We start from the raw sequence: 72,089 nt of genomic DNA, 5'->3' as shown, positions 1-72,089 counted from the left end.
TATCACTAACGCATCCACTATTTCTGGGGCTACTTCCTTAAGTACTCTGGGATGCAGCCTATCTGGCCCTGAGTATTTATCGGCCTTCAATCCATTCAATTTACCTAACACCACTTCCCGGCTAACCTGGAATTCACTCAGATCCTCCATCTCATTTGACCCGCGGTCCCCTGCTATTTCCGGCAGATTATTTATGTCTTCCTTAGTGAAGATAGAACCAAAGTAGTTATTCAATTGGTCCGCCATGTCCTTGTTCCCCATGATCAATTCACCCGTTTCTGACTGCAAGGGACCTACATTTGTTTTAACTAATCTCTTTCTCTTCACATATCTATAAAAACTTTTGCAGTCAGTTTTTATGTTTCCTGCCATTATTCTTTCATAATCTATTTTCCCTTTCCTAATTACGCCCTTTGTCCTCCTCTGCTGGACTCTGAATTTCTCCCAGTCCTCTGGTAGGCTGCTTTTTCTGGCTAATTTGTACGCTTATCTTTTGTTTTGATACTATCCCTGATTTCCCTTGTTATCCACGTCTGCACTACCTTCCCTGATTTATTCTTTTGCCAAACTGGGATGAACAATTGTTGTAGTTCATCCATGCAGTCTTTAAATGCCTTCCATTGCATATCCACCGTCAACCCTTTAAGAATCAATTGTCAGTCAATCTTGGCCAATTCACGTCTCATACCCTCAAAGTTACCTTTCTTTAAGTTCAGAACCCTTCTTTCTGAATGAACCATGTCACTCGCCATCCTAATGAAGAACTCAACCATATTATGGACACTCTTGCCCAAGGAGCCACGCACAACAAGACTGCTAACTAACCCTTCCTCATTACTCAATACCCAGTCTAGAATAGCCTGCTCTCTCGTTGGTTCCTCTACATGTTGGTTTAGAAAACTATCCCGAATACATTCCAAGAAATCCTCTTCCTCAGCACCCCTGCCAATTTGATTCACCCAATCTATATGTGGATTGAAGTCACCCATTATAACTTATTTCTAATTTCCTGTTTGATGCCATCCCCAACTCCATTACTACTGTTAGGTGGCCTGTACACAACACCTACTAGCGTTTTCTGTCCCTTAGTGTTTCTCAGCTCTACCCATATCGATTCCACATCCTCCAAGCTAATGTCCTTCCTTTCCATTGCGTTAATCTCCTCTCTAACCAGCAACGCTACCCCACCTCCTTTTCCTTTCAGTCTATCCCTCCTGAATATTGAATATCCCTGGATGTTCAGCTCCCAGCCTTGATCACCCTGGAGCCATGTCTCCGTGATCCCAACTATATCATAATCATTAATAGCTTATCTGCACATTCAACTCATCCACCTTATTACAAATGCCCCTTGCATTGAGACACAAAGCCTTCAGGCTTGTTTTACAACGCTTTTACCCCTTATACAATTATGTTGAAAGTGTCCCTTTTTGATTTTTGCCATGGATTTGTCTGCCTGCCACTTTTACTTTTCACCTATTGCTTCTACACTCATTTTATACCCCTCTGTCTCTCTGCTCACACATTTAAGAATCCCACCACCTCTTATTCTCTGTTTATTTATTTTTTCTTCTTTCTACCCTACATGTTGTGTCTGAGTGCTTCCCTTCTGAGTGCTTCCCTTCCCTATAAGGAACTGCAAGTGCAGGAATCTTGCATAGAACTCAGAGTGCCCGAGTAACTCAGTGAGCAGCATCTGATGAAGTCATTGATAAGTGAAGTTTCTGGTCAGGAAGTCTGAAGAGTACCAATCCCAAACTTTACCTGTCTATTCTGAGTAACTCGAGCATTTTACAATATTTAATACAAAAAATAGACACAAAATGCTGGAGTAACTCAAGGGGTCAGGCAGCATCTCTGGAGAAAAAGAAGAGGTGACATTTCAGATCAAAATTCTTCTTCAGTCTGAGAGTCAAAGAAAGGGTAACGAGAGATATAGACGGTGCAATGAAGAGATCAAATGAATGTAAGATATGCAAAAAAATAACAATGATCAAGGAAACTGGCCATTGTTAGCTGTGGGCAGGATGAAAACGAGTTACACAAACACAGATGTTGCTACAATTTGCTAGGTGGCACTTAAGGGCCTGTCCCACTTAGGCGACTTCTTAGGCAAGTTTAGAAGAATCTGCGCTCGCCACAAGATCGCCACATGGTCGCAGGTGGTTTCCTTCATGGTCGGGAGGAGTTCTCGCATTCTGGGAACTAGTCATAGCCTCAGTATGGTCGCCGAAAAAGGGGTCATAGGTAGTCGTAGATAGTCATAGGTAGTCTTTTTTTTATTTTTTTTAAAATTTTATTTATTAGAAGTGAGTACAATGCATTGGTACAAAAACCATGTTAACATATTACATTCTCTGTAGAACTTCCCTTTTTTTTAAAAAAGAGAGAAGTGAGAAAGGAGAGAAGAAAAAGAGGTTGTGAAAAGTGAAGAATAGATTAGTGAGCGTGGGTGAAAACCCGATAAAGAAAAAGTGAAAGAGAAGGAATAAGTGAAGAAGGAAAGCAGGAGGGAGATTATTCAATCGCCACAGTGATTCTAAATCATCTTTCACCCATACCTGAAACTGGTAGTTTTCATGACACTATGTCACCACATGAATCCAAGAAATCAATAAATGGGGACCAACTCCTTAAGAATAGGTCTTGTTTGTCTATTAGGAGGAGTCTCATTTCTTCCAAATGTGCTGTGTCCAGCATATTACTGATACACATTTTAAATGTTGGTATATTAGCATTTTTCCAAAATTTAAGTATGTTTTTTTGCTGTTATTAACCCATAATTGAAAAATGAGTTTGGTGTGTATTTAATTTGTTCCCATCTCCACTTACTCCAAATATAATCATTTCAGTATTAGGTTCCATTTTTGTCATAAATAGCTTTGAGAATATATCAAATATATCACACCAAAATTTATAAAGTTTTGTACAAGAGACAAATGAGTGCGTAATATTGGCATTTTGAGAAAGACATTTATCACAAATGGGAGAAATATTTGGATAAAATTTATTCAACCTAGTTTTGGAATAATATAATCTATGTAATATTTTAAATTGAATTAAGTTATGTCTAGCGTTGATCGAACATTTATGTATATGTATAAAATATTTTTCCCATGTTTCTTTTGAGATTTTTATCATTAATTCTTTTTCCCAGTCTTCTCTAATTGCCTCTGTTGATGGTAATTCTATATTTAAAATACTGTTACACAAGTATGATATGAATTTTGTTGACTCCGCCTTGATGTTCATTACTTCTTCCAGTGGGTCTAAAATTATACTTTGGAATCTTGGTATATATTTCTTCATAAAGTCACATACCTGTAGGTATTTAAAATATTGATTGTTATTCAATTTAAATTTTGATTTTAGTTGTTGAAATGATAATAAATTTCCCAATTCATACAAATCGCCTACCTTTTTAATTCCCACTTTTTCCCATTGTTTATATGTTTTATCCATACCAGATGGTTTAAATACTGGGTTATTCATTATTGGTGTTAGCACTGATAAATTTCTTAATTTTAAAGTTAATTTTATTTGTTTCCAGATTCGTATTGTATTTTGTATAATTGGATTCTTCTTATATAACATATTATTCTGCTTTATTAGGGTAAAATTGATCGCTCCTAGATCGTAAGGGGCGCAATCCTCTTTCTCCATTCTTATCCATTCCAACTGTTAAGCAGAACTGTCCAACCAATAAATTATATTTTTAATATGTACTGCCCAATAATAGTATAGAAAATTAGGTAGTGCAAACCCCCCCACCTCTTTGGGTTTGCACAAGTGATTTATTTTAATTCTATGTGCTTTATAATCCCAAATAAAATTAAAAATATTCGTCTCATTTTTTTAAAGTGTTTTGGTATATATATCGGTATAGATTGGAATAAATATATTATTTGTGGTAGCGCTATGATTTTTATAGCGTTTATTCTGCCGATTAGTGACAGTAGAAGCTTTCTCCAAAATTTAATCAGTGAATTAAATTTATTTAATAATGGTATAAAATTAGCATTAAATAATGATTTATATCTTCTAGTAACTTGAATACCCAAATACTTAAATTTTTCCGTTGTGATTTTAAATGGAAATTTTAATAGGTGATTCGCTTTCTGGGCTTTTAATGACATAATTTCACTTTTATTCCAATTTATTCTATAACCGGAGAAAGAGCCAAATTCCTCTATTAGATTTAATAGATTCGGGATGCTCGTTTGGGACTTTGTAATATATAAAAGTGTATAATCTGCATATAGTGATATTTTATTAATAGTATTCTTAGTATTATATCCCTGAATATCTGGATGCCTTCTTATCCTTTCAGCAAGCGACTCTATCATAGGTGCAAATAGCAGGGGTGATAAAACACAGCCCTGCCTATTGCCCCTCGATAATTGCAATTTTGAAGATAATATATTATTAGTTAGTATTCTTGCCATTGGTTCATCATATAGTAATTTAACCCATCTGATAAAATTCTCTCCCATATTAAAATTTTGGAGTACTTTGTATAAATACTGCCATTCTACCTGATCAAATGCTTTCTCTGCATCCAGAGATATAACTGACGTCTTCCTTTTCCGTTTTGTACGAATACATTATATTAAAAAGGCGTCTCAAATTGTTAGATGATTGTCTTTTAGGTATAAACCCCGTTTGGTCCGGATTTATCAATTTATTAATATATTTACTCAATCTTCTTGCTAAAGTTCTTGCTAAAATTTTCTGATCTGTATTTAGGTGTGATATGGCTCTATATGAGCCCGGTTCTTCTAAGTCCTTATCTTTTTTAGGTATTAACGTAATTGTGGATTCGGCTAATGTTTCTGGTAATTTATTTTCGGTAAAGGCATATTTATATAATTTAAGTAACCGTGGTACCATTAACTCCTGGAAACCTTTATAGAATTCATTATTAAAACCATCTGGTCCTGGTGTTTTTCCATTTTTCAGCTCTTTTATTGTTTCACTTATTTCTTCCCTTGTGATCTGTGCTCCTAATTCCTCTTGTTCCAAAATATCCAATTTTGGCAGATTACAATGATCTAAAAAATCTACAATTATATTGTCTTCTAATTTAATTTTAGACGTATACAAGTTTTGATAAAATTGGGCAAACCTTTTATTAATATCCTGGGGTAACGTTAATAGTTCCCCATTCTCTGATTTGATCGTCTTTTCCTTCTCCTGTTTCTTCAATTGTCTAGCCAGATGTTTATGTGGTTTATCACCAAATTCAAACTGTGCCTGTTTTGTGATCTGAAATAATCTTATTACTCTTGCCGATAATATTCGATTAAGTTTAAATATCAACAATGTGATCTTATTATGTTTATCTATAGTTGGGTCTTTTGCGTTATCTAATTCTAATATTTTAATTTCCTTTTCTAAAGTCTCTTGTTCTATGGAGTTCTTTTTATTTTGGTAACTTTGATATGAGATTATAACTCCACGTATAAATGCCTTAAAAGTTTCCCATAATAAAGGTGGTGAAATGCCTGGTGTCTCATTTGTATCAAAAAATAATTTCATTTGTTGTTTTAAATACTCATAACCTTGTGGATTATTAATGAACTGTGTATTAAAACGCCAAAATGATTTTATACCTGGCGTTCCGTCTAGTTTTAAAGTAAAGGTCAATGGTGAGTAATCAGAAATAATACTATTGTGATATTTAGGGTTAATCGTATAAGGAATTAATTTTGTGTCCACAAAAAAATAATCAATTCTCGAATAAGTTTTATGTACCACTGAGTAAAATGAGTATTCCCTTCCCGTAGGGTTGACTATTCTCCATACGTCTGTTATATTAGTGTTTTTTATATATATATTTTAAAATTCACTAGTTTTAGATTTAACCTTACTCTTCCTTACTTTTATTGATTTATCTAAATATGTATCCATAACACAATTAAAATCCCCCCCTAATATTACATTTTGGTAATTATACTCATCTATTATATCCGTCATTTTCTTAAAAAATTGGGGGTTATCAAAATTTGGTGCATAAATATTTATCAGAGTCAGTGGTGTAGAATAAATTTCTCCTGCCACTATAGTGTACCTTCCTTCCTTATCAGATATAGTGTTCTTTGATATAAATGGTATACCTTTCCGAATAATAATAGCCGTACCTCTAGCTTTAGAAGTAAATGACGAATAATAAGTTTGGCCTATCCAATTTGCTTTTAGTCTCATCTGTGTTTGTAATTTCACATGCGTTTCTTGTAAAAACGCAATATCCACCTTTAAAGATTTTAATTGAGCCATAATCATACCCCTTTTAATTGGATCGTTCGCACCTCTAATGTTCCAACTACAAAATGTGATTCCTCCATTCCTTTTCCCCCTAATGTCTTGCATTCTTAATTAGTTTTGCTAGTTTTAATTCATGTGGTGTGGTTAAATACCTTGAGGTTTTGGGTGTGGGGTAACCGTCCCCTATTAACGTTATTTTACATCTCCTCCGTCTATTGAACCTCCATAGGAAGAAAAAAGAAGTGCGTTGAAAAATACATAGAAAAAACAGAATACTATTATTAAGTAAACCATATAACAGTGAATTATAATTTTAAAAAAAGAGTGATTTAAAGGTATCAAAAATGAGATACCTTAAATTCTCTTTACCACCTAAGGTGGCCCGAATATTATTGACTTCCGCCGTTGGAATTGTACATTGAGCTCAACCACCAAATTAAGCTGTCCTAGACAATATCATGCCATTCCCCCTTAATATAGCCAAAAATCTTAACCTACATAGAGAAAAAAAAAATGTAACCAGTCAAGCCAAAAAAAAAAAAAACAACAACCAAAATTTCATCATAAAAAATTATCCTCATCATTACTTTTCCACGTAATCTCTTAAATACCCAAACTTTAAACCTTCTATAATTCAATAATTCTTATTACTTACTTACAATCATGAAATCATAAGACATAAGGACAGGCCTTGTCCTTATACTCAGAGATGCACCTAATTACCAGCCTGTTCCAAGGGTTAATTTTCTTTATCTTAATAGTAACCATCTTCCTGTCGGAACCTTTGGAACTATTCCAAATCCTTAACACCTCCCCCTTTATTACAGGTTTATAGTATTATAATCTTCTTATACATATTTTCATTAGTTATTGAGTATTAGAATACATCCAGGTTATATTTCCTTACATTTCATCTATTGGAATTATTTAAATGTTAGTAATTTAATAAGCTTCATATAATTAGTTGGTTCTTTACTATTTAATCTTCATTATAATAGTTAAAGCTTTAAATTCAGTCCATAATATTGGTTCTGCTGTTTTTCTTCAAACTGTCATTTTTTCTTGAGTTGTTTATCTTCTAACTTTTCGTTCAAGGTGAAATCTGAACTTTGTCGTTGAAAACACATTCCATTGAGATAAGGCTGTCTGGTTAGTGTCTGACGCAGGTCAGCCATCTTAATTGTAGTACAGACTTTTATTGAAAGTTTTAATCCTCGTCCTTCTCAATTTTCTGTACAATCTCTTGTGCGTACTTAAGTGCCTTCTCCGGATCCCTGAATGAACATTGAGTTGTTTTGTAAGAAATAAACATCTTGGCCGGATAGACCATGCCGTATCTTATCCCTCGTTGTCCTTGCAAAGTGTTGCTTGCTTTTTTGAATTGATTCCTTTTCTCCATTACTTCGCGAGGGTAGTCCCTATAGAATCTCACGGACTCTCCCTCGAATATAAGCCTTTCACCATGTGGTATCATCTTCAGGAGTTTTGCCGGGGTTGAAATATCTAAGAACTTCGCAATAATTTGTCTTGGGGGGAGCATTTGTTTCTCTTCGGGGGGGACCGACTCTGTGAGCCACATCAATCCTCACATTTTCCTTCAGCTTAAAGACCTCTTTGATTATTTTGGAGACAAGCTCCGGCATATCAATTCCTTGCTCTCGTCCCTCCTTTACTCCTACAACCCTTAAGTTCAGTCTCCTTGATCTCGCTTCCAAATCGTGACATTTGTCCGTCAATTTAATCAATTGCTCCCGATTATCACTTTGTTCCTTTTTCAGAATCGATATTTCACGAGCCATCTCCTTCATTTCAGTTATAATCTCTTCTGTCACGATGTCAGAATGTTTCATCTCTTCAATCAACATATCAAATTTATTTTTATGATCACTTTCTAGTCTTTCAAATTCCAGTGTTGTTCTCTGATCAAAGTCACTGAGTTTCTGCTTCAGAGAAGTATACATTTCCCTTGATTCTTCTCGAGCAGCATCAATTTTCTTGGATAAATTAACTTCCAGTTTACAGAGATTGGTCTCCAGTGTAGTATTAATACTGGCAAACATTTCGGAGAAGTCTTTAGTAAGATCTTTAGTAAGATTAGCTCTTACCGTTTGTTCCAGCTGTTTCAGCTCCTTCTCCTTCTCCTTTTCTTTGGCCTCTCCTCTTGTAGCCATTTCAAATACTGCTTGTTGAGGAATGGACTCTTCTTCTGAGCTTTCAGTTGTTTGATATGAAACAGACTTTGTTAATTGAAGAGCTTCCAAATCTTCTTGAACCTGAAGTCTGATAGTAGCTTTCCTGGGTCCTCGTGTGAGTTTTCCTTTTCTCATCTAAAGGTCCCGTTAAACTCCGATTTTTTTGTTGATTTATGATGACGTCACTCCCACGACGCCAAGCAACCTTCGGTGAGTATTTTTTTAAATCGTTCCCGACTTTAAAAAGGCTTTTTATGCGATTTCACGGGGAGCTGAGCTCAATGCTGTGCCCTCACCACAACATGGCCACACCGGAAGTCGTCATAGGTAGTCTTAGGTGATCGTAGATAGTCTTAGTTAAGGGCCTATCCCACCTCGGAATAAACGCCCTGTGGAAACTGTAGAAAGTGAAGAAGTCTCTGAAGACGAAGAAGCCTCCACCAAGTATGGAAGCAGCTAAACAACCTTTGGTGGAAGAAATCAAAACTTTATTGGGTGAGCAACTTGCGGTTGTAAAGTCGGAGATCGCTGCAGGCAGAGCAGAAATCTGTGAAAAGATTGATAAGATAGATGTCCGCATAGAAGAAGTGAATTTCTCTCTGAAGGGGGAAATTAAAAGTCTCGAAATTTATATCAGCTGTATGTTGGAATTGGTTATTGTTGTCACTTGTGCAGGGATACAGTGAAAAACTTTGTTTTGAGTGTGTCTAGGCAAGTCATGAGTAAATCAGGTAATACGAAAGAGAAAATAAACAAAGTGCAAAACATAGTGTTACAGCTACAGAGAAATTGCAGATTTTAAAAAGTACAGAGACAGCAATCAGGTAGATTGGAAGAACAGAAATTCATCCTTCGCATATGAGATCTCTGTTCAAGAGTCTGATGTCTGATAAGGGTTTTGAATCGTGGTAAGTCCTTTCCAATATTTGTATTTTTTGCTCAATGGGATAGAGGGAAATAGGGAATCACTGGCGCGTGAATGGTCCTTGATTAAGTTGGCTGCATTCCTGAGGCAGTGTGAAGCATAGATGGAGTCAATGAGAAGGAGACTGGTTTGGGTGATGGACTGGGTTGTGTTCACAACTTTCTGCAATTTCTTGCAGTTTTGGACAGGGTGGATGAATGTTTATCATATCAAGTTAAGATGCATGTGGATTTGATGCTTTCCATGGTACATCTGAGAAACTGCTAGGAGTCTTTGGAGGAATACCAAGATTCCTTAATCAGCTGAGGATGTACAGGTGTTGGTGGTCTTTATTGGCCATGGCAACAATGTGGACCAAGAAAAATTGTTGGGCATATATGTATCAAAGAACTCAATACTCTCGAGCATCTCCACTTCAGCACCTTTGATAGAAATGAGGGTTTGTACTCCACCCCACTTCCTTGAAATCAATGACCAGCTCCTTAATCAGTTCAGTTTGGTTTATTGTCACGTGTACCAAGGTACAGTGAAATGCTTTTGTTGCATGTTAACCAGCCAGTGGAAAAGCAATACATGATTACGATCGAGCCATTCACAGTGTACAGATACATGATAAGGGAATAACTTTTAGTGCAAGGTAAACCCAGTAAAGTTCGATCAACGATAGGCCCGAGAGTCCCAGATGAGGTAGATAGTAGTTCAGGGCTGCTCTCTGGTTGCAGTTGGATTGTTCAGTTGCCTGAATACAGCTGTGAAGAAACTGTCCCTGAATCTTGTTCATATTGAGGGAGAGGTTGTTGTCTTGACACCGTGCTAGTAAACTCTCTGTAAGGAAAATTGATGTGGTCAGGTTATTAAAGAGGAGCTTTAACTGTTGGGGAACATGTCCATTATCCACAGTGACAATCAGCAGCCGTGAACTCTAGGTTGCAACTGCTTGGGTGTTTGGTACATCCTAATCTCCCTATGTAGATAAGCAAGCCCGTTTGTTCTGCAGTGCAGTGTGTTCTGTGTGAAAATGTTAGTTGAATGTCCCGTGTCTGTTGTCTGCCTGTCACGTTCAGTCTTCAATCCTTTTGTTGTAATTTCATAATTTCTTTGTTTTGGAAGTTACTGTATGATATGTTCAGTTTTAGGGTCTGCAGATAGTTTAATGCTTTGCTCTGATGCCGTATAACCATTGTGCCTGAATAAAACGTTTTCAACCCCACTGCTGGATTCGGAAAATCATTGAGAATTCAGTGACCCTGCACTCTCTATATCCATCCTGTACTCCACCCTGTCATTGTTCAAGGTCTGCCTTACAATGGATACAAACACAGACACAAACACAAACACAGTACTCTGGATTGAGGCCACATGTAAAGGCCACGTCAGGGCTTTAAGTGTTGTGGTTAGTTTGGCTCTGTTAATTCTTCATCTCCTTAGGCAGTCCGTCTGCATCAAGAATGAATTGCTCCCGCTCCAGTTGTGTGGGGTGTGAGCTGATGCGGCCAACGTAGAAATTGTTGAGGCTTCTACAGATGGGGCAGGTGCTGGATGGTAGACTGGGTGGGTCGATAGCCTGTGAGGTGGTGCACTGTGAGGTGGTCCTGTGAGGACACTGATATTGTATTGAATGCCTTCCGATGAGTTTGGAGGATATTGCAGAGACAGAATTAAATCCATCTTTTCAGTGCTTTTAACAGGACACGTACTAAGGCCGTTGTATTTATTATGGAGACATAAGGAAGTGCAAATGCTGGAATCTTGTGTAGAACTCAGAGTGTCCAAGTAACTCAGTGGGTCAGGCAACATCTGAGGAGGACATCGATAAGCAAAGTTTCTGGTCAGGAAGTCTGAAGAAGATTACCAACTGCAAACGTTACCTACCCACCCAGAGTAACTCTAACATTTTACTTTATATATTATGAAAGATAGACACAAAATGCTGGAGTAACTAAACGGGTCAGGCAGCGCCTCTGGAGAAACGGAATATTTCGGATTAAAATCCTTCTTCAGACTGAGTCAAAGGAAAGGGAAATGAGACTGTATTGGAGAGATCAAAGGAATGAAAGATTTAAAAAAATGATTATCAAGGAAACTGGCCATTGTGGGCTAGGTGAAATCGAGTTATACAGACATACAGATGTTGCTACAGTTTTCTAGGTGGAACTTGGATTGAATAGCATGTTGAGTGAAATTTTCACTCATGCTAACGTCCAGCTAACGCATTAAACAGGGGTTCTGATGGGCACTGTTCTTCAAGGGGAGATGTCTTTACAGGGGAGTGACAAGGCAGTTGCCTTTGGGAACCACAGTATTGTCAGATAATTCAGTCTGAAGACGATTTCAATGTTGGGATTTCCTCCAGTTTCCTCACTTTTTTCCCTTAATGGTGCACCGCTTCTGAGTGCAGAGAGACACAAAATGCTGCAGTAACTCAGGGGGGCAGGCAGCATCTCTGGAGAGAAGGAATAGGTGATGTTTCGGGTCAAGACTTTCTCCATTTTGAGTGTCAGGGGAGAGGGAAACCAGAGGTATGAAAAAGTACAGAACAAATCAGAGTCAGCACCAATGGCCAAGGAGCCCACAATGGTCCATTGCTGACTGTGGAGGAGGTGATACAAAAGGAAGCAAATCGCAAAGTGCTGGAGGAATTCAGCTGGTCAGGCAACATCTGAGGAGGGAATGAATAGGCAAAATATCCTGTCGGGACCCTTTTTTAGAATGAGAACCTTAATAACAAGTGTTCAGACCTGAAACGTTGCTTGTCTACCATTCTCCCCCCATAGATGCTGTCTGATCTGCTGAGTTGATCCAGCACTTTGAACTTTGCAGCCCAGACCATCACACAAACCAACCTCCCTTCTATTGACTCCATTTATACCTCACCTCTGCAAGGCCAGCAGCATATTCAAGGATAGAGGCAACCTGGCCACTCCCCCTTCTCCCCTCGCCCATCAGGCAAAAGGTATAGAAGTGTAAAAACGCCCACCACCAGATTCAGCTCCTGACAGTTTCTTCCCAGCTGTTATCAGGCAACTGAAACATGCTACCACCACCAGAGAGCAATGCTGAACTACATCCTACCTCTTTGATGATCCTCGGACTATCCTTGATCGGACTTTGCTGGCTTTACCATGCACTAAACGTCTTTCCCTTATCGTGTATCTATACAGCGTAAATGGCTCCACTGCAACCATGTATTGTCTTTCTGCTGACTGGTTAGTACGAAACAAAAGCTTTTCACTGTACCTCGGTACACGTGACAATAAACTAAACTGATCTTCTTGTCCCACTATTTTACTGCTCAATTACAAAAATCTCTCAAAGTAACCCTACTTTGAAGAAGTTCTCCTCCTGTCTGTAGAAGAGCCCCGACCCGTCGCCTGACTATTTTAATACAAATGCTGCCTGGCCCCACCGAGTTCTTCCAACACTTTGACTTTTGCTCAGGAAACCAGCATCTGCAGTTCCGTGAGCCTCCAATTGCTAAGTTTTTTAAATCGATAACTGTAAAATAGTTTGCGAATTAAGTACTGAAACCCTCAGCTAACCCTCGCTTGAGGTGAGTCGAATCTTCTGGATGATTAAATATAACTATGAAATGGATCAAACCACATGCATGAGCACTTGTTGTGAGTCAATAATTGTCAAATTAACCAAAAATAAAATCGAATAAATCCCTTTAGGAACGAGTTGACTTAGCCTAACTTGCCCCTGTGTTTCGCCGTCACAATCTAACAATTTTCTCGTAAAACAAGGCATTTTTTTTCACATTATATTTTATCGAGGTGGAAGGTTTACTTTCAGGAATCTGGTCGGGTTTTTGGAAGACCTATGTTACTCTGGTAGCATATTTTTTTTAAAACACGTTGAAAGCAGAAACTGGCTGAATAAACTCGCTGGAAACCCAGGCAGGCAGCAATAACACGAGCGCAAGATTTTCATTTCATCCCGTTCTCAAAACCCGCATGAACGGGGGAAAGATTTGGACCGGTGCCACGGCGGAGAGAGTAGCTGTCGCTTTAAGAAAATGCTGGCGACTCAAACCCCTCGAAAAATGATCTTGCTTCTGTGAGATCTTTTTTTAAAGGATTTGTATTCAGTGCCCGGTCATAGCTTTGTCTCAACCCCCACCCACCCACACACACACGTACACTCTCTCTCTCACACACACGTACACTCCCTCTCATACACACTGCAACTCACACGGATCTCGTCAGATAGCCTTTATATTTGCATTCTCTGACACACCTTCAACTGGCGCAGAGTGGTCGAAGGATAGCGAGGGTGACGCAGGGAGGGTTTAGGCAAAGTTCAGAGGAACCCCAACCTTACAAAAGAAGCAAGCACACAGTGCATCACCCCATCTGCAGGAACCTTTCTGACCCTCTGCTACCACAGGGCTCGGCCGCTGTCAGGATGGGCTGGTTGAGCGCACTCTTGCTCCTCACGGTCATTGGAAAAGTTTGGACCATTTGCCGAATGCCCGAACGCCTATACCAGAGACCGCAGAGTGATCTGTGCCGAGCCGAACTGGCCGAGACAATCGTCTATGGCAAGGTGTTGGCCATCTACAAGGATGCCCACAGCGGGATCAGGCTCTACTTCATGCCAGACACGTATTCGGCGGAAGTGGAATTGTTGTGTAACCCATCTTCACACAGTTCGAAGTTGGGGGCGACTGGGTCCAGGTTTAACCTGACTGGACTGGGCCACGTCTTCTGTCGCCCCTACTCCGCCAACGTCATTGAAAACAACAGCTATTATTTCTTCATCAGGTATGACGGTGGGGGCAGTAGGTGAATGGTGGAGGGAAGGTCATGTATGGTCGCTGGGTGAGGGGGGGGGGGCGGGTGCTTCATTGTGCGAAGCCAGCACCCCGAAAGGTGGACTTTATTTGATCTACACCGCCGACAATTGCATTTATATCGATCCTATTTGCAATCCCACCATAAAACCAATTAGACTCAAAAAGCTGGAGTCTGACCCTAAGCGTCACCCATTCCTTCTCTCCAGAGATGCTGCCTGTCCCGCTAAGTTACTCCAGCTTTTTGTGTCTATCTTCGGTTTAAACCAGCATCTGCAGTTCCTTCCTTCCTACAACTTAAAACCAGTTACTCTCAATGCAAGACTGAATGTGCAGGTGGGAACTGCAGATGCTGGTTTACACCGAAGGTAGACACAGAAAGATTATCTCAACGGGACAGAGAGCATCTCTGGAGAAAAGGAATAGGTGACATTTTGGGTGGAGAACCTTCTTCAGATGTGGATTGTGCTCGCAGCCAAAGCCTAAAAGTAGAGGCATGGAATGAAGCAGCGAGGATACCTAAGTATCAGGAGCTTAAACCCATCATTGTAACAACAACAAAAATGAATCTACTGTTGACAAAGTTAGACTTGTGGATAAGCAACTCATTCTGTTTGTCGCCTAATTCAGTCTTTCTGAGTCCCATTCTGTGCAAGACCTCGTTTTACCGTTTGTCAAGTTTCTGCACAGGATCTCGTTTCATTGTTAGTCACGTTTCTGTAACTAAGAATTAATTTTACTGTCAGGTTTTGAGATACACTAATAGACTATCCGTAGTCCAATACTTTAAAGGTCGGCATCACATTTCACTCTGTCACATTACTTTCCCAAGGGTAATGGTACCTAAATCCAAATGGATCAAGTTTTTAGATGTTTGCATCAAATCTTCAGATCTTGCTGGATTCCATCATCGGTAAATTGCAATGGTATCCATGTACATAAATGGTGACAGAAAGTGTCCAAAATAAGACATCAGACATCAATGGGTTTGTGACTTGATGATTCCTGGTAGCTCCCAGGTAAAAGCATTCCACTGGTTATCTTAACATTAGTCTTGTAGAGATCCAGTCAGTGCATCGGTTAGTTTCCATGGTGTTGATTTTGATGAATCAGTGAATTATACAGATTTATAATATGGTGTCATATAATGGACAGGAAGTCATTGAGCTTAGTATTTCCATCCTGACCTAAAAAAATATAAATTTTGGTTAATCAAATTTTTCAGATTGTGGATAGATTTCCTCAAGTGCGCATCCAGGGATTTCAAAGGTTCAAAGGTTTCAAAGGCCTTTTATGTACCAATTAAGGTACACTGATATGCGAATTACCATAGAGCCATACGAAAAAAGAAAGCAGCATGACACACAACTGCATAAAAGATAACATAAACATCCACCACAGTGAATTCCCCACATTCCTCACTGTGATGGAAGGCAAAAAAGGCTCCTGCGGCTTAGAGTTCCCGAAGTCGGTCTCTGACCAGAGACCACGAGCTCCATGATGTTAAGTCTGCAAGCACCTATGTTTGGAGTTCCGAGGTTGATCCCTGGCAAAGGGATCGCGGGCTCCCCGATGTTAAAGTCCCATAGGCTCTCCGTAGTGGAGCTCTCAAAAGTTGGTCTCCAGCAAAGGCCGCCAATTCCTTGATGTTAGGCCACAGTGCGGACGGAGACACGATACAAAAAAAATTGCATCTCTATTGAGTTAAGAGATCAGAAAAAGTTTCCCACAACACCCCCCCCCCCCCCCACACATAAAACAAGCTAAAGACCACTAAAGTCATACATTTAACACATACTATTAAAACACAAAGGAGGAAGGGACAGACAGACAGTATTTGTTACTTGCAATGAATGTTTCTACCTCCGCCAGACTTTATGGTTATAAATAGTAAGATTAAATGAGAACTTACCAGTTTGAAGTTTGATCTCTATTTTATGAGGAGTTACGATGAAGGACTACGTGAAGAAGACCCCGTCCAGGCGTACACACGTCAATCTTCAAAGCAGCGGTGTGAAATCACAGATGATAATTACCGAAGAATAAGATACGTGAGACAAACATAACTTCCATGTGATCTTTATGAGGGTGGGAGCGGAGGGCACGTAGTCCCTCATCATAACTCCTCATAAAATAAAGATCAAACTTCAAACTGGTAAGTTCTCGTTTAATCTCACTATTTTACTTCAGAGTCACGTGAGTGACTACGTGAAGAGTTCAAAGCTCTGTGATTTCGTGCCGTAGATTCAAATCCAGGCATCTCACTGCATTGATTGACTCTAAATGAGTGAAAACAATTGATAATATACAACCATAACATTAATGTAATCAGTTAATTGTTTTATTTATCATAACAAAATTAATCCCCCTTTATTGCAAAGGAACATTTAATACTGAATCCAAAACAGCACCACCAAATGCCCCAGGGTCTGCTATTTCTTTATGGTAATACTTGTGAAACATCCATTCACTTGCCCATCCTGCGGCGCCGAGGATATGGTCTATTGGAACGTCCAAATCCTTGGCGGCCGATGTTGCTGCCGCCCTGGTGGAATGAGATTTAAATTTGTCAGTATCAATCCCTGCATCAACCAGCACCTGCTTCAGCCACCTTGAGATAGTCTGTACTGATACTTTCTTATGTGGATTTTTATGGCTGATAAACAATGCTGATTCTGCACCTCTTAAGTCTATGGTGGCCTCAATGTAACACTTTAAATGTGACACTACACATAGTCTTGGATCCGCAGGATATGCTGCAAAGACCAACTTACACCCTGTGACTCAAGGTCTGCTCTGTTTGAGTAAATCATAGACATAGAATGTAATTGCATCTGCTGTCATTACAATCCTATCTATACGTAATTTCAGTAATGTCTGTACTCTTTGTGCTGAAACTAATGCCATTAGCATGACTACCTTCATGGTAATTTTGGCTAAAGACAAAGCTGAAATGGGATTCCATTCCTGAAGTAACATCAGCACATCCCTCACATTCCAGATTTCTGTATATCTGGGTCTAGGAGGTTTGGAATTGAAAATTCCTTTCATGTACCTACAGACCAACGGGTGTGATCCTATCAGATGTTGTCCTGACTCTCTCCATAAATATGCAGCGAAGGCACTCCTTGCAGTATTGATCGCACTGTAACTTAAATTGAAATCAAAATAGAGTGTTGACAGAAACTCTAAAACATCTGGGATGTCTGCAGTGTGGTATGAAATATTCTGCCTTGCGCAAAACACCTCCCATTTCCTTATGTAAGAAATGTACTGCTTCTGGGTACTATCCCTCCAGGCTGCTGCAATTACATCCACAGTGCGATCTGATAGTCCTCTTCCGAGATATGGCCTTCTTAGAATCTGCAAATCAATAAATCAATACGATCATGTAAAGGATGCAAATCACCAGATACAGGGTGCACATGTAGGTTGTCTTGTCTTGGAATACCCTTAAGAGGTTTTGTGACCATTTTTAGCACTAGTGGGTACCACGGTTGTGTAGGCCAATCTGGGACCACCAACACTCATGAGGCAGAGTCCTGCTTGATCTTTTGTAGACACCTACTAATGAGACAAAAGGGAGGAAATGCATATTAAAACATTCCACCCCACTTTAGCGAGAATGCATCCACCGCTGTTGCACCTGAATCTGGTTCCCATGAAACATATTTAGGCAATTGGCGGTTCAGTCTAGATGCAAACAAGTCAATTTCTAGCATTCCAAATTGTGTAACAATTTTATTTAAAATGTCACGATTTAACATCCATTCCGTATTGTCATTGAACTTACGTGACCTGGTGTCTGCAATTATGTTGAATCTACCTGATAGGTAGATTGCCGAAAGCCAAATGTTTCGAATAATACACCAGTGCCAGATCACGTTTGCCAATCTGTCACACGATTCTGACTTGATTCCACCCATGTGATTGACATATGCTACAGTCGTAGTGTTGTCAATCTGAACCTGAACATGCAGATTTTGCACATTAACGCAATAAGCTTTAAGCCCATAAAATGTAACAATTCTAAGTAATTAATTCCATGTGCTTCGAGCAAAGTTACCTCTTCCACATTCCATCTACCTCCACAGCTGGTAATGGTATCAGTAGCTCCCCAACCTAGCGCACTTGCATCAGTCTGTAGAATGATAGCAGGTGTTTCAACCAGAATTTCTCTGGAAGCATATGAGACACTCTTAATCCACCATTGTATATCAGCAATTGCTGTTACTGGTAATTGCATGGGCCTATCAAAATGCCTAAAAATATCATCCAAATAAGCCATCATCAAATGGCCCTGGGCCCTTAGCAATGCTAGGACTGGTTTCAACAATTTTGTAAATTGTCTAGCGGCTGAGGTTAAACATTAGGCAATGCTTTGAACTGCCATTATTGATTCATCCAGTTAAATGTTAAATATGTTCGATCATTACCATGCACAGCCACAGAGTAATATGCATCTTGCAGATCTATGCTAGCCATATACCATTCTCTTGAAATTAGCTGCATAGCATTGGCAAATGTCTCCAATTTGAAATGTTTATACTGTACAAAAGGGTTAAGACTTGTTAAATCAAGAATGATTCTACAACCACCATCCTTTTTTGCTCTAGGAAAAATGCTAGATACAAATTGGTGGTTTTGGTGAACTGTCTTTTCAATGACCCCTTTCCTACTTAATATTTCAAGTTCCGCTTGAATGTTCATATTCTCTTCTTTTGAGAAAATACGCATTCGCCTTGGAACATGTTGAGTAGGAGGATCCAAATATGGGTAAAATTCACTTCTGAACCCCATAATACTGCACAGTATAAATGCATCAGATGTTATTTTTCGCCATTCTTTTAGGAAGAATTGTAACCTTCCCCCAAATTGCGAATGTGAAACATTTAATATGTTTCTTCCAGGACCAGACCCACCTACCTCAGGGTTTGCTGGTGTCAAATGTTGTCCCTTGCCCCTCGTGGGAATACTATGACCTCCACGCCCCGGAGCAGTGCGCCAATGGCGTGTATATGGGTACGAACGACTTGTTCCTTCACCAGCTCCAGCCATCCTTCGATACGGATATTGCCTTCGAACCGATCTGCCAGGCACCGGTGGTTTAATCATTCCCATGGTTTTCGCTTCTTCGTTCAGGTCTTTCACCCTTTTGGCTAGATTTTCTCCAAAGAGCAGGTTCGGCAATTGTATATTAGATGGTTTACAGAGCCCTGCAAATTTAGGATGTATGTTAGGTCTTATAGCACTTTTACGAATACAGTTTAATTCAAAGTGTGCATTACACATTAGTGCCAAAACATCCTGTTGTGACATTGTCACATGTTCTTCCTCCAGGTCTCTGGAAAAAGCCGTAATACTTGACCCCAGTAATCTCAATACCCGCTGTAACTTCATTTCTTGTGTGCGTACTGCGGTGCCCAAATAGCCCCATATTACATTATTTACTGCTGGGACTGCTAGCAGTGCACAATTCTGCGGGGTTTCATATTTTTTGACAGTCTCATCCATAGTTAGTTCTTACAACTGATGGGAAAGCAAGTAATTTATTGTTAATGCTATTTATTCTGCCAATGGTTGCCCTTTCAGTCTGGGACCTGAGAATATTTGGGCCAGACCTGGTACTCTGGGCTCTGTTATTGGGCTTTGGTCCTCGTATGATTCATTATCAGAATCTTGCAGCCCTGGAAATTCCTCCTCATAGTGGGGTTGATCTGGTATTTCCACCAGATGTTTCCAGTGCTGGCTCTACCATAGGCCTATGCATAGTAAACCCTTTTTCAGGCATTCTTGCAGGCTCTTCCATAGAGCCACATACTGGCAGCCCTTTTTTGGTTGCTGCTAGCGCTGACTCTCCTGTAGACCAACGCCTATATTGTCTTTCTCCAGACATTCCTGGTGCTGGCTCTCCTGTAGTCCAACCCATATATTCTCTTTCATAAGGCACTTCTGGCGCCGGTTCTCCTGTAGGCCAACATTTCCCAGGACCTTTCCTGGGTGCTCCCTGCGCTGGGTCTTCTTCAGGCCAACGCTGACTGTACTCCTCCTGGAGTGTGCCTTTGTAAATCATTTACCCCATGAGGAATTCCAGTTGAGCGACCCGATCTGACATGACCTCTTTCTGAGGTGGGGTCTCCGGGTCTGACTCATCCGAGTCTACTGGCCTTAGTTTTATTTTTGGCCTTACACCCTATAGGTGCTGTAATGGTACTTTTAGTAACCGTTTCTGTAGTCGCTGGCTTTTTTGCCGCTGACTTTTTACTTGGGCGCCCGCTACTCTCAGACCCTCTGTCCTCTTGAGTTTTAGCTGCGGTATGCTTTACTTTTCCCCCCTTTCTCCATGGTTTTTTACTTCCCTGCACTCAGCACACAGTTTCCACCGAAGAAAGTTGGCCTGAAGTGAAAGTGAAAGTACTTACCTTCAGGTTATTTCACTCATCGCTTGGGGGGCTCAGTTCCTCCCAACACGGTCGCAGCCGCTATGCGTCTGACGATATGGCGCGTGTGCACCTGGACGGGGTTTTCTTCACATAGTCACTCACGTGCTCTCCGAAGTAAACTCCCAGATCCACATTACCCGTTGACCAAAAAGTAAGTTCTTCAACTTCTGATTGATTTTTCTCCTGTTAAACTAAGGGGCCTGTCCCACTTAGACGACTTTTTAGGCGTGTGCAGTAGACTTTGCGCTCGCTACATGATCACCACATGGTCGCCACATGTTCACTGTTGGTCTCTAGTGAGTCTCCTTCATGGTCACAAGGAGTTCCCGCATTCTGGGAACTAGTCGCGGCCCCAGTATGGTTGCCGCAAAATTTTCAACATGTTGAAAAATTTTCTGCGACCAAAAATTGTTCGGCATGGAAAAAATCAATAATCCTGTAGTCGTAGGTGCAGTTGTAGTGGGGTTGCCATGTATTTATGGAGAGTATAGAAGTTATATAGAATGTATATAGAAGAAACACGTTACTTCTTAATTTTACCAACATGTTTAAAACATTTAGAAAAGCTCGCAGATGTCAGCTATTTTTATGTGATCAGAAGTCAAGGCCCAAAAACATGTTATTGCTTAGTTTATTTTGCTTTAGCTTAGAACATCATGGTAACTCAGAGATTGAAGATAAAGGGTAAGGACAGTGAGAGGTTAAAGTTAGTAAAAACATGCATGCTAAGCAGCCAAAGATAAGAACTGAAATTGTAATAAAACGCTGCCTGAAATTATGGATCAGAGAATACTTGGAGAGTAGCCAAGCTGTGGTATCTCTGAATGTTCCAGGCCCAAATTAAAGGCTTCTCATCTTCTTGAAGAATTCTCCGTGTCTGTGTCATCTTATCCTAACTTTGAGTCTTGTAAACCACGACAAATTGGCGCAGCGAGCAGGGTCGGTAAGAGACCATTAATTAAAAGACAAGTAGCCCAGGGCCTTCCCAGCCCCTAATGTGTAAGGACAACAGGACAAAGGTGGCCACCTAAAAACTATGCGGTTTTCCGCTTCATTTGGACTAATAACCTGTTGTTCATGATAAGCCATTGGGGACACAGAAGTGCCTAGGTAGTTAGAAGGTCTCTCCGACCCAAGAATCTGGCACTAAATTGTTCTAAAAAGGGGGACCGGGAGGAATGTCCAAGAAGGCCGCGCTATGTGTGGTGAGTAATAATAGTTGTGATAAGAAAGTAATGTGATAGTATTAAGAGTTTATTAAGACCTCGTGGTTACCACCCTGAGAAGTCAGGGGTTTGCACGGGCGAGGCAGGTATTAAGACCTTGTGGTTACCACCCTGAGAGGTCAAGGGTTTGCACAGGCGAGGCAGGTATTAAGACCTCATGTGTTGTACTTCCAGTGGCGCTGGTACCAGCAGCCTCCACCTACAGCCCGGTATCTTTTTGTTTTTTTGTTTATTTAGTTATGTAAAAGTGTGTTTTTTTGTGTTTTTTTTGTATTTTGATGTGGGGGAAGAGGGCACGGTGCGGGGGATACCGTCCTTCAGCCGCATCCTGGTGAAGACGCGACTATTATTCGAGTCGCGTCCTCGCCCCCCCCTCCCCCAGCGGCCTACCTACAGCGCTGATACATCGCGGGGTCCTGTGACTCTGCCCGGCTCGGGAGCTGCGGACTCGGGAGCTGCGGACTCCGGCTGCGGGAGACGGCTGATCGGGAGGTCCGGGCCGCTGAGGAGGAGGATGTTCACCGTCGGGGTTCGGCGTCGGCGTTCCACCAGCCCGGCGTGAGGGCCTGAACATCGGGCCACCCGGGGCGGCGACTGCGGGTGCTAGGAAGGCCTCGACCACGAGTGAACATCTGGGAAGAACGGAGGGGAGGCTGGCTGGACTATGGTGCCTTCCTCACCTTGGTGCCACTGTGTTATGTTGTGTCGTGGACTTTCAGTGTTTGTGCTTTTTTTTAAATTCTATTTTATTTTTAATATGTTTTATTATTTATTATTATTTATTTATTTTTATTTTTATGATACTGCCTGTAAGGGAAATTCATGTCGTTGTCTCTAACTGAGACAATGACAATAAATTTGAATACAATACAATACAATACTCATGGTTACCACCCTGAGAAGTCAGGGGTTTGCACAGGCGAGGCAGGTATTAAGACCTCGTGGTACCACCCTGAGAGGTCAGGTGTTTGCACGGGCGAGGCTGGTATTGTGTGGACAATGCCTTGGGTGACCAGGGGTCATACGGGCAAAATACGAATTTGGGGTAGGTGCGTGGCAGAAGGTGTACACAATGATAGAATATTGTAGAATAGCAGAAAGTAGAATAGCAATAATAATAGTGTATGGTTTAAGGACTGAGTGTCTTAACTGTTTGTGGAGATAAGCTTTCAGCATTCTTTAAGCTGAGAGATCAGAAAATAAATGTGTTTCCTTTGTCTGGAAATTAATGGGATGGTGTGTGGTCAGATGTTGAGTGACTAGGATTTTGATTGGTTGTGATCTTAGTGGGGTGTGGTTAGAATTTGAGTGACGGTGAGTCTGACTGGTCACGATCTGAATCAATGTCCAATCACAGCGTTCGGGAACCTGACTGATGGAGGTTTGGATCATCCTACTTTGGCTTGGGAGGGAGATAAGAATTATATAAATGTTAATTTTGAAATTTTAATACGTGTAGAAAATGAATAATTTCTTTGAAGTAAGAATGGAACGAATGTGATTTGTGTGTAAAAACCGGTTTTGAATGAATGAGGAAGTTTATATATGTGATAATTATTTTGTTTATTGTATTTGTAGACCACATTGTAAGGGTAAGTAAGTAAGTAAGTAAGTAAGTTTTATTTATATAGCACGTTTTAAGTCAACTCACATTGACACCAAAGTGTTTTACATAAAATAGATAATAAGTTTCCATAACAACCAGAGAAAAAGGTTAAAAATAAATAAATAAAGAAAATGGAACACAACAAATTATAGAGTTGAACACAAACGTCCCCCTACAGCAGAATCAAAAATTTCCACTGTGGATAGGTGTATGTTCCTTTAAATAAATTAGAAGCAATTTAGAAGGTTACGAACAGCTGTAAGATAACGATTAACTGTTTGTACCCTCGTAACCTAAAAGGAGAAGTTGGAAAATGTAGGTTGCTTGTTTTTTTTTGATGTTTCTTTTAGATTTCTTTTCAGTAAAGTTAATTTGCAAAATTGTTACTAGTGCTAGGAATTGGACAATTTAAATAGTGGTGAGAATGGATTGAAATAATTGGAAATAAGTTAATTGATGAAACATGACCAGCTTTTATGGTTTGTTGTTTTATGGTAAACATTCTGGTTGGAGAAGGGTAATGATTATTTGCTGAGATTTTAAGAATTTGCTGAGATTTGAGGAAGTGACCTAAGGAAGGCACTTTTAAGGTAAATGTGTGACTGAGAGGGCTAAAAAATACCTCACTCTATATCCCTGATGGGGGAGGAAATGGATTAGGACTTTGGAGGAGGAGAACGTGGAACGATTATTGGCTATGGGAGATTTGAAGGAACTGTTGGTGAAAGTGATAGGAACCACTAAACTGACAGAACTACTGAAGATGGCTGGTATAAAACGAGGTAGTTGAAAGTAGTTTTAGTTAATCGCCTTTGCTGACCGGTCATTTTCATTGGCTCATTGGGGAAAAAAACGTAAGCATGAGTTTTCAGAACCAAGGAGAACCGACAGGTAATGTTAAATGCCCGCCAAACTTCACATCTGTGTATCTCTGGCTTATTAAATGTTGGCTGGCTTCTTAAAAGTGTCTCCATTCATTCTCCCCCCCCCCCCCCCCCCCCCGTCTTTTAAAGGACTTATCATACACTGTGTTTAAGAAGGAGCTGCAGATGCTGAAAAATCGAAGGTAGACAAAACTGCTGGAGAAACTCAGCGGGTGAAGCAGCATCTATGGAGCGAAGGAAATAGGTGACGTTTCGGGTCGAGACCCTTCTTCAGACTGATCTGAGGGTGGGGATGGATAAGGGGGGAGAAAGGCTTCCTATTCAGCCTGTATATCCTTCTCATATTTGTAAACACATTGATTAAATCTCGCCAAAATCCTCCTTGCCATATAGCCTCAACACCTATAGTTTGGTGACTAGAACTGTTTAGCCTAACTCCAGCTGTGGCTTCAGCCTTGCGTTACACAGTCCCATTTTAATATCCCTGTGCTTATATTCTGTGTTTTAGATTTGTAAATCTTCCTAATCCCTTTATCTGGCTATTTTACTACCTTCAGAGAACTGTGGACATACACTCCAAATTGGAGTGTCTGGAAAGGATCTTTACCCAAAATGTTACCTGTTCCTTCTCTCCAGAGATGCTTCCTGTCCCACTGAATTACTCCAGCAATTTGTGTCTACATTTCACAATTGTCTGTTCCCAACTAATTAGGGCCTTCATCATTTATTATCTGTCTTCTCTTCATTTGTTCTTCCTCCCTATATGCGTTCTCACACTTTTCCAAGCTAAATTCCATTTGCCTCCTTTTGGCCCCTCTTCTCACTCCCCCTCCGCTCAGATGAACAAAAATAGAGTTTCCCTGGTCCTCACCTTTCACCCCACCAGCCTCTACATCCAACGCATTCTTCTCTGACATTTACGCCACCTCCAAAGTGATCCAACCATCCGGCACATCTTCCAATATCCTCCCCTTTATACCTACTGCTCAAACTATTCCCTCTGCAACTCTTTGGTTCACTCATTCCTTTCTACCCAACCACCCTCTCCCCAGATACTTTCCCCTGTACCTCCTCCTGCACAATGATCCAGGGACCACAACAGTCCTTCCAAGTAAGTCAGAGGTTAATGTACAACTCTTCCAACCTCATCTACCACATCCAGTGTTCCCGGTGACCTATTTTACCAAGCTTAGACCCGCCATCTTTTCGCAGAAGCTTTTCGCTCGGCCTGCCAAGATCTACTGGATCTCCTGGTTGCTAGCCATGTCATCTCCGCTTCCCATTCCCATATTGACCTTTATATTTTGGGTCTCCTCTATTGCCAGAGTGAGGCCACATGCAAAATGGAGGAACAGCACCTCGTATTCCACCTGGGTAGCTTAATACCCAAAGGTATGAACATTAAATTCACCAAATTTAGGTAATTAACATAAACGCCCCTTCTCCATCTCCCCCCTCCCCCCCCCCAATCTTACTCTCCCCTCCCTCTCTCCCCTGTGCCTCACCTCGACTCTCACCCATTTCTCCCTCTGTCCTTCCCTCTTTCCTTTCATCTACACACCTTCTGTCGTTTCATCTCTGGCCTTTGTCCAACCATTTGCCTATCAAAGAAACACCTTTACCTGTATCCGCCTATCACTTGCCAGGCCTTGTCCTGTCCCTCCACTCTTCCAGCTTTCTCCTCCCCACCGCACTCAAATTAAAGAAGGGTCCTGACCTGAAACGTCACCGATCCATGCTCTCCAGAGATGCTGCCTGACGCACTGAGTTACTCCGGCATTTGGGTCCTTCTTTTGTAAACCAGCACCTGCAGTTCCTTGTTCCTCGTTTTGCCCTTTACCCTGTTATCTTTACTTTTTATTTATAACTCAGCATTGTATTTCCTTAATTTCAACTGCCTTTATTTTTTCATTCACCCTCATTGCTTTCCTTATTTTATTTTTATATTCATTTCTACACTCTTTGTATTCCAGGAAGCTATCTGCAGCATTGAGATTGCAGTGCCTTCAACACCCAGCACATCAAGATTTAGAAATCTATTTAGTCTTATGAAGGACATATTTGCTCCAACCCCCTATTTTTTCTGACAATAATTTACTTGTATCCTTGTCAACTTCTGCACAATCTTATTTCAGTCTGGTACACTCAGCACCCCAATTTTCAAATGTTATTTGTGCTCTATTTTGCCCATTTCCATTACTATGCTAAATCTAAATGGATTCCCACAAGCACATTTTCCATGAGCCTATATTCATTTCCTAAGGCTGAGTCTGGTACCAAGCTCTCTCTGAAAGACATTTTAAGAAATCTGCGTGTGGCGATGCAGTGGTGGCAGTGCCCAGTGGTGGTACAGTGGCGCGGCAGTAGTGTTGCTGCCTTACAGCTCACGAGATCTGGGTTTGATCCTGACTATGGATGCCATCTGTATGGTGTTTGTTTGTTCTCCCTGTGACTGCGTGAGATTCTTCCAGGCGCTCCAGTTTCATCCCACACTCCAGAGACGTGCAGGTTTGTAAGTTAACTGGCTTCTGTAAATTGTCCCTAGTGTGTAGGATGGAACTAGTGTGAATGGATGATGTTGGTCGGCAAATACTCAGTGGTCGGAAGGGCCTGATTCCATTCTGTCTTTCTAAACTAAACTAAACTAAACTAAAGTAATCTAAACTAAACTAAGCTAAACTGAAATAAACTAAACATACCACGTTCACTGTTAAGTCTTCCGGTTTAAGATAATTGAGATCCACGTTAATATCGATTTAAGCTGTAAATTCTAACGCATCATAATGTACATGTTAAATAGTCATTACAGTTTTCATCATGAGCCAACACAGAAAACTTTGTTAGCATCTGAGAAATGGGAATGGGCAATTTTCTATTGTTATTGGAATTGGTTATTATTGTCACGTGCGGGTATACAGTGTAAAACTTTGTTTTGAGTGTGTCTAGGCAAATCATGAGTAAATCAGGTAATACTAAAGAGAAAATAAACACAGAGCACAATATATTGTTACAGCTACAGAGAAAGTGCAGATTAAAAAAAGTACAAGTACAGTAATGAGGTTGATTGGAAGAACGGGAATTCATCCTTCGCATATCCATTCAAGAATATGATAAGAGTCTGGTGCTACGTTCTTTCAAGCTTTTGTAATTTTTGCGCAATGAGGGAGAGGGGGGGAGGGAGGAATAGAATCACTGGTGCTCAGAATGGTCTTTGATTAAGTTGACTGCGTTCCTGAGGCATTGCGGAACATAGATGGAGTTAATGAGAAGAAGACTTATTTGAGGGTTGTGTTCACAACTTTCTGCAATTTCTTGCAGTTTTGGACAGGGTTGATGAGTGTTTGTCATATCAAGTTAAGATGCATCTAGATTTGATGCTTTCTCTGGTACATCTAAGAAACTGATAAGAGTCTTTGGAGAAATACCAATATTCCTTAATCAGCTGCAGATGTAGAGGTGTTGGTGGGCTTTATTGGTGCTGGCAACAATGTGGTTGTACCAGGAAAAATTGATGCCGTTATTTGAATCTAAGAACTTAATACTCTCAAGCACTTCGGCACCTTTCATAGAAACGATGGTTTCTACTCCACCCCACTTCCCTGAAATTGTTGACCAACTCCTTAATCAGTTGAGTTCAGCTTATTGTCACGTGTATCGATGTTCAGTGAAATGCTATTGTTGCGTGTTAACCAGTCAGCGGAAAAACAATACATGATTACGATCGAGCCTGTGTCAGTGAACACATGATAAAGGATTAACGTTTAGTGCAAGGTAAAGCCAGTAAAGTACGATCAAAGATAGTTTGAGGGTCCCCGATGTGGGATATAGTGGTTCAGAACTGTTGTCTGGTTACGGTAGGATGGTTCAGTTGTCTGATAACAGCTGGGAAGAAACTATCCCTGAATCTTGCTCATATTGAGGGAGAGGTTGTCGTATTGACACCATGCTAGTAAACTCTCTGTAAGGAGAATTGATGGGGTCAGGTTATTAAACAAGTCCGTCAACTGCTGGGGAACATGTCCATTAACCACAGTGACAAAGAGCAGCTGTGAGCTCAAGGTTGCAACTGCTTGGGTGTTTGGTACATCCTAATCACCCTATGTAGATAAGCACACCTGTTTGTTGTGCAGTGCAGTGTGTTCTGTGTGAATATGTTAGTTGAATGTCCCGTGTCTTTTGTCTGCCTGTCACGTTCAGTCTTCATTCCTTTAGTTGTAATTTCATAGTTTATTTGTTTTGGTAATTATGATATGTCCAGTATTAGTTAGGGTCTGCAGATGGTTTAATGCTTTGTCTGATGCTGTATAACCATTGTGCCTGAATAAAACATTTTCAACCCCACTGCTGGACTCGGCAAATGAGAATTCAGTGACCCTGCACTCTCTATATCCATCCTGTACTCCACCCTGTCATTGTTCGAGGTCTGCCTTACAATGGATACAAACACAGCCACAAACACAAACACGGTACTCTGGATTGAGGCCACATGTTAAGGCCACGTCAGGGCTTTAAGTGTTGTGATTACTTTGGCCCTGTTAATTCTTCATCTCCTTAGGCAGTCAGTCTGCATCAAGAATGAATTGCTCCCCCTGCAGTTGTGTGGGGTGTGAGCTGATGAGGCCAATGTAGAAATTGTTGAGGCTTCCGCAGATGGTAGGCTCGGTCTCGGTCATGTTTATAATTCACATTTTAAGAATAGGGATTGATGTATGTTTCCAAAATTTAAGTATCAGTTTTTTTGCTGTTATCAGGCCATAATTAAGGAAAGGTCTTTGAAATAGTGATAGTTCAGAACAGGCTTCTTAAGTACCTAGAGTGATCAGTTCCATATCGGGATCCAATTTTATTTTTAGTGTTTTAGAAAAAATTTCAAAAATACCTCTCCAGAAATTATATAACTTTATACAAGATGCAAAGGAATGGGTTATAGTTGCTTCCTGAAGGAGACATTTATCACAAATAGGAGATACATTTGGAAAGATCTTATTCAGTTTAGACTTTGAATAATAGAGTCTGTGCAGTATTTTAAATTGAATTAACGAATGCCTAACGTTAAGAGAACAGTTGTGTATATATAGAAGGTTTTCCTCCCATCTGTCTTTTAATATTTTTAGGCCAAGCTCATCTTCCCAAGCTTGGCCTAATTACTTCTGACGTTTAAAAGGTATTATACAGATATGATATTAGCTTGTTTGAATCCGAGTTTCTATTCATACATTCGTCTAGTGTGTCTGGCAACATAGATTGATAGTCTTGGATATATGAATTCAGATAGTCTCGTATTTGAAGGTATCTAAAATATTGGCTACCTTTCAGATGATATTTCGACTGTAATTCTTGAAATGAGAGAAGAGTTCCCATCTCATAAAGGTCTCCCAGTTTTTTAATTCCTAATCTTCCCAAATGTGTGAACGTTTTGTCTAAAATAGACGGCTTGAACGACAGGTTGTTGGTAATTGATGAGAGAAGAGATACATTTCTCAGTTTAAGGGTTGACTTCACTTGTTTCCAGATTCGTAAGGTACTATGGATAATCGGATTTTTCTCATATAGTGTTTTCTTCAAATTTATTGGAGAGAGAAGAATCGCGCCTATATTAAAAGTCGAACAATCCTCTCTTTCCATTATTAACCATTTTACCTGTTGGCATGTGTTGTCCATCCAATAGATTAAGTTTTTAATATTTGTTGCCCAGTAATTGTATAAAAAATTGGGGAAAGCCAATCCGCCAATTTCTTTGGGTTTACATAGATGTCGTTTATGGATTCTATGTGTTTTATAATCCTAAATAAAGTTTGTGATCAGTCAAGTTTTTTTGAAAAAATTTTAGAAAGATAAATTGGCATTGATTGAAATAAGTACAGGATTTGAGGAAGGAAGATCATCTTTATGGCATTTATTCTGCCTATGAGAGACATCAGAAGCGTTTTCCAAAATTGAGTAAGGGCATTTAATTTGGTAATTAATGGAGGAAAGTTTGTTTGAAATAGAGAAGTGTATTTTCTGGTTACATGAACTCCAAGATATTTAAATTTTTCCGGAGCAATTCTAAATGGGAATTTTAGAAGGTGTCGGATCTTGATTATTGACATGATTTCCCTTTTGTTCCAATTTATTCTATATCCTAAAAAGGAACCGAATTCCTCTATAACATTTAGTATACTTGGAATGCTAACTTGGGAATTCGTAATATAAAGTAATACATCATACTGCATATAATGATATTTTATTATTAGAATATTTAGTGTTGTAGCCGTGAATATTCGGATGTACTCTTATACTTTTTGCTAATGCCCCTGTTTCCATGCGGTTCCCGGAGGTTGCAGGTGGTTGCCGGAGGTTGCAGGTAGTGGAAGCAGGTGGGGGAGACTGACAAAAACCTCCGTGAACCTCCAGGAACTGCACGAAAACCTTGGGTGGGGCACAGAGTCTCCAGAGGTTTCCGTTCAGGTTTCCTAAGTGGGACAGGGGCATAACAGTTCAATCATGAGGGCAAATAACAGGGGTGATAATGCACAACCCTGTCTATTGCCCCTGGATAGTTGAAATTGAGCTGAGAATAGGTGATTGGTCAGTATTCTGGCTGTCATATAGCAATTTTATCCATGAAATAAAATTTTCTCTCAGCTGGAATTTTTGCAATACTGTAAAAATATATTTCCATTCTACTTGGTTAAATGCTTTTTCTGCGTCTAATGAAATAATTGATAAGTCTTCCTTTATTGTTCCGTGTGAATACATTATATTAAACAGGTGTCTCAAATTGTTAAACGAGTGTCTCTTAGGAATAAACCCAGTTTGATCAGAATGTATTAATTTATTAATATTTTCTGATCGGTATTTAACAGGGCAATTGCTCTGTTAATGATCCCGGGTCTTCCAGATCTTTATCTTTTTTGGGTATCAATGTAATAGTTGATTCGGCTAAGGTTTGTGGTAGCGTCTGTTCTTTAAATGCGTTTATATAAAGGTTATGTAAACGCGGGGAGATTATATCATAAATTATTTTATAAAATTCATTACTAAACCCGTCTGGGCCTGGTATTTTGCCATTCTTCAATGAATTGATAGTCTCTTCAGTTTCTTTAATTGTAATCTGTGCACCTAATTCGTCATGTTCCACCACGTTAAGTGACGGAAGATTATAGTTATCAAGGAAGTTGTAATTTTTCTCATTTCTGTTGATGTTTTGGATGTATATAACTTTTGATAGAATTGGACAAATTTTTCGTTAATATCTTTTGGAAATGTGAACAGTTCACCTTTTTCTGATCAGATTTTTTGAATAGTCTGATCCCTTTCCACTTTTCTCAACTTACGTGCTAGAAGTTTATGCGGTTTGTCGCCGAATTCAAGGTTTTCCTGTTTAGTAATTTGAAATAGCCTGATAACTCATGCAGAGAGATTTCGATTTAGCTTGAATTTTAATACTGCTATCTTATTATGTTTATCCATAGACAGATCTGTCGCATACTCTGAATCCAGCTGTCTGATCTGTTCTTCTAATTGCAATTGTTCCATCCTGTTCTTTTTGTTTTGATATGCTTGATATGAAATGATAGAACTCTAACAATGGCCTTAAAGGTTTCCCATAATAATGAAGCCGAAATACCTGGAGTATCATTGGTCTCAAAAAAGAATTCCATCTGTTGTTTTAAATATTCACAGCAAACTGGGTTAGTTAGTATTTGGGGATTAAACCTCCAGAACGATTTTTTATTGTACATTACTTCTAGTTTTAGGGAGAAGGTTAGCAGGGAGTGATCGGAAATAATACTGTTATGATATTTGGGATTAGTTGTAAAAGGTATTAACTTTGTGTCCACCAGAAAATAGTCAATACGTGTATAAGTTTTATGTACGGATGAATAAAAGGAATATTCCCTTCTGGATGGATTTGCAATCCTCCATACGTCTGTTATATTTGTGTTTTTTATATATGTATTTAGGAATTCGCTGGATTTTCATTTTGTGTTATATCTCTTTTGATGTGAGGATTTATCCAAATATTGAACCAAAACACAGTTGAAATCCCTCCCGATTATCAGGTTTTGCTGGGTAGAATCTGAGATGGACTCAGAACTGCTGTAGTTTTGGGAGCAACAGCAGCAGGAGTTTAGCAAGAGATACGACTGATTGGCTCTAGCCCAAGTGGGAGGAGAGAAGTGAGTCAGTGCCGGGAAAACAGTTGAAAACTGAGGAATTTGGGTTGTAAATTGGTAAATCAGGCAATTTATCAGTCAATTTAAGCAAGACGGCTCTTAGCGAGCGGCAGTGAGTGAGTGGCCCTGTGAGGGAAGTGTGAGTCTTTGGCGAGGAGACCATGCAATACGCTTGAGAGGTAGAGACGAAAGAAGATGTCAGGCAAGCTGATTCAGTGCGATGCTTGCAGTATGTGGGAGGTCAAGGACACCGCTGGTGCCTCTGGCTGCTACAAATGCGAGAAGTGCATCCAGGTAGAGCTCCTGAAGGGCCGTGTTGGGGAACTTGAGAAGCAAGTGGATGACCTCCGGTTCGTCCGAGAAACGGAGTCGTTCCTCGACAAGTCCTACAGTACGATTGTTACACCTAAGGTACTGGAAGAGAGAAGGTGGGAGACAGTGAGAACGGGAGGGAAGCATGGAATGCCAATGTCCCCGGGTGTTGTACCTCTTGTGAACAGGTTCACCCGCTTAGAAGCTGTCGGGACAGAAGAGGTGTTTACACTGGGCGGCGGACTGGCTTGTGATGCGAATAGGGCTGTTGAGCCAAAACCAAAAAGGCCTAAGGCAGGCAACGCCATTGTAGTGGGAGACTCCATTGTGAGAGGTACGGACAGGGGTTTCTGCGGCAACAGACTGGATGCGAGGATGGTGTGCTGCTTTCCTGGTGCCAGGATCCAGGATGTCACGGACAGAGTGCAGAAAATCCTCAAGGGCGAAGGTGAACATCCGGAAGTGGTAGTGCATGTCGGCACAAACGATGTCGGAAAGAAGGGGATGAATATTCTGCAGCGTGACTTTAGAGAGCTCGGAAAAATGCTGAAAAGCAGGACCTCCAGGGTTGTTATCTCCGGTGTGCTTCCAGTTCCTCGTGCTGGCGAGAGCAGGAACAGGGAGATACGGGACCTGAACGTGTGGCTGAGGAACTGGTGCACGGGGCAGGGATTTAGATTCTTAGATCACTGGGATCTGTTTTGGGGTAAGGGGGAACTGTACAAAAGGGACGGATTACATCTTAACAGGTGTGGGACCAGCATTCTAGCAGGCAGGTTTGCCACTGCTACACGGGTGGTTTTAAACTGAATAAGGGGGGTGGGGTGTCGAATGGGATAGTGGAGGATGGAGTTAAAGGGAAAGGGTTTCTTAAATGTGTGAGCGTAGAGACAGAGGGGTGTAAAATGAGGGTAGAAGCAATAGGTAGCAAGGTGAAAAGTAAAAGTGGCAGGCAGACAAAACCAGGGCAAAAATCAAAAAGGGCCACTTTTCAACATAATTATATAAGGGGTAAGTGTAGTAAAAACAAGCCTGAAGGCTTTGTGTCTCAATGCAAGGAGCATTCGTAATAAGGTGGATGCGTTGAATGTGCAGATAACTATTAATGACTATGATATAGTTGAGATCACGGAGACATGGCTCCAGGGTGACCAAGGCTGGGAGCTGAACATCCAGGGATATTCAATATTCAGGAGGGATAGAGAGAAAGGAAAAGGAGGTGGGGTAGCGTTGCTGGTTAGAGAGGAGATTAATGCAATGGAAAGGAAGGACATTAGTTTGGAGGATGAGGAATCGGTATGGGCAGAGCTGCGAAACACTAAGGGGCAGAAAACGCTGGTGGGTGTTGTGTACAGGCCACCTAACAGTAGTAGTGAAGTTGGAGATGGTATCAAACAGGAAATTAGAAATGCGTGCGACAAAGGCAAAACCGTTATAATGGGTGACTTCAATCTACATATAGATTGGGTGAATCAAATTGGCAGGGGTGCTGAGGAAGAGGATTTATTGGAATGTATGCGGGATAGTTATCTAAATCAACATGTAGAGGAACCAACGAGAGAGCAGGCTATTTTAGACTGGGTATTGAATAATGAGGAAGGGTTAGTTAGCAGTCTTGTTGTACGTGCCCCCTTGGGCAAGAGTGACCATAATATGGTTGAGTTCTTCATTAGGATGGAGAGTGACATTGTTAATTCAGAAACAATGATTCTGAACTTAAAGAAAGGTAACTTTGAGGGTATGAGACGTGAATTGGCCAAGATTGACTGGCAATTAATTCTAAAAGGGTTGACGGTGGATATGCAATGGAAGACATTTAAAGACTGCATGGATGAACTACAAAAATTGTTCATCCCAGTTTTGCAAAAGAATAAATCAGGGAAGGTAGTACATCCGTGGATAACAAGGGAAATCAGGGATAGTATCAAAGCGAAGGATGATGCGTACAAATTAGCCAGAAAAAGCAGCATACCGGAGGACTGGGAGAAATTCAGAGACCAGCAGAGGAGGACAAAGGGCTTAATTAGGAAAGGAAAAATAGATTATGAAAGAAAACTGGCAGGGAACATAAAAACTGACTGCAAAAGTTTTTATAGATATGTGAAAAGAAAGAGATTAGTTAAAACAAATGTAGGTCCCTTGCAGTCAGAAACAGGTGAGTTGATCATGGGGAACAAGGATATGGCGGACCAATTGAATAACTACTTTGGTTCCGTCTTCACTAAGGAAGACATAAATAATCTGCCGGAAATAGCAGGGGACCGCGGGTCAAAGGATTTGGTGAAATCATTGGACAAAGTCAGCATGGATTTACAAAAGGTAAATCATGTCTGACGAATCTTATATAATTTTTCGAGGATGTAATTAGTAGCGTGGATAGGGGAGAACCAGTGGATGTGGTGTATCTGGACTTCCAGAAGGCTTTCGACAAGGTCCCACATAAGAGATTAGTATACAAACTTAAAGCACACGGCATTGGGGGTTCAGTGTTGATGTGGATAGAGAACTGGCTGGCAAACAGGAAGCAAAGAGTAGGAGTAAACGGGTCCTTTTCACAATGGCAGGCAGTGACTAGTGGGGTACTGCAAGGCTCAGTGCTGGGACCCCAGCTATGTACAATATATATTAATGATCTGGATGAGGGAATTGAATGCAATATCTCCAAGTTTGCGGATGACACTAAGCTGGGGGGCAGTGTTAGCTGTGAGGAGGATGCTAGGAGACTGCAAGGTGACTTGGATAGGCTGGGTGAGTGGGCAAATGTTTGGCAGATGCAGTATAATGTGGATAAATGTGAGGTTATCCATTTTGGTGGCAAAAACAGGAAAGCAGACTATTATCTAAATGGTGGCCGACTAGGAAAAGGGGAGATGCAGCGAGACCTGGGTGTCATGGTACACCAGTCATTGAAAGTAGGCATGCAGGTGCAGCAGGCAGTGAAGAAAGCGAATGGTATGTTAGCTTTCATAGCAAAAGGATTTGAGTATAGGAGCAGGGAGGTTCTACTGCAGTTGTACAGGGTCTTGGTGAGACCACACCTGGAGTATTGCGTACAGTTTTGGTCTCCAAATCTGAGGAAGGACATTATTGCCATAGAGGGAATGCAGAGAAGGTTCACCAGACTGATTCCTGGGATGTCAGGACTGTCTTATGAAGAAAGACTGGATAGACTTGGTTTATACTCTCTAGAATTTAGGAGATTGAGAGGGGATCTTATAGAAACTTATAAAATTCTTAAGGGGTTGGACAGGCTAGATTCAGGAAGATTGCTCCCGATGTTGGGGAAGTCCAGGACAAGGGGTCACAGCTTAAGGATAAGGGGGAAATCCTTTAAAACCGAGATGAGAAGAACTTTTTTCACACAGAGAGTGGTGAATCTCTGGAACTCTCTGCCACAGATGGTAGTCGAGGCCAATTCATTGGCTATATTTAAGAGAGAGTTAGATGTGGCCCTTGTGGCTAAGGGGATCAGAGGGTATGGAGAGAAGGCAGGTACGGGATACTGAGTTGAATGATCAGCCATGATCATATTGAATGGCGGTGCAGGCTCGAAGGGCCGAATGGCCTACTCCTGCACCTAATTTCTATGTTTCTATGTTTCTATGAGATTATATTTAAAAATTTATTAAAAAATTGCGGATTATCAAAGTTGGGAGAGTAGACATTCACCATAGTAAGTGGGATAGAATATATCTCCCCAGATACTATGACGTACCTACACTCTTTCTCTGCTATGGTGGTTTTATGTTTAAATGGTATAACCTTACGAATTATAATTGAGTACCTCTGGTTTAGGAGAGAAATGAGGAGTGATATATTTGACCAATCCAGTTAGCCTTCAGCCTGATATGAACTCGATATTTGAGGTGCGCCTCCTGTAAAAAATATTATATCAGCATTAATCGATTTTAATTGGGCAAGAACCTTCCCCCTTTTAATTGACTCATTAACGCCCCTCTAACTAAAAAATGTAATTCCTCCAGATTTCTTCAGAGGGTCGTCTTGCATTATAACTTACATGGTTTCCCTTGTTTCAGATGGGCCAACACAATATATAAAATCAACCTTCTGGTTAGTGGGTGGGTGATCCCAATTCCAAAATCCTGCAGGTATATCACAAGAAAAAGTGCCTTGAGAAGAATAAGCGAACAAAGTGCTAAATAATGTAAATAATACAAACAAACAGCGTTTGAAAACACTGCGTGCAGCCCACACCCTGGTGGGATATTTCGTGTGAGCTTCCGTGGATGTTAATTACATTTAGCTCCGCCCCTTACAGAGTAATATTGCAAAAAAACGGACTAAACACGATATTATGTAAAAAGAAAAAACAGAAAGCAGACCATAAATAATTTCCTCTGAGAGAGTTACATTTCTTCTTATAGCTTGCCACTAAGTGGGTATTTATTATTTAAATACCATATTTAAATTACAAAGTCTTGCTTATTGATATTAGTATGTTAAATACATAACTGGTTAAAAAACTGTCAGGCTTGAAGGGGTCAATTAGAACCTCCAACAGTCTCACTGGCAGAACGAGAGCTCTCTCTTTCTCTCTCTCCTCCCCTCTCAAACCGCCATCAACGATCCCATCGCTTCCCTATTAGTCTAATACCTGCTCATCTCATACTCCCACTTGCCAATACCAATCTTCACCCGTTTGACCCCTCTTCCTCTGCTAGAGCCACCCTGCGACTTACTCTCCTCTCTAATTGTCTTAGCCCACCCAAGTTCCCCCTGATAGTCCACACTAAATCCTGCCTACAATAACCTACTGTTTCCCCATCTCACATCTCCTTCCTCTACCCCCTGCCCCACTAACTATTGGTTCCCTTACCCCTCCTTAACCAACTTTCTAACATATTCCCTCTCGCTCTGACCTGGTAATTGCTGGAAATTCCAACCCCCCCAATCAGATAGATATTAACTATATTTTAAATATAAAACAATACATTCACCGTTACCTAGAATTAGTAAATCTCATAACTATTAGATATTAGATTAAAATAAACGGGTTAGTATTAGGTATTAGGTTAAAATAACGGTTTGGTACATTTGTTAGTATTTTATGTGATCATCATAGCTTCAATTATATAATTTGTTAGTGTATTATGTAGTTACCATACGTTTAAATTGTTTTCAATGCTGTGTAGTTCAAAGCTCTTGAACACTCCCCTCGTAAACATGGGGACCTTGAACAGTTTCCCCGCATACATTCCCCAATCTATCTCTGATAAGTATGTCTAGACTTAACCGCCTGTGAACCTGTCGGCCCTTATATGCAGGTTTTTATATATATCTTTTTAAAAAACACACATTATATCAGTCTACCTCTTATAAATACATATAAAAGATATGTTAAACACACGAATTAACAAACAGGTTCAGTGAAGGTTCAATAGGCCATAGCCCTCCTAATCATACAGAGCTATGCCAAATATTACTTATCTACTTATCCCTTTAAGTCCTTTTTAACTATTGCGCGTATGGAGACACAATGCATCTTCTGGGTCGATGAAGAAATGCTCCGATTCTCCGTATGTGGCAGGATACATTAATTTGGCAGGATACATTATTCCATATCTTAAGTCTGAGATGTTTCTGAGGATAACATGCGTCTTGGTGAAAAGTGCACGCTTCTTGACAACCTCTGCTGGATAGTCTCTAAAGATTCTTATATTTTCTCCTTCAAACATCAGGGTTCTTGCGCTTGCCACTTTCTTCATGATATCTTCCAGAACTGATAGGTCATGTAGTTTAAGAATAATTTGTCTTGGTGGGGCTCCAGCACCTGATCAGGCTCTCTGAATGGACACAATCTACACACAGCGCTGTCAAAAAAGAGCAGAGAGAATCATCAGAGACACACTACATCCAGCTCACTCCCTGCTCAAACACAAAAACTGCACATACAACCTCAGGCACAGACGAGCGGACAGCATCGCCACAAACAGAACACGCTTTTTTAAGAGCTTCTTCCCTGCCACAGAGAGACTCTTGGCCAAAACAAAATGAACTGATGTCCTGACCTACCTCATAACATATCATATTATATCATATTATATTGTCTCCTGGGCCTGTGCAATTTACAATGCAATCGACACTTTTATATAGGGTTTGTGCAATTTACAATGCTCTCACTTTCCCCTTTATATAGGGTTTTAGGCACTTTCTTTTCTATTTCTAGAGAAGTATATGTTTTTATAGATTATGTGTCTTTCTGTGTGTCTTTTTTATTTGACTTGACTTGACTCTCTGAACAACCGCACAAGAGTTCCTATGTGTGTAAGCACAAATGGCAAATAAAGTTTTTGACCTTTGACCTTTGAACTCGATATGCCTGATCAATTTTAGGTCTCTCAGGTAGATTAAATACCCGTTGAAGTAAGTTGGCAGTGAAGACTCAAGAATCTTTTCCACTTTCCTTCCCTTCCCTCACTCCAAAAATTCTTAAGTTTTGACGTCTAGACCGAGCTTCAAGATCTAGGCATCTGTCGGTCATTCTGGCCAGTTGCCCAGAAACACGGTCTAGATCTTTCTTCAGTCCTTGCGTTGTGTCAGAGATGTCAGCAGTAGTAGCCTCGAGTTCTCTGATAGCGTCGTTTTGTTATTTTGAGGTGATGAGAATGGGTTCCAACTTTTTGCTAATATCTTCTTCAATCCTTTTAATATCTCCTTTCAAAACGGAGTTTACCTCTTCGATTCGAACTTGTAGAGTGTTAATTTTTCCACAGATTTCTTTATTCCCGACATCAAGTTTTGTTTCTAGACTTCCAAGCTTTTCAGTCAAAATGTCTCCAAAGTCTTTTGCCATAGCCCGTCTTAAAGCCTGTTCTTGTTCTTGTATTTGCTCTGCCATGGTAGAAATAAGTCCTTCTTCCTCAGATTCCTCAGATTCTTCAGAAGTTTCCTTCTCTTGAAGAACCTGCAGTCGGCTTCTTTGTCTGGTCTGAGGTGGAGTAGGCAGAATCCGTTTATTCATTTAAAATACCGGTATCCAGTCGGTATACGTCGATTTCTGATGACATCACTTACGCGACATCGGTAAGTGTTTTTCATTCAGTCCGTTTTTCTTTTTCAGGTATTTTAACGCGTATTAACGCGTTTTTCGGAGCGGAGCTAAAAGGAGCGCCTCTTACTGTTCCATGGCGCTCAAACGGCGTTCCTCCAGTGGTATATCTTTGCCATCATGGTTGACTAGCCTGTGTTGCTTCGTCGTTATGTCCGATCAAATAAGAATGAGCCTTTTGTTGACGAAGTTGAACTGACTGATGCTAACCCTTCTTATGCAACTATCAAGTATCAGGATGGACGTCAGTCAACTGTCTCACTTCGTGATCTTGCACAATGTCCGTCTTCTCCATCAGCTCCATCACTCCTTGATAATATTAATCGAGAACTTCCTTCAACACTCCCATCACCCTATGGAAATTTCTATAAGTAATTCTAAAATAGAAAATGTAAATAACAATATGAGTGAAGTTGATGACCAAAACACCATTATCTCCTGAAGCTCCAGTGCTGCAATGGTCATCAAGACGTATTAAACCTCCTGACCGTCTCAACTTATAATTAGGAGGGGAGAATGAAGTGTGCGCATGAGCGGGACCTTTTCACAGTGTGCGCATGTGCGGGGTCTCGGGTCGGCGAGGCCTGCGGATTCACCAATATTTTCCAGACGCTTTGAAGTTATGTATTACAGAAATTAGTTACTTAAAGCTTAAATAAAGTTAAAATAAATTACGAGTAGCGTAAAAGTTTCATTTGCCTCACAACAAAATTTGCATTTGTCTCACAATTATTCAACTTTTAACGGCATTGAATGTCTCGTGGAGAGCTCGTGGGTGCATATAGATTATCTTCTGATCCACGGTCATCATTTAAAGTGACTATCGAGGACTAAATATTTGAGATGGTGTGAAAACTGTCACTAACTCTAGAGTCAAGAACTACCTAAGATTGGTCCCGTAGAAGAGGGACAGAAGATTGGGCTGGATCTCTGTGAGAGATTACTTCCAGAAGAGCTAGTTCCGTAGAAGAGGAACTGAAGATCAGTTCCGTAGAAGAGGAACTGAAGAAGCTAAATCTCTGCCAGAGGTTTTAGCGACCCAATTTTAGAGCCTACCCGCCAGTAGGTTAATCGACACAGCCACTTGACTTATCTGAAGATTGAAAACTTCACTGATCGGGAGCATGAGTAATTAATAGCTATTGTATTATACTCTAAATTTGAAAGCTGGAGCGCTTTAATTTGAACAGCTTCTTAACGAGATGCTGTGAAAAGTTTGACTGATGTCGCATTTTAAGGTGATTAAAAAAGGGTAAACGTAAAGTCTGTGAGATATACAAGATGTTTAAGTTCTGCTGAAGTTTTGGAAAGTAGCCAGTAGCTTGTTTACCTTCATACCAAGATAAGCTAGCAAAAGGAAAGCCGCGACCTTGATAATAATTGGATGCTTCTGAAAGTCCAGTTTTATTTTGGATTCTTTCGGGTGTTTATGGAACACTGCACCAGAATGAACGATTGTTATGGATTTATGCTTAACTATTGAACCATTAATTAATGTTTATCAGACAGAAGCAAATTGAAAACCGTCCTGTTTTTCTCGCTAGCAGATTTGGCAGTCTGCCAAAGACCTGTTTAATTCATGGAGCAAGAAGAAGCATGTATGACAGGTGAAGAAGTGCCACCAGAGTAAGCCATTGAATCTTCGACTGGTAACCCAGGCGAAGAAGACCCACAAGGGAGAGCTGTGGAGCCAGAATTGGCAAGAGCTGCCAAGCGAATAGTCAAGTGTACTGAGAAGGGGAAAGTAGCCTACCTAGAAAAATGCCAGAAGGACAGAGAGAAGCTATGAAAGAAGACTAAGTCAGTTGAACACCAGAGGGAATTAATGAACTCAGAGGAGAATGCGAGTGAAGTACACGCCAATCTGGAACAATTTCTCAACCTCTGCTGTGAGGTTGGAGAAAAACAAAACTTAATATTGAGTCTGGGGAAGAGCGTGAATCATGTTCAGTGGTATCGTGAGAGAACACATTTTTTCCACGGTTTCATGGAAGAGGCGGAGAAGTGGTCATCAGAAATCATGGCACGAACGTACTCTACATTGGGAGAAGCTATGCAACAAGGTATCCAAATTGAAGAAGAAATTAGATATTAGGATAGTATCTCAAACATTTCAACATGAAGATAAAGAACAAAATCTGGTTCCGTAACCAGTTCATCCACAAGGGTCTCTGTTCATATGGAAGCTGAAGCAACTATGGCTATTCTTGCGCTACAAGCTGCCGCCTTGGTGAGAAAGCATGAGATTCAAGCACAGGAAGAACAGTTGGAACAGATGACGAGAGAGGTTGAGGAACAAAGAAGCAGTTAAGGAGAGAGAAGCAACAACTTGAAATGGCCATGAAGTTGAAAATAGCCGCAATGAAGAAGAGGCATTGGAGTGTCGGGGATTAAGATGTGGCTCGAGTGTATTTCAGAAGAAAGGTTCCTTAACAGGAAAGGAAGCAGCACTGAAATTGTATCTACAGCCAGAGAATATCTGACCTCATGACTCAGAAGTAGCACGGAGACAGTGGATGGGCAACAAAACTTCATTTCAGCATCCCCTTCTTGGGCATGTTATACAGGCTCAATCTGCTTATCATCCATTTGTGCCCAACCAGGGACAAAGAACTAGCCATGGCACTCGTGACAAAACTTACCCAGACAAGCACTCTTCTCAGAGGCCTGTTTACCATTCCTCTGGGTCCAATGGGGGATTTAAACAAGAAATCTGTGAATTGATGAGGAATCAAATGAGAATTGACGAGTCTCTAGCTCAACATAATATCTCTTCCACTTTAACTCCAACGGAAATTCATAAGTTCGACGGTGATCCTTTGCAACGCAGGCCAGAAGTGGTCCAGATGAGAGTTTTAGTAATAGTATAGATAAATGTGAGGTTATCCACTTTGGTGGCAAAAACAGGAAGGCAGATTATTATCTAAATGGTGTCAAGTTGGGAAATGGGGAAGTACAATGGGATCTGGGATTCCTTGCTCATCAATCACTGAAAGTAAGCATGCAGGTACAGCAGGCAGTGAGGAGTTGAGTATAGGAGCAAAGAGGTCCTTCTGCAGTTGTGCAGGGCCCTAGTGAGATCACACCTGGAGTATTGTGTGCAGTTTTGGTCTCCAGGTTTGAGGAAGGACATTCTTGCTGTTCAGGGAGTGCAGCGTATGTTCACAAAGTTAATTCCCGGGATGGCGGGACTTCAAGATAGCGGAGTCAAGGGATATGGGGAGAAGGCAGGAACGGGACACTGATTGTGGATGATTAGCCATGATCACGTTGAATGGTGGTGCTGGCTCGAAGGGCCGATTGGCCTACTCCTGCACCTATTGTCTATTGTCTATAAAAAGGATTGGTCCTTTATCCCCACAGATGCCGTTCGATCTATTGAGTTCCTCCAGCAGGCTGTTTGTTGAGGAAGGAACTGCAGATGCTGGTTCACACCGATGATAGACACAAAATGTAACTCAGCGGGCAGGAAGCATCTCTGGAGATATCTCTGCTGAGTTGCTCCAGCATTTTGTGTCTATCTAGACTGTTGATCCTTTGATTCATAGTGCTTGAAGTTTTTTTATTCCGTTTTTATGCAGAATGTCAAATTCTGTTTTCATTGAAGGCCAGTCTTGCTATTCGATCAAAGTCCTGCAGATGTCAAAGGAGAAGCAGGTTAAATCTGCGAGATTGTGGCTTGGCATGTGTAGCCATCAATTGTAATGCAATTGCCGGAATATTATAGTGCTATAATATGGTGACCTGCCTTGACTAAGGTTATGAAATTTAATTTGCTTTCAGGAGGGATGAAAATGGCAACTTGGTGCTAGATGCAGTCAATGACACCAATCCAATTTTCCCTGACACACCCGAAAACAAGCATATGTTCTCTAGCATCTTCCAGTTCTCCAACTGCATCAGCGGCACCAATCATCATACCTACTCACCCGAGTTGGTACAGCAAGAGGATAATCAGGTAGGACATCTGTAAAGAGCTCAGACTCGCACAGGTTGAAACACAAGCATCTTTATTGTTCAGGTCATTAACTTCTAAGCAGGTCATCACATGTTCACACTGCTATTGGTACTGGTAGACAGTGAGTAGGATCTTACACTATGAACGCTATAATTAGGCGGGGTTATAATTACTTGGCTTTCTAATTGGCTAACATGCTATAGCCAATCTACATCTCCTTGTATAAATGCAAAACAAGTAAAGCGTTACAACTACAATGAGTAAATAAATGTTAAATGCAAATCGCCACATCTAATAATAATGGTGTTAAACATAATCACCATATCTAACAGGTGGCTTGCTAACCCGCCCAGTCCTCGTACGGCAAGGAGCTGCTTCATCAACCTTTTCCTCCGAAAAGTTGAGGGCGCGTTTCGGTGAGCCCAAAGGGCTGTGGGGAGACACCATGGGGGAAGACCGTTGTGGGGACACCGTGAGTCGGGTACAAAAGGGGAAGAGGGCAATGATGGCACAAGAAAATTCTGCGAACAGTTGTTCCATTGCACGCTGGAAGACTTCGCTAGCAGAGTTGATACCGAAGGACATTCTTAGGAATCGGTAGCGACCAAACGGGGTGGCGAAGATTGTTAACGCCGATGAGGCACGGTCTAACTGGATTTGTCAGAAAGAACTGAGAACACCGTTGCGTTACCGATTTGTGCCATTACGTCCTCGATAGTTCTCATTGGATAGTGTTGCCGTTTGATTGCTGTGTTTAAATCTTTAGAATTAATGCAGATGCTTAACTCCTTCTTATCTTTCTTTGTGATGACGACCATGGTGGAGACCCAGTTGGAGGGTTCGCTGACTTCGGCAGTGACTCCTATAGAGACCATACGTTTTAGGTGATCGTGTATTTTCTCACGCATGCCAGGCGGGACGCAGAGAGGAGTACGTACAATCAGGGTGACTGTATGGTCAACAATGATCTTGTATATTGTCAGTAGTTTGCCGAGTTTGTCGTCAAATAAGTCTTTATAGTTGGATAGCATCTGTTTTGTTGGTACCCCTGTCAAACAGAGTTTGTGGACAGCACGCACAAAATAGACCAGACCCAGGTCATGGCATGCATTGATGCCTAGCAGGGTTTCAGAACTTGGTTGGACAATGTAAAAGAGTAAGTTCTTGGTCTGTTCATTGATGGTGCATTTGAGATCAGTTTTACCCAGCGGGTGAAGAATTTCCCCTCCGTAAGCATGTAGATTGGATGAGTCTTTTTTCATGAGCTCAGTGGTTCGTATCTTGTTGAACACTTTGAGTGACATGACGTTTACTCTGGCACCGGTATCGACTTTGGCGATCAGAGGGTTGTTATTGATAATCATGGTCACCACAGGCATGAATCGCTTGCTCCAAAGTCAGTTCAGCGTTCCTCAGTAGTTTGGCTCAAAGCTTGCGGTCGCTCATTCCTCCCACAATTTTATCACAAACTAGCTCATTTGTCAATTCACCAAATCTGCATCGAGGGCTGATATGTCTCAAGTCACTGATAAATCATTCCACAGGCTCATCAGCCTGGTGCATTCGAGCAAAAAATCTTGTTCTCTCGAGGATGCTGTTAGGCGGCAGATCACACAGTTCTCTAAACTTCCTCGAGTTGTCAATAGATTCAGCTGGCACCACTACCAGACCATTCCTGTCTAGTTGAGCTGGTGCAAATTCAAAAGAGTCATCGCGGATTATAGCTTCCGGACCCGCTAAATTCAACAGCAGAGATGCTTTCAAATCGTCGGGATTGTTTCGGTGAACGAAGCGGTTATAATGAGAGTAGTCCTTCTCAAACATTCGCCAACGCTCGGCAATATCGGAATCAAACACGAGCGGGCTAGGCTTTCGACAAGAGTTAGCCATGTCTTCCAAATCACAACCAAAACTCAAAAACAAAAACCAGAAACGGGGTAGACCCGTTTTCTGACACCATGTAAAGATCAAACTCACAGCATCTTTATTGTTCAGATCATTAACTTCTAAGCAGGTCGTCACAAATTCACACTGCTACTGGTACTGGTAGACAGTGGGGAGGATCTTACACTATGAATGCTATAATTAGGCAAGGTTATAATCACTAGGCATTCTAATTGGCTAACATGCTATATCCAATCTACAACATCCTTTGATTTGTTTGATTCTTTAATGTCCAGAAAAGGCTTATCGTTGAATCGTTATGTACTTTCACAATATAATGGATGTCATGTTTATTCACTTGTGTTCAAGATGTGTTACCATTGGATTTTGTATCTCCGTTGGTCTTCTAAGTTTAAACCTTATAAAAGATTATCCAATTTGCCCAAATTGCCTGTTTCAGATCTCTTTGCGCAAATAGGTTGAGCATTTATCCCATTTAGTTTAATTTAGTTTCGTTTGGTTTAGAGATACAGCCCAGATACAGGCCCGTTTGGCCTACGGTGTCTGTGCCACACATTAATACTATCCTACACATGCTAGGGACATTTTACCAAGCTAACTAACCTACAAACCTGTATGTCTTTCATGTGTGGGAGGAAAACGAGCTTCTGGAGAAAACTCACGCAGGTCACGGGGTGAATGCACAAACTCCGTATAGACAAGCACCCGTAGTCAGGATCGAACCCGGGTCTCTGGCGCTGTAAGGCAGCAACTCTACCGCTGCACCACCATGCCGCTCTTGTACACCTCATCTTGTACATGATGCAGTAGGGTTTCCTCTGCTGAACAAACCAGTAATTCTTGCAGGGACTAGTGAATGCTTTCCTTCAAAGGTAGGTCCGAAGTTGTTTTATCTGTTGTGGTGCTAAGGGCAAAAAGAGGCTTTCTACCTGCAGTGCTCTACCCTCTGCCCTCTGCCCTCTGCCCCCTGCCCTTTGTCCTTTGCTCTCTGTGCACACCCTCAACTTAGGTGTTTAGCAGACTTGGCCCATCATGTCTTGCCACATGTATTGGATCTCAATTAAAAAATTAGTTTCAGTTTTAGTTCAGTTTATTGTCGCCTGAACCAAGGTACAGTGAAAAGCTTTTGTTGCATGCTAATCAGTCAGCGGAAAGACAGGACATGATTACAATTGAGCCATTCACAGTGTACATGATAAAGGGAATAACGTGAATAACGGTCAGTGCAAGATAAAGTCCAAGAAAGTCTGATCAATGATAGTCCGAGGCTCTCCAATGAGTTAGATAGTGGCTCAGGACTGCTCTCTAGTTATTGGTAGCATGGTTCAGTTGCCTGATAACAGCTGGGATGAATGTTCCTGAATCTGGAGGTGTGTGTTTTCACACTTGTATAACTTTTGCCCGATGGGAGAGGGGAGAAGAGCGAGTGGCCAGGTTGCAACTCGTCATTGATTATGGTGGTGGCCTTGCCGAGGTAGCATGAGGTGTAAATGGAGTAAGTGGAATGGAGGTTGGTTGGTGTGATGGTCTGGGCTGCATCATGTTCATAAGTGATAGGAGCAGAATTAGCTCATTTGGCCCATCAATTCTACTTCACCATTCAATCAAGGCTATTCGATCTTTCCACCTTAACCCCATTCACCTGACATCTCCCCATAACCCCCGACACCCGTACTAATCAATTTCGTACGGAGAATTATGGACATAGACCAGACCATTACACAAACTAATCTCCCTTCCAATCGCCTTTCAATTTTTTCTTTCTAATCTTCGCGAAGGTTGTTTAAATCTCTTGGGCTCGTCCAGTAAAATAGGATGAAAGACAGACCGGATCACGAGAAGGTGCAGAGATAAACTAAACTCAGCAAAGCACATGAAATCGCAGTGAAATAAAGTGTAAGGCTCATTACACCGGTATTCTAATAATATCCGGATCTAGATATCAAATGACACGGAAATAAGTCATACATGATAACGGCACAAGTAGATTTCTTGCATAGTCTCTCATGTTTATTAAACTCCCATGACCCTCTTAATTTAAGTTCACCCCTAACTTTAATATAACTCACATGGTGCAGTGATGTATCATGTGATTGATTTAAGGAGGTAAAATTGTTATAAATGACCAAACAGCCTGCACTCATAATATTTGTATTTGCCAAACTGCACAAAAGTTACATAAGATGCTAATAACTTAGTTTATTTTAGATTAATTTAGAGACACAATGCGGAAACAGGCCCTTTGACCCATCGAGTCCGTGCTGACCAGGGACAATTTACAATGTTTACTGGCCAATTAACCTGCAAACCCATATGTCTTTGGAGTGTGGAAGGAAACCACAAGACCTGGGGAAAACTCACGTGGTCATGGTGAGAATGTCCACAGGCTCCCGCAGTTGGAGCTTCTGAGGTCAATCCCCAGCAAGAGGCCGCCAGCTCCTCGATGTTAGGCCGCAGTGCGGACGTAGATACAACACGGAAACAAATAGCATCTATGTCAAGGAAAGAGATTTTAAAAGTTTCCACCACCCCCCACATAAAAGAAAACTAAGGTACACTAAAACATACATTTTACAACAAACTAAAATCAACAAAGAAGGAAAAAGACGAGACAGACCATTGGCAAGGTAGCCTTTGTTCGGCGCCATCTGGTGGAGTACCCCGTTCCTGCATTCTCCCCATTTTACTTGATTCCGTTAGTCCTAAGTACTATAATAATAATAATAATAAATTTTATTTTCGGGCGCCTTTCAAATCTCAAGGTCACCTTACAAAGATTAACAGAAGAGAAAAAAACATATAGTCGGAGAAAAATAAATAATAAGGACATCATCAATACACTAATTAAAGATAGAAATCGCTCCAAAGACACAAAATCAAAAAATCAAAAAAACACAATGTGAAGTGAGAGCAGCGGCAGCTAAAGCGCGCCAGCGTCCACTCTCCCTTCCGACAGCCATCTTGGATACAGACTAACAAAGTACCTTACACACAGAAAAATCATCCCCCCACAGTGGTTACCACTGTGGGGGAAGGCACAAAAGTCCAGTCCCCAACCCCAGTTCTCCCAAAAAGTCAGGCTTATTAAGGCCACCGCTGTTGCCTCAACGGAGGCCCGGTGTTCCTGGCCGATTCTTGCCGGGTGGTCTTGCCCCAGCGTCGGGAGAGTCCTCACAGCGGCTGGGCCACCTGGAACGGCCGCTTCCTAGCAGGGGATTGTTGGCTTCCGAAGCCGACAAGGACGCACCGAGTTGGAGCTCCCAGGCTCCCGATGTTAATGTCGGCGCCGCCCACTCCGCTCCGCTGACCCGCGGCCCGGAGGTGTTGCTCTCGGCGGTCCAGCTCACCAGAGCTCCAGCGCATCGATCCAGCGCGGTGACCCAGGCAAGGCATCGCCCGCTCCGCTCCGCGATGGCGCTCCAGCGCTGTGCCGCCACCGAAGCCGAGGTGCTGGGGGGTCCCACCAGGAAACGGCGCTTCAAGCCCGCTGGTAGGCCACGAGGACGGGTCGATGGGCATCCCAGAGAAAAGCTGCCTCACCGACCAGGTAGGGACCTAGAAGTAAGGTTACCTCCTTCCCCCCACATTAAGAAGTCCATTTCTCCGAAAATACGACGAACAAAACTAACTAAAAACTGAAAAAAAAAAGAATTAAACAGACGGCTGCTGGTTAGCAGCCATTCCCCAAGATGGCTCCACCCTATATCTAACTCTCTCTTGAATACATCTCACTCCATCATAATTCATGCAGTACTTGCACTGATTTTGTTGCCTGAAACCATGGAGAGCTTCATTTTCTGATGATAAATTATGATAATGGCACCGAACATTGAGAAATCTTCAATGGCATCCCCATTCTGATCTTGTGCCGGAGCAAGGGTTTAATTTCATTTAAGATACAGCAGGCCCTTTGGCTCACCAAGACCACACCGACTATTGATCATCAGTTCACACAAATTTACTGTTATCCCATTTATACATCCACTCCTTACTGATTAGGGGCATTTCACAGACACCAATTAACCTGTAAACCTGCACATCTTTGGGATGTGGGAGGAAACTGGAGCACCTGGAGGAAACCCATGCTGTTACAAGGAGTACCTACAAAGTCCACACAGATGACACTGAGGTCAGGATTGAACCTGGGTCTCGTGCACTGGGAAGCAGCAGATCTACCAGCTGTCACTGTGCCACTTTTTAATAAAATAGCTGAGGACTGTTGGGCAAAGAACCCTGCCCAGTGGAACTCTTGCTGTGATAACCTGGAGCTGAGATGATTAACTATCACTTAACTTTGAACTGGATATGAAACGGCACAAGTAAAATCTTTCTCCACACTGGGCATGAATTCCCTACTTCAGAACACACGGGATATGTATGAAGGCAATGCACACAACACAATGACTTGCACATTGGGAGTGGCACTGTGCCGGAGACCTGGGTTCCACCCTAACTACAGATGCTGTTTGTACAGAGTTTGTACGTTCTCTCCGTGACCGCGTGCGTTTTCTCCACGTGCTCCTATTTCCTGCCACACTCCAAGAACATACAGATTTGTAGGTTGTGTAGGAAAGAACTGCAGATGCTAGTTTTCACCGAAGATAGACATAAAATGCTGGAGTAACTCTGTCCTGCTGAATTACTCCAGCATTTTATGTTTCCCAGGTTTGAAGGTTAATTGGCTTCAGTAAAATTGTAAATTGTGCTGGATAGTGTTAGTGTACGGAGTGATTGTTGGTCAGCGCTGACTTGGTGGGTTGAAGGGCCAGTTTCCGTGCTGCATCTCTAAGGTCCAAGCAAAATCTCACCTATGGTGTTATCCGCTGCATGGCCGTCCGAATGGGGGGGTGCGTTGGGTGCGCCCGCACCCCCCCCCCTTTTTTCCCCAGTAAGAAAAAATCCCGAGAAAAACTAAATAAATAATCGGGGGAAAAAAAATCGGGAAAAAATCAGCATTTCCACTTTATCGGAAAAGCGCCTGAAATTCTGGTTCTGGCCACTGGATGATTTGGGAGAAAAAAATGTGACCATTCGCGCCTGCGCAGTTGGGGAAGCGACGCAAAATGACGCCGTCTCTCCGCGCGTGCGCAGTTGGCCCGGGGGGGATCAGACTGCCATTTGCACTCCACACATTGAGCTCGATGCCTCGTGTCGTCTACTCCAGGTAAGTAGTGGAATATTGCGTTGCAGGAGGGGGAGTCTGTTTTTTATCCTCGGTTCAAACTACCCATGGGGGGTCTAATCTGATAAGGGAGTGCCCATTTCTCCGGGCCCTGGAGAGGGGGTGCGGGTTGCGGGTTGCGGGATGCGGTGTCTACCCGCCCAGTCCAGCATCTTCATCCGCGGCGTCGGAGCCTCACCAAAGGCCAGCCTGGCGACCAGCAGACCATCCTCCCATCGCCGGGTGGGAGTGTCTGAATCTGAACCCAGCGGCTGTAACGCCAACATCAGACGTCGCTGCAGCAGGGCCTACTCCCCTTACCTCCCCCCGCCGCCGGGGCCCAAGCCAACTTCCCCGCAAGCCACCCCTGCTGGGCCCATGCCACCCCCGCTGACCCAAACAGACAGGAGGCAGCATGTTTGACAGGAAAGCATATCTTGGGCCCACAAACGCTCAGCATAGGAGAACCGCAAGATGCGTACTCTCCCCTCTCCTCTACTCTCACCACACCAATGACTGCACCTCCGCAGACACCTCTGGCAAGCTTCTCAAGTTTACGGACGACACAACCCTGATTGGACTGATCCAGGATGGGGATCTCTGTACTCTTTTCAGTTTGACATCTTTCCTATAACATGGTGCCCAGAATTGAACACAATATTCTAAATGTGGTCTCACCAACGTCTTATACAACTGCAACATGACCACCCAACTTCTATACTCAATACTCTGACTGATGATGGCCAAATTGCCAAAATAGGTTTTGACCACCTGATATACCCGCGACACGACCTTCAAGAAACCATGCAACCATCAACCATTCCTCTGCCCACTTGACGAATTGATCCAGATCCTGCTGCAATCTTTCACTACCATCTTCACTATCTGCAAAACCACTCACTTCTGTATCATCAGCAAACATGCTATTCTTGCCCTGTTCTGTGACGTTTCACAGAGTGCTGGAGTAACTCAGCAGGTCAGGCTGAGTATAGAGGTTGGGAGGTCATTTTGCAGTTGAATAAGAAGGTAGTGAGGCCGCATTCAGAGTATTGTATTCAGTTCTGGGCACCATGTTATAGGAAACATGTCATCAAACTGGAAAGGGTACAGTAAAGATTTATGAGATGTTACCAGGACTAGAGGGCCAGAGCTATAGGGAGAGGTTGAGTAGGCTGGGACTCTATTTCATGGAGCACAGGAGGATGAAGGATAATCTAATAGAGGTGTCATGATCTGAATAGATATGGTTGAGTCTTTTCCCCAGAGTAGGTGAATCGAGGAGCAGAGCACATAAGTTTATGGTGAAGGGCAAAAGATTGAATAGGAATTTGAAGGGTATGTTTTTCACACAAAGGGTGGTAGGTGTATGGAACAAGCTGCCAGAGTAGGTGGTTGAGGCGGGAACTATCGCAACATTTAAGAAACAGTTAGACAGGTACATGGATAGGACAAGTTCGGAGGGATATGGCTCAAACGTGAGTAGGTGGGACTAGTGCAGATGGAACATGCTGGGCCGAAGGGCCTGTTTCCACACTGTATCACTCTATGACTCTATCTATCTTTCCCTCTCAAACCCATTCTCCTGCCTTCTCCCCATTATATCTGACACCCGTATCAATCAAGAATCTATCAATCTCCTCGTGAAAAATGTCCATTGACGACCTCCACAGCTGTCTGTGGCAATGAATTCCACAGTTCACCACCCTGACTTTCCTGCTCATCTCCTTCCTAAAGGAATGTCTTTTAATTCCGAGGCTGTGGCCACTGGTCCTAGACTCTCCCACTAGTGGAAACATCCTCTCCACATCCACTCCATCCAGGTTTTTACCAGGCTGGGACAGACGGCAACAGCTTCACACCGTGTCCCAAAGCTTGTGTCCTGTCCTGCATCACCCAAGGCAGCAAAGACGTTATAGGAGAGGGCAAGCACCATCATAAAGTAGCTCACAATGGTTTGGGTAACATTCAGGAATGTCTATGCATGTCACATCATGAATATTACTGAAGAAAGGTCTTGACCCGAAATATAATCTATACCTTTTCTCCAGAGATGCTGCCTGACTCACTGAGTTGCTCCAGCACTCTGTGACATGTCATCTATCCATGTTCTCCAGAGATGCTGCCTGACCTGCTGAGTTACTCCAGCACTCTGTGAAACGTCGCCTATTCATATTCTCCGCAGATGCTGCCTGATCCACTGAGTTACTCCAGCACTTTGTGTCCTTTCCTATGTTCCTTTCCACCCATAAACCTCTCTCTGCCTTTACATTTCACTCCTCTTTCAAATCTGCTCTACTTATCTACATGCATTTTTCTTCTTAACTTTTTATTCATAGAATGATGCAGTGTGGAAACAGGCCTTTCAGCCCAACTTGCCCACACCGACCAACATGTCCCAACATGTCCCATCTAAACTAGTCCCACTCACACGCGTTTATCCATCTAAATCTGTCCTATCCATGTACGCGTCCAAATGTCTCTTAAACATTAGGATAGTCCCAGCCTTAACTACCTCCTCTGGCAGCTCATTCCATACACCAAGCACCCTTTGTGTGAAAAAGCTACCTCTGTTAATTTCCAAAATATTGGTCATAAATTTGGTGCAAAAATGCGCCAAAATAAGGCTCAGAATGCATCAGAGAGCACCTAAAACCCCAGAGCTTCCAGGGCCTTTAAACAGGTAATTGAGGGGCTTCACGTTTCGCGCTTGTGATGTGCACAGCGCGCACATTATTTCACATTAAATTTTTTGTAATCCTGTCAAGCCACCCCCCTTTTTGGAAAGCTTCGTACGGGCCTGCCGCTGTAACTTTGTACTTGCACGGCTCTCAGTGTAACCTGTGCTCACAGCAGGAGGTGAGTAGGCAGCAAGTGACCATTGCCCCCTAGAATGCATCTACCCAGGCCAGTTTCAGGCCACTGAAAATGTTTGCCAGTGCAGTCTCACACAGAATTAAGGAGTCAGGTACATTTTCCAGACACATGGCATTGCCCAAAGGGAAATCTTTCTAATAATGGGTAATGACTTATGCACTGGGGGAGCAGAAAACATTCCTGTTCCTAAAAACATTCAAGACATTTGGCTACATGAGTGGTCTGTGGCCAACTCCAATGCCAAGGAGTTCTCCTGTTACTGAAATCAACGCAGATGAAATGTAATGTCTGGTGACCTCTCTGATGCTGCAGTGAGACACGATTGAGACCATGTGTGGCTTCTTGGCAAGATCCATTGGGATTGGGGCAGCCCTGTCGTGCAGTGTTGGAGTTGCTGCCTTACACCACCAGAGACCTGGGTTTAATCCTGACTATGGATGTTATCTGTATGGTGTGTGATTGCGTGGATTTTCTCCAGGTGCTCCGGTTTACTCCCACACTCCAAAGACAGACAGGATTGCAGGTTAATTGGCTTCGGTTAAAAAATCGTAACATTGTCCCCAGTTTGTAGGATGGTGTTAGTGTGCAGGGATTGCTGGTTGGTGCGGACTCGGTGGACCGAAGAGCCTGTTTCCATGCTGTATCTCTAAAGTAAACTAACCTGGTGGTGAATTATAATCATAGTTACACAGAACTGAGGTTGTGAAGAATCACAGTCGCCTTGAACTCCACAGAGATACTTGTCCAGGCACAAGATTGTGGCCACAGGTCTTCCTGAAGAATGTCATGTAACTATTAAGAGAGAGTTAGATTGAGCTCCAGGGGCTAATGGAATCGAGGGATATGGGGAGAAGGCAGGCACGCGTTATTGATTGGGGACGATCAGCCATGATCACAATGAATGGCGTTGCTGGCTCGAAGGGCCGAATGGCCTCCTCCTGCACCTATTTTCTATGTTTCTATGTTTCTATGTCATAGTGAAGTTCAGTTTAGTTTGGGTATTGTCACTTGTACCGAGGTGCAGTGAAAATCTTTATATTGCATGTTAACCAGTCAGCAGAAAGTCAATACATGATTACAATCTATTCATTTCCAGTGTATAGATCCATGATAAGGGAATAACGTCTAGTGCAAGGTAAAGCCGGCAAAGTCCAATCAAAGATATTCTGAGGTACATCGGTGCTCTCTGGTTGTGGTTGGATGGTTCAGTTGCCTGATAACAGCTGGGACAATCCAATAACTTGAAGATGTGGGTGGAACAGTGTACAATGAGAAAATTACCTCATTTAGTACAACAAAAATGCCAGGACATTTACAGACATATGAACATGAGTAGTGCCTGTGAATGCCCAGACCATTTTGGTATGACTTAACCTGGCGAACATCTACTCTAGGTACAAATCATAACTTGATTCTATCTATCTATCTATCTATCTATCTATCTATCTATCTATCTATCTATCTATCTATCTATCTATCTATCTATCTATCTATCTATCTATCTATCTATCTATCTATCTATCTATCTATCTACTATTAAAACTCTCGTGCCATCCGACCGGCTGCCGTCTGGCAGCCTGTCTGCCTTTTGATTCGTTGACTTTCTGCCTTTTGATTTGTTGACGGCTGCTCCTTCCTATCAGCTTCCAACACACTTCGAAACAAACTTGCAAGACAGGAACACTCTGAACCTTTCACTGCTGCAGCAGGCAGGGGAGGTGCAATTGGATTTTTTTTTTAATCCACTGCTGAGGGAGGCAGGGGAGTGCTGGAATCTTACATTTGGGAACGGCTTCAGTTCCATTGGAGGAGACGAGTGCATGGTGGAATATTGGGTTGGGGGATCACACCATTGGGGGAGCAGACCCAACTGCACTTGATCTAGTATACTATTAAAACTCTCGTGCCAGCCGACCGGCTGCCGGCCGGCTGCCTGTCTGCCTTTTGATTCGTTGACTTTCTGCCTTTTGATTTGTTGACGGCTGCTCCTTCCTATCAGCTTCCAACACACTTCGAAACAAACTTGCAAGACAGGAACTCTCTGAACCTTTCACTGCTGCAGCAGGCAGGGGAGGTGCAAATGGATTTTTTTTTTAATCCACTGCTGAGGGAGGCAGGGGAGTGCTGGAATCTCACATTTGGGAACGGCTTCAGTTCCATTGGAGGAGACGAGTGCATGGTGGAATATTGGGTTGGGGGATCACACCATTGGGGGAGCAGACCCAACGGGTCTGCACTTGGTCTAGTTATTATATAAAAGTCTGTGGCTGCTGCCTGCCGTCCGTCCGACTGCCTGTCTGCCTTTGGATTCGCTGCTCCTTCCTATCAGCTTCCAACACACTTCAAAACAAAGTTGCAAGACAGGAACACTCTGAACTTTTCACCTCAATGGGATATCATAGCAAGTGCTTCAACAGGAGGTGGAGGGCCAATTGGTATTGCAATTGGAACTGCTGCAGCAGGCAGGGGAGGTGAAATTTGATTTTTTTTTAATCCACTGCTGAGGGAGGCAGGGGAGTGCTGGAATCTTACATTTGGGAACGGGTTCAGTTCCGTTGGAGGAGACGGGTGCATGGTGGAATATTGGGTTGGGGGATCACACCATTGGGGGAGCAGACCCAACGTGTCTTCACTTGGTCTAGTTATTATAGAAAAGTCTGTGGCTGCCGCCTGCCGTCTGTCCGGCTGCCTGTCTGCCTTTTGATTCGTTCCCATCGTGTGATGTCACAATGCCCAATGCTCGCAGATGTCCAATCGGGATGGATTCATTTACATATGCCTTTGCACCAGCCCCAGCCCCAGCCCCTGGTGACCGTGTCGTCATGTGATGTCACAATGCCCAATGCCCAAAGACATTCTTGCCATAGAGGGAGTACAGAGAAGGTTCACCAGACTGATTCCTGGGATGTCAGGACTTTCATATGAAGGAAGACTGGATAGACTCGGCTTGTACTCGCTAGAATTTAGAAGATTGAGGGGTGATCTTATAGAATCTTATGTTTCTATGTTTCCCTCTCCTCAACCCCTCTCCCTCTCCCACCCATCCCTCTCTCCCCCACCCCCCTTCGCTCTCTGCCCCACCCCCTTCCCTCTCCCCCCGCCTCCTTCCCCTATCCCTCTGTCCCTCTTCCACCACTCCCCCTACCCCTCCCACCCCACTCTTCCACTTCTCTCCCCCTTCCCCCTCCACTCTCCCTCCCCACTCTTTCCCCTCTCTCCCCCCACCCCTCTCCCCCTCCCTCCCTCCTCCCCTCCCTCCCTCTTCCCCTCTCTCCCCATCCCTCCCCTCCCACACATCTCTCTCCCCATCCCCCTCTCTCACCCCCTACCCCGCTCTCCTTCCCCTCCCCAATCTGACCCGTTTCCTCCTCCTCCTCTCCCCTCCCTCCCCTCTTCTCACCCCCCTCCCCCACCTGTGTGTTTGGGGTGTGGTTAATGTGAGTGTGATGCCGCAGCCGCCCCAAACCCCCCCCCACCCGCAAATGCCGTTGGGGAAACAGACCCAACGGGACTGCACTTGGTCTAGTATATTACTAAAACTCTCATCCTGTTTATTTCTATGTCTGTTTGTGTGTCTGTGATGCGTGTAATCCTGAAATTACGCCAAAACTGTACACGATAACTCAACAATTTTTGGCCCACCTTAATCAACATTGTCCTGTGGTGTGTTTTATCAAGTGTTGTTCAGATATATGGTATATTTTATGTTATTCACATTTTAAACTTTACCAAAACCACTTTGACAAAAATCTCTTCCATCTGCACTGGTCGTTAGCAGCGTATGACGTCACAATGGGATCTCATTTACATAAACTGCCCATCAGCAGTGTTCCACTCCACAATGATATTACAATGGGATCTCATTTACATTAAAAAAAAATCAATTAAAAAAAACAGCATTATTCCACCATTACATCACAATGGGATCTCATTTATATGAAAAAAACGGTTTTTAATAACACAGCAGCTTCCACCTCAGAGTGACGTCAAGGGGGGTAGGGAGAGGGGTTATGGAAGGAGGAAGAAAGTGACTGAGGGCAGGAGAAAGGAGAGGGAGGGAAAGGTGAAAGAGGTAGTGGGGGAGGGGTAGAGGAGAGGGGAAAGAAGAGGGAGGGTGAAGAGGAGTAAGTGCTGGGGGATGAGGGGGAATGGAGGAGGAAACGGTAGGACGAGGGATTGCGAGGCGCAATTGAAGAGGGTTGCCATGACTGGCATCACAACAGGATCTCTGCTGTCACAACGGGAATCCGTCAGCTGCACCAGCACAGTTGGGGGCTATGGGTGAGTGGTGGAATATTGCATCCGGGGACCAGCCCTCCTGTGTGACAGGGACCCAACGGGTCCCACTTGGTCCAATAGCTTCTAAAAGTGCAGGCCATATGAAAACCAGTTTGTATTTCCAGAGGGAACGTGCACCTGGATTTATTCTGGACATACATACAGTGCAGTACAGAACAATCACCTGCGATCCTTAATATATTGTTTTATATTAACACATGTGGAGAGACCACAGGCCAGAACCCTGGAATATACTGTGTAAAGTAGGTATGTTGCAAAACCTACCTTCAGCGGGGCTGCAGGTCTGTCCCAGCCCGTGTGCGTGATTTTGGCACCGTTGAGAGGGGGGGCGGGTATAAAACGCGATTTTACCTGGGCTATTCAAATCGAGGTTGTTCAGCCTACTTTGTTGCTGACGAAAAATCGCTGCCAGGTTTGTTAGCTGCGGCTATTTTTAAACTTAATTGGTTTACTTAATTGTTATAGTAGGTTAAAAATTATCCTCTAAACCCGCGACCGCCGACAACGGGACGGATCTCATACAGGGGACAACGGAAGGTAGGTTATTTATTTTTACATTAAAAAGGGCTTCTTAAGATCCCTTTATATAAAGTTTTATGTTGCGAGTAGCCCCATTAAATCCTGCAGTATTTTTCTGGGCATATGGGGGTACAAATCTACCGCAATGGGAACGTTCCAAACCAGCGTGTTCCACAGGATCCCACTCGAAAGCTGATTGAACACTAAATTCCTTCCATTTGGCCTATAAATTAATGTAAATGAGATTTTTAAATCATGTTTTATTGCGAATTCTTTGAGAATGTTATTTGGGCACTTGTGCTATTTAAAAATGTTAACCATTTCTTAAGAAATGGATAGATGTTTAGATCTAGTAATTGAAGTTTGGAATTAGCTACAATTGGGTAACTAACTAATTATATGCTTTAATTTCAGGTCATCCAAGTAAGATTGTTTCATATTTGTTTCAGAATGCTTCAATCTATAATAACTGAAAATTTCTTTCAGTTCCCTTAATTTTTAAGAAAGTTATGGCCATTTCACTGTCCTCGATCACAGCTTTTGTGTTAAGTCAATGGAAAAGCAATAGGGAACAAGATGCTAATTTCCGAGTATGAAAATGGCCATAACTTTTTTAATACTGAAGATGTGAAAGTGAATTAGGTGTCAAATTAAACTTATTTGTGTGCTTTATCTGATGGGATAAATTGCAGACTTGATTTTTTAAATCACAAAATTTTGTAACATTGCTATGTAAAGAACATAATGTCCAGAGGGTAGAACTGCAGGGCATCCCTCTTATTGGAGCACAAAGAAAAATCTAGTAATATTTATCCACATAATCAACCCAATGTTGAACTCACAAAGCTTGTTTCCACTTGACTAGTGCAGTGAATAGTGTGGTACCGCAGTGCTCGGTGCTGGGATCGCAGCTATATACATTAATGATTTAGATCAAGTTCAAGTTCAAGAGAGTTTAATGTCATGTTTCCCTGATAGGCCAATGAAATTCTTGCTTTGCTTCAGCACACAGAACATAGTAGGCATGAATATAGAACAGATCAGTGTGTCCATATACCATTATATAAATATATACACACATGAATAAATAAACTGATCAAGTGCAAATAAACAGATAATGGGCTATTAATGTAAGAGTTTTGTCCGAGCCGAGTTTAATAGCCTGATGGCTGTGGGGAAGCAGCTATTCCTGAACAAGGTCGTTGCTGTCTTCAGGCTCCTGTACCTTCCGCCTGAAGGTAGCGGGGAGATGAGTGTGTGGCCAGGATGATGTGGGTCCTTGATGAAGGGATTAAAAGTGACATTAGCAAATTTGCAGGTGACACAAAGCTGGGTGGCAGTGCGAACTATGAGGAGGATGCTATGAGGATGCAGGGTGACTTGGACAGGTTGGGTGAGTGGGAAGATGCATGGCAGATGCAGTTTAATGTAGATAAATGTGAGGTTATCCACTTTGGTGGCAAAAACTGGAAGGCAGATTATTATCTGAATGGTGTCAAGTTTGGAAAAGGGGAAGTACGAGATCTGGGCGTCCATGATCATCAGTCACTGAAAGTAAGCATGCAGGTACAGCAGGCAGTGATGAAAGCTAATGGCATGTTGGCCTTCATATCAAGAGGAGTTGAGTATGGGAGCAAAGAGATCCTTCTGCAGTTGTACAGGGCCCTGGTGAGACCGCACCTGAAGTGTTGTGTGCTGTTTTGGTCTCCAAATTTGAGGAAGGAAATTCTTGCTATTGAGGGAGTGCAGTGTACGTTTATAAGGTTAATTCCCGGGATGGTGGGACTATCATATGCTGAGAGAATGGAACGTCTGGGCTTGTATACATTGGAATTTAGAAGGATGAGAAGGGATCTTATTGAAACATATAAGATTATTAAGGGATTGGACACGCTAGAGGCAGGAAACATGTTCCTGATGTTGAGGGAGTTCAGAACCAGGGGCTACAGTTTAAGAATAAGAGGTTGGGCCATTTAGAACGGAGATGAGGAAAAACATTTTCACCCAGTGAGTTGTGAATCTGTGGAATTCTCTGCCTCAGAAGGCAGTGGAGGCTAATTCTCTGGATGCTTTCGAGAGAGAGTTAGATAGAGCTCTTAAAGATAGCAGATTCAAAGGATATGGGGAGAAGGCAGGAACGGGTACTGATTGTGGATGATCAGCCACAACCAAACTTATTTCCACATACCTTGACTCCATCCTATCCCCCCTGGTTAAATCCCTCCATACCTATGTTCAAGACACCTCAGACACTCTCCGTCTGTCCGGGCATTCCATTCTCTAGGCCCCCATCCTGTCATCTTCACCATGGACGTCCAGTCACTCTAGACCTCCATCCCCCACCAGGTTCTTCATCGACCGGAAAACCAACCAATACCCATCCACTGATACTCTCCTCCGCCTAGCGGAGTTGGTCGTTGCCCTCAATAACTTCTCGTTTGACTCCTCCCATTTCCTCCAAATACAAGGCGTAGCTATGGGCACGCGCATGGGCCCCAGCTATGCCTGCCTCTTTATAGAGTACTTCGAACAATCCTAGTTCGAGGCATACCAGGGCCCCAACCCCAAACTCTACCTCCGCTACATCGACGATTGCTTTGGTTCTACCTCCTGCACCCACACAACTGACTGACTTCATCCACTTCACCACTAACTTCCATCCGGCACTCAAATACACCTGGACCATTTCCCACACTTCCCTATCATTTCTTGACCTCACTATCTCCATCGCAGGTGATAGACTTCTGACCAACATCCACTATAAACCCACTGACGCCCATGGTTATCTGGACTACACTTCTTCCCACCCTGCTTCCTGTAAGGACTCCATCCCCTATTCCCAATTCCTCCGTCTACGCCGCATCTTCCTCCCCCCTCGACTCCATCCAAGGACTCAAGCAGTCATTCCAGGTGCAACAGAGGTTCACCTGCACCTCCTCCAACCTCATCTATTGCATCCGCTGCTCTAGATGTCAGCTGATCTACATCGGTGAGACCAAGCTTAGGCTTGGCGATCGTTTCGCCGAACACCTCCGCTCGGTCCGCATTAACCGACCTGATCTCCCGGTAGCTGAGCACTTCAACTTCCCCTCCCATTCTGAATCCGACCTCTCTGTCCTGGGCCTCCTCCATTGCCAGAGTGAGCACCACCGGAAATTGGAGGAGCAGCACCTCCTTGGGCAGTTTGCACCCTAACGGCATAAACATTCACTTCTCCAATTTCCCGGTAGCCCTTGCTGTCTCCTCCCCTTCTCAGTTCTCCCTTAGCCCTCGGGCTCCTCCTCTGCCTTTCTCGATTTTCCAGCATTTGCAGTTCTTTCTTAAACAATCAGCCATGATCACAGTGAATGGCAGTGCTGGCTCGAAGGGCCAAACGGCCTACTACTGCACCCATTGTCTATTGTCACTTAAAATATGTGCTTCAGGAAATGGAAAGTTTCAATCTTGTATTTATGTTGGCTACTCTATGGAGATCTTATGCAATTTGTACATAATGTTTTCATCTCTGATAATGATCTAGTATTTTTCAGAAGAAACAATTGTCATCTTTGCAAAAAGAAAACACCTTGGTATGAGTATAGAAGATGGATTGTGCTATTGAATTGTGCTTTTTAAAAATAAATCTGTAGAGCATTCTTTCATGTAGATGTTGATATATGTCACAATTTCTCAGACTCCAGGACTGTCAAATGTGCTTCAAACATTCAATAAAGACGAAACAATCCTTGTTCTCAGCTGGGTAATTGAAATAGGTTGCAAATGCATGACTTATGGGGCAGTTCAGCACACAAGCAAGCGCCCATAATATTTTTATATGATTAAATTCAGACGTCAGACGTGGGTGCATATGTTTGTTCCTATGGAAGGCACAACTTGTATGCACTTTCTCCCCACTTTTAATACTTGTTCTCTCTCGTAGGTCTTGTGTGTTTTTGATTCCATTCATTTCAATGCTGTGGAGACATGAATACCATTTGGAGTGATTTATGTGTCGTTATGGATTAAGTCGACGTAAAGATATCTATAAAAACGGAAGATAGACACAAAACGCTGGAGTAACTCAGCAGGTCAAACAGCATCTCTGGACAAAAGGAATGGGTGACGTTTTGGGTCGAGACCCTTCTGACCCGCTGAGTTACTCCAGCTTTTCATGTATATCTTCTGTTTAAACCAGTGTCTGCTGATCCTTCCTACACAATATAAAAACCGAACTTGTTTGTTACCCAGGGATAGCTTGCAGATAGAACTTACTGAGTGTGTGGCAAATCTTTCGTTAAAATTGAACAGAATCAAATCACTCTCCAAAAATACCGACCTATTAAATTTGTCATTAGAAGAACTGGAAGATAGGATTATTGGATACATATTAGATTTTCAAAGCAAGAATTAAATCTGGGGATTGTGCAGCAGTGGGCGGATTAGCATCATGGTGTAATGTGGGAGAATAAATCTACCAACTACACAAGGTGATATATACATTGAATAAGACACTGAGGTCTGGAAATACTATCATGCAGCACAATGTTGCTGGTTGTTCTGCAATAAAACACTGACAAAAAGTTGAAATGTGCTGTTTTGATTCTGTTTGCTCCATGCCCATGATGCACAAATGCGTGAGGCACCCAGGATTGTGCAGTAGCAACCAGCGGCATAGAGCGCACTCCTATATCCTACCGAAGACAGACGCAAAAAGCTGAAGTAACTCAGCAGACAATATCTCTGGAGAAAAGGAATAGATTACGTTTTGGGTCGACACCCTTCTTCAGACTGAGAGTCAGGGGAAAGGAAAACGTGAGATATAGACGGTTAGAGAGACATAAATGGATGAAAGATATGCAAAAAAGTAACAATGATGAAGGAAATGATCCACTGTTGGCTGTGGGCTGGGCGAAATCGAGTTTTACAGACAATAAAACTCACCAGGACGACAGTGAAAGTGGTACAATGGCTAGAGTGGGGGAGGAATGGAGAGAGAGGGGATAATAGGGTTACTTGAAGTTTTTATAGACATCCTTACGTCGACTGAATCCATAACAAGCTGAAGTAACTCAGTAGGTCAGCCATTATCACTGGAGATAAGGAATAGATGACATTTCGGGTCGAGACCCTTCTTCAGACTGAGAGTCAGGGAAACGGAAACGTGAGTTATAGACGGTGATAGGGAGACATAGAACAAATGAAGACAATAGGTGCAGGAGTAGGCCATTCGGCCATTCGAGCCAGCACCGCCATTCAATGTGATCGTGGCAGATCATCCCCAATCAGTACCCCGTTCCTTCCTTCTCCCCATATCCCCTGACTCCGCTATCTTTAAGAGCCCTATTACGCTAGAATTTAGAAGATTGAGGGGGGATCTTATAGAAACGTTCAAAATTCTTAAGGGGTTGGACAGGCTAGATGCAGGAAGATTGTTCCCGATGTTGGGGAAGTCCAGAACTAGGGGTCACACTTTAAGAATAAGAGGGAAATCTTTTAGGACCGAGATGAGAAAATCATTTTTCACACAGAGATTGGTGAATCTGTGGAATTCTCTGCCACAGAAGGTAGTTGAGGCCAGTTCATTGGCTATATTTAAGAGGGAGTTAGATGTGGCCCTTGTGGCTAAAGGGATCAGGGGGTATGGAGAGAAGGCAGGGATGGGATACTTAGTTTGGATGATCAGCCATGATCATATTGAATGGCGGTGCAGGCTCGAAGGGCCGAATGGCCTACTCCTGCACCTATTTTATATGTTTCTAAGTTTCTATCTAGCTCTCTCTTGAAAGTATCCTGAGAACTGGCCTCCACCGCACTCTGAGGCAGAGAATTCCACAGACATGTGAAATGAATGAAAGATATGCAAAAAAATAACAATGATCAAGGAAACGATCCACCTATTCCTTCTCTCCGTAGATGCTGCCTCACCCGCTGAGTTTCTGCAGCATTTTTTGTCTTTCTTCGATTTTTCTGGCATCTGCAGTTCTTTCATAAAACAATGGGATATTTCTCAGCTGAAAAAGAACATAAGACGTAGAAGTGAAAGGTGGGCCATATAATCAGCTAAACATTTAATAATGTTTTGCACCTTCCCATTTGATCACAATAATCACTGTTCTACTGATGCCCAAAGATCAGTTCTCAGCCCTGAATTATCTTCAAGAAATAAACACCCACAGGCCTCAGAGGCCGAGAATTACAACTGTTTACAACAGGCTCATGAGTGTTCTGCATCAATAAGCTGTGTATCCTTATGCCCCTGTCCCACTTAGGAAACCTGAACGGAAACCTCTGGAGACTTTGCGCCCCACCCAAGGTTTCTGTGCGGTTCCCGGAGGTTTTTGTCAGTCTCCCTACCGACTTCCACTACCTGCAACCTCCAGCAACCACCTGCAACCTCCGGGAACCGCACGGAAACCTTGGGTGGGGCGCAAAGTCTCAGAGGTTTCCGTTCAGGTTTCCTAAGTGGGACAGGGGCATTAGTGTGTAAACACTGGAAAATGACAGTAAACTCCTGGAGGTTGCCCAGCCTTTGAAGCTCATATGGGGAAAGAATAGGCACTCTATTTTAGCCAAGCAGTGCTCTGCATGTGTACATTTCTTAATAGTGTGCTTATGGGACTCTTACTTGGTGATAGTCTTCGTCATAAATCAAACATCTGTTTGTCCCAAATGATAGAATGCTTAGGACGGAACTGCAGATGCTGATTTGCACCAAAGATAGACACAAAATGCTGGAGTAACTCAGCGGGACATGTAGCATTTCTGGAGATGGATTCCGTCTCTCCAGCGATGCTGCCTGCCCCACTGAGCTACTCCAACATTTTGTGTCTACCTTCACTAGAAATGGTTAAATGCAGCATTACACAAAAAGTTACAAGTGGTGATACGTTAGAATCAGCAGTAAGTTTACTTCCAGTGTTAAAATCCTCTACAGTAAACCCTCATTATAACGGGCCATAGATGGGGAATGGCATCTATTATTGCCGATTGTCCGCTATAACCGAGTAAGCTATTGTTGTATAAGTAGTAGAAACAAACGATTGCAGTTGCTGGTCAATACACAAAAGGCAGCCAGGGCTCTAAGCGACAAGGGAGGGGGTACGAGCCGGGGGTGGCATTGGCAGCATCGGTAGGACAGTCCGCTATAACCACAGCGGCCACGGTGGCACAGCGGTAGAGTTACTGCCTTACAGCACTTGTACCACCGGAGACCCGGGTTTGCTCCCGACTACGGGTGCTGTCTGTTTGTATGTTCTCCCCAAGACCGCGTGGGTTTTCTCCGAGATCACTGGTTTCCTCCCACACTCCAAAGACGTACAGGTTTGTAGGTTAATTGACTTGGTGTATGTGTAAATTGTCCCTAGTGTGTGTAGGACAGTGTTAATGTGCGTGGATCACTGGTCAGTGCGGACTCAGTGGGCCGAGGGCATGTTTCCATGCTGTATCTCTAAACTAAACTAAAATAAACTCCTAACCGAAATCCGTAATAAAGAGGTCTATTAACACTGTGCCCTGATTATCACACATTATATTGTATAAACATTGACTTCACAGCCATTGCAAAATAGAAAGTTGCCACTCTATCTTCTATCTTATCTTATCTTTTATCTTATCTCTATATATTTAAAACACTCTTCGTTCAGATGTTCGTGCGTCCGCATTCTATTTCGCGAATATTGCTTTTAGCTGTTGTGGCGTCTCCTCCTAAACCCTACGCGGTAATGGAGACATTTTTAGAGTTTTTCCTTGTGAATCCAGCCATTTGAAAATGTGGTTAATTATTTCCCCAATTGTTTTGTTAAAAAAATCACAATTATTTTAATCATACAGCTGTTGACATCACAAAGCCTTTGCTCAACCCCCGCCCCCCTACCTCTGTGTTGAAGCACGTGATCAATATGGCGACCGTAGCGGCCCGCTCCGTCCACAACCCGCCCCAAAACCCAGATATTAAACATGTAACTATTAAAACACTGTGGCCCAGCCGCCTGCACCCCCCTGCCCCGCGCATTAAAGTTACGTTAACCCACCCCCCCCCACCAGAGTCTGGATTGATGCGCTGGTTCTTTTTGTTAACGCGCGCCCCGCTGCCCGCTCGCTTCCTCCCCTCCCCCTCCTCCTACCCTTAAACATGTGAAGGGCCTGTCCCACGAGCATGCGACTGCATGCGGCAAGCGCGACCTAACGTGGTCGCTTGAGCTGTACGGCCTCGCGGGGCCGGTCCCACTTCGATCGCCGGAGCCATATGGAGTTGTGCGGAGTCGTGCGGAGCTGATCCCGACATCGTGCGGGGCTCCGAAAAACTGACACTGTTCAAAAATTCCGCGCGACAACTGCATTAAGGCCGTACGCACCGCCTCGACGGGCATACGCACCGTCTCGACGCCGTATGCACTGTCTCGACGCCGTACGCAGTGTCTTGACGGCGTTCGACTAGCGCGAACTTCCTGTGGACTTCGCTCCAACTTCACGTCAACTCGTACGGGATCACTCGACCTCCGGGCGGCCCCCGCTTCCGGTTTGGTCGCGCTCGCCGCATGCAGTCGCATGATGGTGGTTCAGGCCCTGTACAGGGATCACTCGACCTCCGCGCGGCCCCCGCTTCCGGTTTGATCGCGCTTGCCGCATGCAGTCGCATGCTCGTGGGACAGGCCCTTAACTATTAAAACACTGTGGCCCAGCCGCCCGTGGGGTGACGGAGGGTCAGAGCGAAAGACGGGGCCCACAGCAGCAGCAACAGCTGATCCACCTCTTCCTCCTCCCGCACCCCGCCCACCCTGATAGCAGCCGCTGCTTGCCACTTCGCCAACGGCGATAACCGCTTTCTAAACAAACCCCCCCGCACGCCAAGGCCAGGAGGAGGGACGGGGAAGGAAGGGGGAGCCCCCTTCAGCCGTGTGAAGCACCTGCTCGGCCCGCACCTTCCTGTTGGCTGGCAGAGGAGGGAAGGCTGTGGCGAGGAGTTCCCAACTGCCTCCCCCTTTGGCGGCTGCATTTGGCGGTGGTCAGGGACGGCCAAGGCAGCGGGGCGATGATGTTGGTGTTGTCTGAGGAGTGTTGACCTTCCTTGATCCCAACCTCTCTCCCTCTCTCTCTTTTGTACGCCCCCTCCACCCCTGTTATCCTGGTACCCCTCCACTCCATCCCGCACTGATCCCCATTCCCCCCTCTATTCAGTCCTCACTGACATCCCCTGTGCTCCCCTCCCATCTATTCATCCTGCACTGATCACCCTATCCACCTCGCATTGATTCTCTTGCCACCCCTCATCCATCCTACACTGGTCCCCCAATTCATCCTGTACCTACCCCCCTCCCATCCATCCTGCATTGCTCCCCCCATTCTGTGCCCCTTTCTCTGTGCCCCTCTCTCTGTGCCCCTCTCTCTCTGCCCCTCTCTCGGTCCCTCTCCTCACTACCCTCCTCCGCACCTCCTCTCTCCACTCTACTCTCCTTCCCCCTCTACGCTCCCTATCCCTCTCTCAGAACTTCCTATATCTCCCCTCCTCCCTCTCCACCCCCCACTCTCACTCCCCTACCCCCTCTCCCCTCCCTCCCCCTCCCTTTCCCCCTCCCCATTCTTCCCCCTCTCCCCCTCTCCCTCCGCCCCTCTATACCCTCTCCCACCCCACCCCTCTCTACACCCCTCCCCACCCCTTTCTCTCCCCCTCCCCCCCTTCTGTCCCCTCTCCCCTCCCCCTCTCCCCTCCCCTTCTCCCCTGCCCCTCTCTCCACATCCTCTCTCTCCCTCCCCTCCCACCCTCTGCCTCCCTCCCCACTACTCTCCTCCACCCCCTTCTCCCCTCCTCCACCTCCTCTCCCCTCCTCCCCCCCTTCTCCCCTCCTCCACCCCCCTTCTCCCCTCCTCCAACCCCCCTCCCTTCCCCCCTCTCCCCTCCTCCACCCCCCTCTCTCCTCCAACGCCCTCACCCCTCCCGTCCACACCCTCCGTTCCCCCTCTCTCCCCCCCACTCCCCCTCCTCTCTACGCCCTCCTTTCTCCCCTCCTCTCTCTCTCTCCCCCCTCCCTCTCCTCCTCCCCTCTCCCCCCCCCCCCCCTCTTCCCCTCCCCTCTGCCCCCTCTGTACCTCCCCTCTCTCCCCCCTCCACTCTCTCCCCCTCCCTATTCTCCCCCTCCTCTCCCCCTGATCTGCGGTGAACCCGGTGCGTCCGTCCCTTGCGTTCCTCCCCGCACACAACCGTCTTCATCAGAGCCTCTCTCTAAACCCTCCCCTCTCTTCACCCTCCCCCCCTCCCCCTCCCCCTCTCACTCCCCCCTCTCCCCATCCCCCTCTCCTCCGCCCTCTTCCCCTCTCTCCTCCTCCCCTCCCTCACCCTCCATCCCCTCTCCCCCCACCCACCCCTCTTTCCCCCCTCCACCCCTCTCCCACCCCCCTTCACCCTTCCCCTCTCTCTCCATTCCCCAATCCCCCCCACTCTTCACCCCGTCTCCCCCTTCCCCCTCTCTTCCCCCCCCCCCTCTACCCCCCTCCCCCCTGTGTGTGTGGGGGGTGGTTAATGTGTGTGTGAAGCCGCAGGCCCCCCCCACCCCGCAACTGCACGTTGAGGGGACGGGACCCAACTTGTCCCCCTTGGTCTAGTAACTATTAAAACTCTTGGATGTATGTGTGTGTGTGGGTATATAATCACATCTACCCGAAAAAACAACACTCTTAACGAAATATTTTTACATATTCCTGTAGAGATTTATCCCGGTGACTCTGAAATTGCTTCATCTGAAAATTTCATGCATTATTTCATGAGTTATTAATCAAAATGTTCAAAAATCTGAAAGAACTTAGAAAATAAAACCGCTGGCTTTGGCTGATGACGAGATGACGTCACAATGGCTGCACGCTGTGTTCACGCGCTGCGAGTGATGTCGCCCACCCGCGTCGCTCACAAGCGCAGCCCATGGCCGCCGGCAGCTTCCCCCCGTTCGCTGCAGCCCGTTTCGCTCGCTGCCGCCCGTTATGCTCGCTCCTACGGGTCCCATTTTGTCTAGTTATACTCTAATGCCTTCAATGTCTCCTTTAGCTCCCCTGCTCAATCGTGCAGAAGGCCTTTTACGAGAAGATAGACCAGGTGCGGATGCTCAACCTGAAAGTGAAGTCTCTGGAGATGTCTATCAACCATCTGCGTGAGAAGGTGAAGGGAACTAAACGCTCATTCAGGCAGGTGAAGAAAGAGAGCAGGCGGGAGGCAATGCTCATGAAACAGCAGAACAAGGAAACAGGAAAGTTGAACGCATTGGCAAATGGATCCTGAAACCAGTCAAGAAACCAGTCAACCACAAACTGCAACGTTCCAGACTCACTGGTTGTAACGGTCTTTTAGTTAGAGATGAAATGCTTCTATGCATTACATATGGAAACACATGGAAACTACCTACTCTATAGCAGCAATCTATTCTCAGTAACATTGTAGTTGTGTCAACTAGAAAAATATAGTTGTGTAGCTTGGCTTTCACATTTGCGTAATATTTCTCAGACAATTTAAGTTTAATTTCTGTTTATAGCAAGAGTAATTGAGTTTAGATAGAAGCAAGTTGAAACGGGCATGGGACCCAATGCAGAAAACTGGTGGAAACTTCCCTGCAGTGATTGGCAAGTTGGCAAAACTTTGGCAAGATTCCATAGGGAAACAATGTTGACGTGTAAAATAGAACAGACTGTACCAGGGCAGGAATTCATGATGTATTGGGAGGAAACATTTATTAGTAAGAGCAACTTTTACACAGTCCTGTCTACACTTTAGTGACCAGTTGTTAAATTTATTCTCTAGCTCTGTCATTGATGGCCTCACTTCATTGGAAGTTGAACCAAATCCATCAGTTTGGTTCATCCTTTGAGAGCATTTTAAATTCATGGATAAAAACAGACTAATGATATTTAAAACACAGAAATTGCAGAAGAGGGACAATAGCATATCTTGTAACTCACTTTAATTGTCTTGTAGTGATAGAGTAATAGAGATACAGCACGGAAACATGCCCTTCGGCCCACCGAGTTCATGCTGCCATCAACCACCCAATTACACTAATCTTTCATGAATCCCATGTTTTATTCTCATTAATTCCCCTGATTCAAAATTCGGTACAATGAATAGATAAGAACGCCACCTTTTGATTACTCTGTAATGGATATCAGCTGTCACCTATCATTCCCGGTACAACTCCATATTGTAAACCTAAGACTAACATTTTCTAATGATAAAACAATCTGGAAAGCTCATTAAGCAGGTAAAAGCACCTTTCATTAATACTGAGTCCATTGCTAATTATGCTGTAATTTGGTTTAACTTCATTGAAAGATTTCACGTAACTCAGGGGTCAGGCGGCATCTCAGCAGAACATGGATAGGTGACGTTCCAGAACTGAACCATCGCATGTCCATGTTGCCTGACCCACTGAGCTACTCCAGCACTCTGTCTTTTTAGTAAACCAGCAGTGCAGTTCCTTGTTTCTTCATTTAAATATTGTTTTTTCCAAATATAAATGGTTAATTTGAATCACCATCACCAGCAGTCCATTTAATAAAGTTAGTGTTCAGACATCCAGAACCACTTTCCATTAGGAGTTTGCAATGCTTTTAATCACAATTCCTTTTGTTTAGCTGGAATAGACTGTGCTTTTTTTCTGTGTGGTTTGGTCTATGAATGTTGCTTCATGCCATGATTAAGCAATAAATGTATAATTTCTGTAGAGAGAAGGTGTACCACTCATTAAACTCAGTAACTTGTGAGAAGAGTGTTATTTTTCATTTGTGTGAGAATTTTGTTTGATTTGCTGAATTATTAATAATGTTTTTTTGTGCGTATTTTTCACAGGTTTAGAAATATTACACAACATGATCTCTGTCGAAATGTTGTAACATTCTGGTATTTTGCTTTCAAAATTTGCTCTCTTCAGATTCGTTATTACAAATTGAATGGAGAATATTGGCGTGGGGGAGGTTCAAACTGTGGTACGGCTTTAGCCACATCATGAACAGTAAGATTCATATTCCTTACCCCGTAAGCCCCTGCATCATAAATAAGTGATATGTGGAGATGGGGGAAAGGGGGTGCCTGTCCACAAGTGACAAAGAAAAACCGAGTGCTTTAACACATCATGGATGGTAAGATTCAGGGGGGAAGATTTATTGTTCATGTTCATAAATTCTAGGAGCAGAGTTGGACCATTCGGCCCATCAACTCCACTCCACCATTCAATTGTGGCTGATCGATCTTTCTCTCTCAACCCTATTCTCCTGCCTTCGCCCCATAACCCCTGACAACCTCACAAATCAAGTAATAGTAATCAAGCTTAATAGAAACCTGAGGGTAATTTTATTTTACACAGAGGGTGGTGGGTATATGGAACAAACTGCCAGAGGAGGTAGTTGAGGCAAGTACTATAATAACATTTAATAGACACTTGGATAAGGTACAAGGATAGGAAAGGTTTAGAGGGATATGAGCCAAATGCTGGCAGGTGGGACTAGAGTAGATGGGGCATTTTGGTCAGCATGGACAAGT

General features: G+C 43.1%; 1 protein-coding gene across 1 annotated transcript; it reads left to right on the top strand.

Moving 5' to 3' along the window:
* Positions 1-13,514: 13,514 nt before the first annotated feature.
* LOC116983412 (coiled-coil domain-containing protein 3-like) lies at positions 13,515-71,325 on the top strand. Its single transcript, XM_033037174.1, has 3 exons — positions 13,515-14,147; positions 43,662-43,836; positions 69,609-71,325. Exons 1-3 carry the CDS (start codon positions 13,789-13,791, stop codon positions 69,837-69,839), a joined length of 765 nt encoding a protein of 254 aa, XP_032893065.1. The 5' UTR covers positions 13,515-13,788; the 3' UTR covers positions 69,840-71,325.
* Positions 71,326-72,089: the final 764 nt, after the last annotated feature.

The sequence above is a fragment of the Amblyraja radiata genome, chromosome 18 (assembly GCF_010909765.2).
Source record: "Amblyraja radiata isolate CabotCenter1 chromosome 18, sAmbRad1.1.pri, whole genome shotgun sequence".
NCBI classification, from domain to species: Eukaryota; Metazoa; Chordata; class Chondrichthyes; order Rajiformes; family Rajidae; genus Amblyraja; species Amblyraja radiata.
Note: the sequence above shows the minus strand (reverse complement) of the source record. Positions and strands in the feature narration are given on the sequence as shown.

Bases quoted from the DNA above. Each gene is read 5' to 3' on its own strand.
- LOC116983412 (XM_033037174.1), top strand. From the start codon at position 13,789: ATGGGCTGGTTGAGCGCACTCTTGCTCCTCACGGTCATTGGAAAAGTT. The intron at 14,148-43,661 runs GTATGACGGTGG...ATTTGCTTTCAG, and splicing joins AGCTATTATTTCTTCATCAG to GAGGGATGAAAATGGCAACT. The intron at 43,837-69,608 runs GTAGGACATCTG...TGTCTCCTTTAG, and splicing joins TACAGCAAGAGGATAATCAG to CTCCCCTGCTCAATCGTGCA.